Genomic DNA, 72,089 nt, shown 5'->3' with positions numbered 1-72,089 from the left:
TAGGGAACATCATCAAACACAAACAAGGGACAGGTGTTACAAAGAGACAAAACCAAACGAACATGAAACATAGAACGGTGGCAGCTAGTACTCCGGAGACGACGACCGCCGAAGCCTGCCCGAACAAGGAAGAGGAGCAGCCTCGGCCGAAACCGTGACAGTACCCCCCCCTTGACGCGCGGCTCCAGCCGTGCGCCGACCCGGGGCTCGGGGACGACCCGGACGACGCGGAGCAGGGCGCGCAGGATGACCCCGATGGAACTCGGTCAGCAGGGACTGGTCTAATATGTCCCTCCTTGGCACCCAGCACCGCTCCTCCGGGCCGTACCCCTCCCACTCCACGAGATATTGAAGACCCCCCATCCGGCGTCTCGAATCAAGGATGGACCTCACGGTGTACGCCGGAGCCCCATCGATGTCCAACGGGGGTGGAGGAGTCTCCTCAATCTCAAAGTCCTGGAGTGGACCAGCTACCACCGGCCTGAGGAGAGACACATGGAACGAGGGGTTAATATTCTTGTAATCAATAGGTAGTTCTAACCTGTAACTCACCTCGTTCAATCTCCTCAGGACTTTAAAGGGCCCCACAAACCGCCGACCCAGCTTCCGGCAGGGCAGGCGGAGGGGCAGGTTTCTGGTTGAGAGCCAGACTCGATCTCCAGGTGCGTACACTGGCCCCTCACTGCGGTGTAGGTCGGCGCTCGTCTTCTGTCGACGTATGGCACGCTGCAGATGGACGTGTGCAGCGTCCCACGTCTCCTCCGAGCGCCGCACCCACTCATCCACAGCGGGGGCCTCGATCTGGCTCTCATGCCATGGTGCCAGAACCGGCTGGTACCCTAATACACACTGAAAAGGGGTTAGTTGGGTGGAGGAGTGGCGGAGAGAGTTCTGTGCCATCTCGGCCCAGGGCACATATCTCGCCCACTCCTCCGGCCGGCCCTGACAGTATGACCTCAGAAACCTACCCACATCCTGGTTAACACGTTCAACCTGCCCATTACTCTCCGGGTGGTAACCCGAGGTAAGGCTTACCGAAACCCCCAACCGTTCCATAAATGCTCTCCACACTCTGGAGGTGAACTGGGGGCCTCGGTCAGACACTATATCCTCGGGTACCCCGTAATGCCGGAAGACATGGGTAAACAGAGCCTCTGCGGTCTGTAGGGCAGTGGGTAGACCCGGCATGGGAAGGAGACGACAGGCCTTCGAGAACCGATCCACAACGACCAGGATGGTAGTATTCCCCTGTGAGGGGGGAAGGTCGGTAACAAAATCCACCGAGAGGTGGGACCAGGGTCGTTGTGGAATAGGCAGGGGTTGTAGCTTACCCCTGGGCAAATGTCTGGGCGCCTTACACTGGGCACACACCGAACAGGAGGAGACATAAATCCTCACATCCCTAGCTAACGTTGGCCACCAGTACTTCATGCTAAGGCAGTGCACTGTCCGGCCGATACCCGGATGGCCAGAGGAGGGGGACGTATGAGCCCAACAAATGAGGCGATCGCGTACCTCGAGCGGAACGTACGTCCGACCCACTGGACACTGTGGAGGACTTGGGTCGGTGCGTAACGCCCGCTCGATCTCGCCATCAACCTCCCACACCACCGGTGCAACCAGACAAGACTCTGGTAGTATGGGCGTGGGCTCAACGGACCTCTCCTCCGCGTCATACCGCCGAGACAGAGCATCTGCCTTCCCGTTCTGGGACCCAGGGATGTATGTGATCTTAAACACAAACCGGGCTATAAACATAGTCCAGCGGGCCTGGCGAGGATTCAGTCTCCTAGCTGCCCGGATGTACTCCAGGTTACGATGGTCAGTTAGAATGAGGAAAGGGTGTTGAGCCCCCTCGAGCCAATGCCGCCACACCTTTAGGGCCTGTACCACGGCTAACAGCTCCCTGTCTCCTACGTCATAATTCTGCTCCGCCGGACTGAGCTTCTTTGAATAAAACGCACAGGGACGGAGTTTAGGTGGAGTGCCAGAACGTTGGGAAAGAACGGCCCCTATCCCGGCCTCTGACGCGTCCACCTCTACCTGGAACGGTAAAGAGGGATCCGGATGCGCCAACACCGGCGCCGAGGTAAACAGGTCCTTCAGTCTCCCAAATGCCCTGTCCGCCTCAGCTGACCACCGCAAGCGCACCGGACCCCCCTTTAACAGAGACGTTATGGGAGCTGCCACCTGTCCAAAACCCCGGATAAACCTCCGGTAATAATTCGCAAAACCCAAGAACTGTTGCACCTCCTTCACAGTGGTTGGGGTCTGCCAATTACGCACAGCTGACACCCGGTCTACCTCCATCTTCACCCCTGACGCAGACAACTGGTAACCCAGAAAGGAGACCGACTTCTGAAAAAACTGACATTTCTCTGCCTTGACATATAGGTCATGCTCCAACAGCCTCCTCAATACTCGGCGCACCAGGGCTACATGCTCTGCTCGGGTAGGACTGTACACCAGAATGTCGTCGATGTACACGACTACTCCCTGTCCCTGCATGTCCCGGAAAATCTCATCGACGAAGGATTGGAAGACTGAGGGAGCATTCATTAACCCATATGGTATGACTAGATACTCGTAGTGTCCGGAAGTCGTGCTAAACGCTGTCTTCCATTCATCGCCCTCTCTAATGCGCACCAAGTTATATGCGCTCCTGAGATCCAATTTTGTAAAGAACTGCGCACCGTGCAGTGACTCCGTCATAGTCGCAATCAGAGAAAGTGGATAGCTGTACTTCACCGTAATCTGATTGAGACCGCGGTAATCAATACACGGGCGCAGACCTCCATCCTTTTTCTTCACAAAAAAGAAACTCGAGGAAGCGGGTGAAGTGGAGGCCCGTATGTATCCCTGTCTAAGAGACTCAGCGATGTACGTCTCCATTGCCTTCCTCTCCTCTTGAGACAAGGGATACACATGGCTCCGCGGGAGAGCTGCTCCTGACTGGAGATCTATCACACAATCCCCCCGTCTATGAGGCGGCAGCTGCGCCGCCCTAGTCTTACTAAACACCAGTTTCAAATCCTCATACTCGGGGGGAATATGCAGTGCTGTCATTAGATTCGGACTTTCCACCGAGGTCGCCCCTATGGAAACACCCAGACACCGCCCCTCACACTGGGCAGACCACCCTTTAAGAGCTTTCTCTCGCCACATAATAGTAGGGTCATGGGTCATCAACCAGGGAAGGCCCAGCACTACCGGATACGCAGGAGAGTCAATCAGATAGAGCTGAATCGTCTCCTCATGACCCTCCTGCGCCATCATCTGAAGGGGTGCTGTGACCTCCCTAATCAACCCAGACCCTAACGGACGGCTATCTAGGGCATGAACAGGGAAAGGCTTATCAACTGGAAGGAGGGGAATCCCTAACTCTATACAAAACTGGCGATCTACAAAATTCCCAGCTGCGCCTGAATCTACCAGCGCCTTATGCTGGGAACGAGGTGTAACCTGTGGAAAACAAACAGGCAAGGTTAGGTGCACGACAGAAAGCTCTGGGTAAGTAGGGCGCCTACTCACCTAGGGGGACCCCCCAATGCGTGACCTGCCTTCTCCTCCACCGGGGGACCCTCCCCAACACCTAGCCGCGGTGTGCCCTCCACGGCCACAGTTAGTGCAGGGAACGGCCCCCCTCGGGTTCCTACTCCTCCGTTCTCTAGCGCCAGCACCCCCGAGCTCCATAGGGCTCGGCTCGGAGGTGCTGGAGAGTGGAATGGGCGAACCCCACCCGGGACGTCCACGGGTGGCGAGCAGGGTGTCCAGCCGAATGGCCATGTCGACAAGTTGGTCAAAGGTCAACGAGGTGTCCCTGCACGCCAACTCTCGCTGGACGTCCTCCCGGAGGCTGCAACGGAAGTGGTCTATATGGGCCCGCTCATTCCACCCTGCATCGGCCGCTAGAGTCCGGAATTCCAAGGCAAAGTCCTGGGCGCTCCTCATCCCCTGTCGGAGGTAGAACAGACGCTCCCCCGCCGCCTTCCCCTCTGGTGGATGGTCAAACACAGCACGGAAGCGGCGGGAGAACTCCGCATAGTTAGTGGTAGCGGCGTCCATTCTCCTCCATTCAGCGTTGGCCCACTCCAACGCCTTGCCGGTGAGACAGGAGATGAGGGCTGAGACGCTCTCGTGTCCCGAGGGCGCCGGGTGTACGGTGGCGAGGTAGAGCTCCACTTGCAGCAGGATCCCTTGACACCCGGCAGTGGAGCCGTCGTACGCCCTCGGGAGCGAGAGCCGAATCCCACTGGGTTCCGGAGATGGGGCAGGAGGACTGACCGATGGGGATGGTTCGGTTCGTGGGGTCGTGGGTACCCCGCTGGTTTCCCATCGGTGGAGAGTGTTCATCACCCCCTCCAGGGCATGACAGACCTGGTTAATCCGATCCTCCTGCCCACGAAGACGTTCCTCCATCCCTGCTGTTGGCGCGGTCGCTCCTGCTGATTCCATGGAATGATGGGTGATTCTGTCAGAGTGGTGTGTGTGGATGAGTAAAAGGAATCAAGCGCAGGAACCAGGATGACTTCAACAGACTTTTAGTAAGGTCCAACACAATAAATGAGTCGCCAACCCAACCGGGCGGCGCGAACAATTACGCACGAACAAAGTGCGGAAAAACAAGAAAAGCGCACGCAGTGCGAACACTCGAAAACACAACGACGAGAGACTCAAACTCCTTAGAGGCAGGCTGACAATAAACAATCACGCATAACACCTGACCCAAACAAACGAAACTAAATAGGGAACATCATCAAACACAAACAAGGGACAGGTGTTACAAAGAGACAAAACCAAATTAACATGAAACATAGAACGGTGGCAGCTAGTACTCCGGAGACGACGACCGCCGAAGCCTGCCCGAACAAGGAAGAGGAGCAGCCTCGGCCGAAACCGTGACAGTTAGATGGTCTGGAATCTGCAATGTGTTTTTCACGTTAGAGTACAGATTCATTTTCTATTAAAAGCACTGTCAGTGTCAAACAAAGATATGCTTTGGTTGTATGATTTCTTTATGTATCTGGATTCATATCTAGCTTTATCTACACTTCCATTCATATGTATACAGTGGGGGAAAAAAGTATTTAGTCAGCCACCAATTGTGCAAGTTCTCCCACTTAAAAAGATGAGAGAGGCCTGTAATTTTCATCATACGTACACGTCAACTATGACAGACAAAATGAGAAAAAAATATCCAGAAAATCACATTGTAGGATTTTTAATGAATTTATTTGTAAATTATGGTGGAAAATAAGTATTTGGTCAATAACAAAAGTTTCTCAATACTTTGTTATATACCCTTTGTTGGCAATGACACAGGTCAAACGTTTTCTGTAAGTCTTCACAAGGTTTTCACACACTGTTGCTGGTATTTTGGCCCATTCCTCCATGCAGATCTCCTCTAGAGCAGTGATGTTTTGGGGCTGTCGCTGGGCAACACAGACTTTCAACTCCCTCCAAAGATTTTCTATGGGGTTGAGATCTGGAGACTGGCTAGGCCACTCCAGGACCTTGAAATGCTTCTTACGAAGCCACTCCTTCGTTGCCCGGGCGGTGTGTTTGGGATCATTGTCATGCTGAAAGACCCAGCCATTTTTCATCTTCAATTACCTTGCTGATGGAAGGAGGTTTTCACTCAAAATCTCACGATACATGGCCCCATTCATTCTTTCCTTTACACGGATCCGTCGTCCTGGTCCCTTTGCAGAAAAACAGCCCCAAAGCATGATGTTTCCACCCCCATGCTTCACAGTAGGTATGGTGTTCTTTGGATGCAACTCAGCATTCTTTGTCCTCCAAACACGACGAGTTGAGTTTTTACCAAAAAGTAATATTTTGGCTTCATCTGACCATATGACATTCTCCCAATCCTCTTCTGGATCATCTAAATGCACTCTAGCAAACTTCAGACGGGCCTGGACAAGTACTGGCTTAAGCAGGGGGACACGTCTTGTACTGCAGGATTTGAGTCCCTGGCGGCGTAGTGTGTTACTGATGGTAGGCTTTGTTACTTTGGTCCCAGCTCTCTGCAGGTCATACACTAGGTCCCCCCGTGTGGTTCTGGGATTTTTGCTCACCGTTCTTGTGATCATTTTGACCCCACGGGGTGAGATCTTGCGTGGAGCCCCAGATCGAGGGAGATTATCAGTGGTCTTGTATGTCTTCCATTTCCTAATAATTGCTCCCACAGTTGATTTCTTGAAACCAAGCTGCTTACCTATTGCAGATTCAGTCTTCCCAGCTTGGTGCAGGTCTACAATTTTGTTTCTGGTGTCCTTTGACAGCTCTTTGGTCTTGGCCATAGTGGAGTTTGGAGTGTGACTGTTTGAGGTTGTGGACAGGTGTCTTTTATACTGATAACAAGTTCAAACAGGTGCCATTAATACAGCTAACGAGTGGAGGACAGAGGAGCCTCTTAAAGAAGAAGTTACAGGTCTGTGAGAGCCAGAAATCTTGCTTGTTTGTAGGTGACCAAATACTTATTTTCCACCATAATTTGCAAATAAATTCATAAAAAATCCTACAATGTGATTTTCTGGATTTCTTTTCCTCATTTTGTCTGTCATAGTTGATGTGTACCTATGATGAAAATGACAGGCCTCTCTCATCTTTTTAAGTGGGAGAACTTGCACAATTGGTGGCTGACTAAATACTTTTTTCCCCACTGTATATTAACAAAGGAAAACAGTATTTTATGCTTATGAATACTGTCATAATAGGCCAGTGCATAATTAATATCTGATTTTCATAAGAACAATGTCAGAACAGCAGAGTCATACGTTATCCTCACTGACTTTCTGAGCAATATTGATTTAGGTTTGGATGATCTGGATTACTTGTGTTGATATTAAGTGAAATACAAGTTCGAACATTTTAATGGTTATGTCCATTTGTATAGAAAGACCCTCTTTTAATCTCTTCCATTTTATTACTTTTTTTATGCATTGAGATTTCCATTCCTAAAAAGAGGTCCTTTGGTCACAGGGCTCAAACCCTCTAATCCTCTAAACATGGATTTACTCAATCTAGTTTTGACAATACGCAATACCACTGGGCAATTAAATCAACTATCCCTCATTTAACATTTAGAAAAAGGCAAATACCGTTTCGGTTGCTCTTTTTAAGACGAAACAATCCCATCCATGTCACTTCAAAACATGAATCAATACATTCTCCACTGGGCAATATCAAAGGTGTTGTAGTACTTCATCTGTGACACCGGATTCATGATTTAATGCGCAGACAATGACAACCATGTTACAGGGGGTGTTTAAACAAACATTTCAAACAACCTCCGAGTTGATGGGATCTCATTTACCTTGACGCAACACCATCAATAGGAGAGCTGCTGAAGTAGGCATCTGTTCGTCTGTCCCACCACCCAGATGTTAAGATGGATCTGGAGCATTCAGTGTCAGCAGATGCTCCATTATACCAACTGCCACTCACCATGTCCTGCCCTGAATTATAACTAGTCCTGTCGTCTCTTCTCCTCAGCCCCAAACAGGCTTAGCCAGTAAATGGAGGATTTGAATAAATAACACCCGACATTCCCACCTATTGGCCTGCTTTGCCTTCTTTCCCCAATACTCCACTTACTGACATTAAAATATGATATTTCGCATTGAAAGCTACTTAAAATATTTTATGTTGGCTTTACATGCTTAAGCAGTTATTCCTAGAACCTGTACTGTATTCCCCAGTGCACATTGGTGTCAATGTCTATGAACAGACAAACATATCAAAGTACTGTAGATGACATGCAGTGGTACTGTCATTTTCCCCTTTACTTCACTGCTTCACTGCCTCAGAAATCAATCCCATTTGTTCTGTCACAGAATAGAACAGAAACAGTATAGAGCAGAAAGTTCCTGTTCATATGATGTATCATTTAAAACAGTTCAGATCCAGATTCACTAGCATTGACATCTACTTCCTCATTCATTTGATGTTAGTGCCATGTTTACTGTTAGCTACGCAGCAAACTTTGGTTGACAGTCCATTCACTTTGGTTATGATCAAAGACATTTTTTGTTGGAAATAAGTTATTATCGAAAAGATACAGCACAGCTCCTGAACTGTAGGTTTTGATGGACTGTGCAGAGATAAACAGAATTGGGTATGTTGTTTGTGGTTAGTGTATTAATGTTCAATTGGGGTGTGTGTGTGTGTGGGGTGTGTGTGTGTGTGTGTGGGGGGGGGGGGGGGGGGGGGGTTTGGGGGGGCAGGTTCCAACCTAAATTAATTAGTTCTGCCTGCTGAAACAGAATAATTAGTGTTTGACTGGAGGCCAAGGGAGGATGGAGGAATAACCCAAACGTCTCAGAGAGAGTGCTGTAGCCCCTGATGCCTGACTGAGGTGCAGCTGCTGTACCAGGCCAAAGACATCCAGCACTGCAACAGCCAGGGCCAGGGAAACACAGGCCAGCCCAGCAGCAGGCTTCCCCCAGTATCATAAAGATATTAGTGAGAGTGACACAGTGCTCCTGCCAATCCCAGTGCTGCAGCAGCAGAACCATGCTGCCCGGCCGCCCGCCTGCCTGCCTATGTCCAGAGCCTTAGTGCTGCAATGAGACAGGGGCAATGCAACCTCCTGCGCCAACTCCTCACAAGCCCGCTGCTGTGCTGGCTGGCCGCACCGGTCATCCCCCATCCAGCCTACGTCACCATAGAGGACATCAGGCTGCACTTTCTATAAATCAAATGTAAGAGCTCTAATGGGAATCAATGGCTGCCAATATCTAGCTTCAGGTGTTGAACGACCTGTGGTTGTTATGGCATCGCCCAAGTAGTACTGGATGGTTTCAATGTACAGTTATTTTCAACGTCTTTATATCAATATCAGTTTGTATTTTGGAAAGCTATACCAGCTTTTCTTTCTGCCATGTTGACAAACACAAAATGAAGGGGAAATATTATGTAATTGATTTATCAAAAAAATATACTTATTACAAAAGTGTCCCATTAAGTATTTAGTCAAATCATGTACCTCAGTATGTACAAGCCATGTGTGCATGCAAATTAACCATGCCTATCAACATTATCTTAATGAAGTTCCACCATTTAACAAATAGGTTGATAACATTTTTCTACATGAAAATGTTGTGAGGCCAGGTTATATATATAATGGGGCCTATAATATATATGGCTGATCAATACTATATTTAGAGGTGCAGTGGCACACTTCAACAAAAGGATTTACAATTACCCTCCAGACTGTGTTGAACTCCACCATTTATAGCCTTGCGGTGACAAACAATCTTATTATGAGATTTAACTTCACCCCAACTTGGCTTGTGGATCAACATGCTTCTTCTCCTTCTCATAGTTAATTCTCCAATCCGATTCCCAACTGAAATTATAACCCGCCGATGATGGTTGAAACGTGGTGTCAGCCCCGATATGATTGAGAAAATAGTCCTGTCGTAGCGTAATGGAAACTCCCGACTCCTGGTCTGTTCGGAATACATAAAGGCAAGGAGTGAAAGAGATTTCGATCAGGGCTCTCTGCCTTGAATTAATCACACTGTTTAATGGATCTTTGAGGCTTGTGCTTGACGCAGTGAGGAGCTGCATTTCTTGTATTCCCGAGACCAACAGAACCCTGGATTTTTCATCAGAAATCTGCTGCCTCCTTGAAAATGTCTTGGGGTTCATGGTGACATAGGGTTCCAGTTTTGGATCGGGAAAGGCTAGAGGGCTTCTGCTCCGCTGTTGTAAGCAGGTAAGCGATTAAATGTTTCTGGGTAGTGGAGGAATGCTGTCCTCTAATACGCTTCAATGCCGCAGTAAACACAATACGACTTAATTCTCAAACAAATTCAACGAACACGTTTCAGTTGTGTCTTTAAATATCGGCACAGTACATTGAAAGTCAACGATGTAAAAGTGATTGCATGTTATTAGCAAGAATAGTTTTCACACATGAGCCATATTCCAATGGCTGCGTGTGTTAGCAACACATTGTAGCATATCACTTATCCTTGAGTTAGCAGCGTAAAATGTAGATTTGAAGTTGCATATTCATGCATAAAACTAAAACTAATTTTGCACATGCCTTTATGGTAACATGCATAGTTTAAGTTGTTTGGAATGTGTTTATTTTATCAGTGACGATCAAATCTAGGCATCTAAACTGTAGGGCGTTCATGTAGATTGCTTTCTAATTTATTTCATATAGTTAGGTTTAATATAATCTTTCCCATATAGGGAAATACACAATCATGTTGACTAAATAGAAATTCAGCGTTGCCGTCCCCCAAACCTCTTGATCTTATCTCATGTTATGTTCCTTGAATGTAATATGCAATTGAAACGCAAAAGTAAAAGGGACGCAAACATAGAAGTAGCCACTATTGCCTGAAATGCATTTCAGCACCATGGACAGCGAACGGACCCTCCTTACCGCTAGAGTTCGCCTTGAACCATATAATATTTCTGTCATGGCTACGTTTCATGGGTTTTCTGAGAATTACATGACAACTGTGTTACTTTCCTACTTAATTACATTATGAAAAATGTGCTAAATGTACCACTAGTGCGCACATCCTTGCTGACGTCAAGGCGTAACCTTATCGGATAATTTCTCAGAGGTTTTAAATGTTCAAAATCTAAGTTTGCATGCAGGATGGTAGGCTACAGAATAAGCAACATACTGTATGACATCCAGAGTACAGCCCGATGTGCTAGGCGCGCCAAGTCCGTGAGGACACTAGGAACTGACCCAGTCAACAGGGCTAATCTGTACTGGTGAGTCTGCATGACATAGCCTACAGTACACATAAATACTTAGCCTACTGTAACATATTGCTGCACCATGTGCAGTTAGTACACCGCAGATATAATTAATCGGTGACTATGTAGGCTCTTGGTTGCATGCCTCTGAGCATGGTAATACATTTAGTCATTAATGTGAAAGAAGGGTTTGTGACGTATATAAAGACTCATGCAGGCTAAGTTAGGGTATGGATTTATCCCCGTAAAAGTGACATCATATGATTGAATTATCTCAGAGATTTTGAAGTGCAGTTGATTTTATTCAATGACAAATATTTGTTTATATCCTGTGATTCATATCCATTGTCACATATTCATATGGTTGAAGTAAGACCTATACAGACAACAATATGACTCTCTATCGATATAGGCAGAGCTAGCGCTTGGGACAGGGGGTGCAGCCTACATCTACTTGGTTGAATATAAGGGGTATTTGCTATTCATCTTGTATGCAAATATATATTGTATAGACTACGTGTTTGTACATTTTGTTTACAAGTCTTGTTGCAATATATGTCTATACATATTTTTTAAACAAATATCAAAATATTGTATATTGCATTATTTTTGTGTATCTACTGCACCACTTTGATGAATGTGTGACATTTATAATGAAATTATAAATTGATTCACGATATTGAGTAGGCCTTATTTGCATGAGTATTGAGAAAGTGGTGGTTCGCTTACAAAGGTTGCCATGACAAGAGCCTAATGCTCAGCTGATCCTCAGCCAAACATATTACCACAACAGCTTGAGCTGTTGCATATAGTGGTGCGTAAACCATCGGCTTACACAGTTGACAAGTAAAAGAAAAGGTATACTCATATATTACGCGCGCACCTGGCACTTGGCACAAGTGCTATATCAATATGTTGAACGAAACATGTATGCATACAGACAGCAGGCTACGAAAACAATAAAAAAAAATCTACGCTTTTTTCTTCCTCTTGTTTACCTTTCATTTTCATGACACCATTTACTTTCCACATCTTTGTTAATGGTGGTGGGATGAGCAACCTAACTTGATATTTGCAGCTAAACCGGGAGAGTTTTGACGTTTTTAAAACATCATCACACAGTTTCATAGCTGCTGTCGCTGGAGCTTTGCCTCACATTAGCATCCCGCATCTCCCTTTTCCTGTCCCCGTCTTTCTTATCTTGATTATGCAGCTTGAAGATAGAGTCAGCTATTTTGTATGCAAGTTGCTTTATCTTGGTTATTTGTGGAAGAGAGTGAGATCGTGCTGCGGATACTGAAAATAATTACAGCTTCTCATGACGGTAAGGAGTGGAGGAGACAAAGCTGTCCTGTTCGATATATTGCCATTGGAGAAAGACATACAGTACCTTCAGAAAGTATTCACACCCCTTGACTTTTTCCACATATTGTTCTGTTACAGCCTGAATTTAAAATAGATTACATTGATATTTTGTGTCACAGGCCTACACACAATACCCCAAAATGTCAAAGTGGAATTATGTTTTTAGAAATGTTTACAAAGTAACAAAAATGAAAAGCTGAAATGTCTTGAGTCAATAAGTATTTAATCCCTTTGTTATGACAAGGCTAAATACGTTCAGGAGTAAAAATGTGCTTAACAAGTCGCATAATACGTTGCATGGACTCACTCTGTGTGCAATAATAGTGTTTAACATGATTTTGTACCCCACACATACAATTATCTGTAAGGTCTCTGAATCTGTGTTTGTGAATTTAAAACACAAATTCAACCACAAAGACCAGGTAGGTTTTCCAATGCCTCGCAAAGAAGGGCACCTATTGATAGAAAAAAAGCAGACATTGAATATCCATTTGAGCATGGTGAAGTTATTGATTAGGCTTTGGATGGTGTATCAATACACCCAGTCACTACAAAGATACAGGCGTCCTTCCTAACTCAGTTTCCGGAGAGGAAGGAAACTGCACAGGGGCTTCACCATGAAGCCAATGGTGATTTTAAAACAGTTAAAGAGTTTAATGGTTGTGATATGAGAAAACTGAGGATGGATCAACAACATTGTAGTTACTCCACAAAACTAACCTAAACGACAGAGTTAAAAGAATGAAGCCTGTACAGAATAAAATATTCCAAAACATGCAAGTAAAACTACAAAAAATGTGGCAAAGCAATTAACTTTTTGCCCTGAATACAAAGTGTTATGTTTGGGGCAAATCTAACACAACAATTAACTGAGTACCACTCTTCATATTTTCAAGCATGGTGGTGGCTGCATCATGTTATGGGTATGCTAGTGATCACCAAGGACTAGGGAGTTTTTTAAGATTAAAAAAATTGAATAAAGCTATAAGCACAGGCAAAATCCTAGAGGAAAACCTGGTTCAGTCTGCTTTCCAACAGACACTGGGAGACAAATTCACCTTTCAGCAGGACAATAACCTAAAATACAAGGCCAAATCTACACTGGAGTTGCTTACCAACACGACATCGAATATTCCTGAGTGGCCTAGTTACAGTTTCAACTTAAATCGGCATGAAAATCTATGGCAAGACTTGAAAATGGCTGTCTAGCAATGATCAACAATCAACTTGACAGAGCTCAAATAATTAAAAAAATTATAATGGGCAAATATTGTACAATCCAGGTGTGCAATGCTCTTAGAAACTTACCCAAAAAGTCTCACAGCTGTAATTGCCGCCAAAGGTGCTTCTACAAAGTATTGACTCAGGGGTGTGAATACTTACAGTGGGGAAAAAAAGTATTTAGTCAGCCACCAATTGTGCAAGTTCTCCCACTTCAAAAGATGAGAGAGGCCTGTAATTTTCATCATAGGTACACGTCAACTATGAAAGACAAATTGAGAAAAAAAATCCAGAAAATCACATTGTAGGATTTTTTATGAATTTGTTTGCAAATTATGGTGGAAAATAAGTATTTGGCCACCTACAAACAAGCAAGATTTCTGTCTCTCACAGACCTGTAACTTCTTCTTTAAGAGGCTCCTCTGTCCTCCACTCGTTACCTGTATTAATGGCACCTGTTTGAACTTGTTATCAGTATAAAAGACACCTGTCCACAACCTCAAACAGTCACACTCCAAACTCCACTATGGCCAAGACCAAAGAGCTGTCAAAGGACACCAGAAACAAAATTGTAGACCTTCACCAGGCTGGGAAGACTGAATCTGCAATAGGTAAGCAGCTTGGTTTGAAGAAATCAACTGTGGGAGCAATTATTAGGAAATGGAAGACATACAAGACCACTGATAATCTCCCTCGATCTGGGGCTCCACGCAAGATCTCACCCCGTGGGGTCAAAATGATCACAAGAACGGTGAGCAAAAATCCCAGAACCACACAGGGGGACCTAGTGAATGACCTGCAGAGAGCTGGGACCAAAGTAACAAAGCTTACCATCAGTAACACACTACGCCGCCAGGGACTCAAATCCTGCAGTGCCAGACGTGTCCCCCTGCTTAAGCCAGTACATGTCCAGGCCCGTCTGAAGTTTGCTAGAGTGCATTTGGATGATCCAGAAGAGGATTGGGAGAATGTCATATGGTCAGATGAAACCAAAATATAACTTTTTGGTAAAAACTCAACTCGTCGTGTTTGGAGGACAAAGAATGCTGAGTTGCATCCAAAGAACACCATACCTACTGTGAAGCATGGGGGTGGAAACATCATGCTTTGGGGCTGTTTTTCTGCAAAAAGGGACCAGGACGACTGATCCGTGTAAAGGAAAGAATGAATGGGGCCATGTATCGTGAGATTTTGAGTGAAAACCTCCTTCCATCAGCAAGGGCATTGAAGATTAAACGTGGCTGGGACTTTCAGCATGACAATGATCCCAAACACACCACCCGGGCAATGAAGGAGTGGCTTCGTAAGAAGCATTTCAAGGTCCTGGAGTGGCCTAGCCAGTCTCCAGATCTCAACCCCATAGAAAATCTTTGGAGGGAGTTGAAAGTCCGTGTTGCCCAGTGACAGCCCCAAAACATCACTGCTCTAGAGGAGATCTGCATGGAGGAATGGGCCAAAATACCAGCAACAGTGTGTGAAAACCTTGTGAAGACTTACAGAAAACGTTTGACCTGTGTCATTGCCAACAAAGGGTATATAACAAAGTATTGAGAAACTTTTGTTATTGACCAAATACTTATTTTCCACCATAATTTGCAAATAAATTCATAAAAAATCCTACAATGTGATTTTCTGGATTTTTTTTTCTCATTTTGTCTGTCATAGTTGACGTGTACCTATGATGAAAATTACAGGCCTCTCTCATCTTTTGAAGTGGGAGAACTTGCACAATTGGTGGCTGACTAAATACTTTTTTTCCCACTGTATGTAAATGAGATATTTCTGTATTTCATTTTCAATAAATGTGCAAACATTTCTAAAAACATGTTTTTACTTTGTCATTATGGGGTATTGTGTGTAGATGGGTGAGAAAAACAAATATATTGAATCCATTTTGAATTCAGGCTGTAACACAACAAAATGTGGAATAAGTCAGGGGGTATGAATACTTTCTGAAGCCATTGTAATTAGTGATGCTTATGATGATGATGATGATAATGATGAAGATGATGATGATGAGTCTACTGGTGGTGGTGATAGGTTGTCACATTAGTCGATTTAGAACCAAAGTAAACTCATGCATAACTTTGTGAAGACATAGTACCTTTTATCCGGCATGGTAACTGGTGGTTTCCTGGACAAGGCAACAAAACATTATTCTGTTCATGAAAAAAAGTTATATCAAGTACTATACAATTAGGAATCTTACTGAAGATAAAGGAAAACATTACTTTCTCGTATAAGGCATACATGCTTTGTTTCAGAATTGATTGCAGTAGATGCTCTGCATGTTGTAGAGAAGTTAGCTAGGCATGACATACTGGAGTGCTCAAACCCAGATGCTCTGGGTATATGGTTAACAATGTGTAAAGTGTAATCAAAGAGACCAGTCATGCTTTGTAGACAGAGCTGAGAAACATATGGTACAACAGCATGCCAAGATCTGCAGTTACAATACCACAATACTATAGCGGCCCCAGCATCAGTACCACATCAGTACCCTCCCTAATAGGGCCTCTTAGTAGAATTTCTTAAGCTTCTGCAACACAGGAGGTTGGTGGCATCTTAATTGGGGAGGGCGGGCTCGTCGTAATGGCTGGAGTGGAATAAGTGGAATGGTTTCAAATACACCAAACACATGGTTTCCATGGTTTCCATGTGTTTGATGCCATTCCATTTGCTCCGTTCCAGGCATTATTATGAGCCGTCCTCCCCTCAGCAGCCTCCACTGTTCTGCAAGCTGTACGCAGACGCAAGATTCAGTGTTGCAATGACGTTTTTCATCACAAAAGGGGCAGCTCCTTGTAATACCTGAAAATTGAGACGCCTTATTTCACATGGAGATGTGGGAAGCTAAAAAGGCTAGCTAGCTTGCTATGTTTTTAGCCAGGTTAAAGCCAGCTAGCCAGGCTGCCAGCTACTACTAGCAAGGGAAGGCGACTCTTCCCTGCTTTCACAAAATGAAAAGACAAAAATAAAATACTTTGCTATCGCCCCCTTGTGAATGGGAGTGGGAACGGCAAGCATATCTTGTTACCAAAAGGTGTCTGCTACTCCAAATATAATAATAATATGCCATTTAGCAGACGCTTTTATCCAAAGCGACTTACAGTCATGCGTTTATACATTTTTTTGTGTATGGGTGGTCCCGGGGATCGAACCCACTACCTTGGCGTTACAAGCGCCGTGCTCTACCAGCTGAGCTACAGAGGACCACCAATCCCTCTCCACCCACGTGCACGCACGTATATCAACGGAGTGAAACTTGCAGTAAACTTTAGGTGTTGGATTGGCAGCTGCTAGGTCATGAAGTCCCATTCGGTCAAACCCTGACCGAATGAATCCTGACCGAATGAATTTGCTACATTGGTGTCAGAAGTGGATTGGTGCTGCTGTGAGAGCATCAGTACGGGCCTTCGCCTGAGGGACCATCACGCAGAGAAGCATAGGACCAGCAGTGATCACAGCCTCAATACAACACCAACGATCTTGTCAAGCGGTTAAGACCTGTTGGTGTTGTAGCTTATAGTACAGATGACTTTGAGTCCAGTTATGGCTACAATACAATGTCATGAATAGCTGTTTGCATTGAGTATTGACTAGTATGTGGACAAACCAAGAGGTTATGAGTGAGATCAGCATAGCCCAAGTCAGCCTCATCACCAAGAGGTGTCTTGGGAAGTTAAGGAATAACACTGGCTGGATTCTTTTTTTTTTACATCAAGTTTTTATTATTTCAATTCATAGGATTCATACAATACATTTATATATATATATATTATTTTTTTATCCCCCCCCTCACCGGCAATCTGATAGCATGTACAATAAATCATGAGATAAAAACCCAAAAATTGATATTACATAGAAAAATCTGCTGAAGAATACATCATATAGTCTCAGAAATAGTGACAAATTATTGATGCACATTCATGGATGTCTAGGCCCGTTGGTTAAGAGTTCAAAATATTTTTCCATACTGTCTCCCAATTGATTTGTCTGTCAGCAAGTGTAAAATAATTTCCCCATACAGTGGATAGAGTTAATGGTTTTTGTGCTGCTAGAATTAATTGACTATAGATATTAGAAACAACTCCTTTTGAGAGGTGTCTGTCCGTTAGAAGTTTGACCAATGGGTGTATCGCTAGTCCTGCTCCCCAGGGGACCCCATAGGCTCGCATGGATAGGTGGAGTTGAAGGTAAAGACAAAATGATGAACCTGGGACATTAAAACACTGCCGGATTTCCTGGAAACGGAGGAGTTCATTGAAATTGAATATGTCTTTGAAAGTATAAATACCCTTCTTAGACCAAGAATCTGATATAAATGGTTTCTTACACGCTTATAATTCGTTATTACACCATATTGGAGAGTATGAATGCCATTTAAGATTAGATCTCATATGCTTCTCTGTAGCTTTCCACACATTTACTGAGTATGCTATAATGGGTCCAAATAATAATGCACATTTTTTAGGAGTCAATCCAGAAAATAATAAATCTTGTAATCTAATTGGTGAAACTATTGTCTCGTCTATAGCACGCCAAGGAACAGAAGCCTCTGGGTTTAACCAGGTCTTCAGGAAATTCATTTGGAACGATAGGTGATACAATATTTGATTTGTAACTGCAGGTCCACCTGATGCTTTAGTTCTCTGTAGTGTTGCATATTTAATCTGTGGTCTCTTTCTCCCCCAAATTAACTTCTTTATGACAGAGTCAAGTTTAGACCAATAGTCTATAGGAGGAGCCAGTGGTAACATGGAAGTCATAAAATTGATCCGAGGGAGGACATTCATTTTAATAATTGAGATTCTAGCATGCAAAGAAGTGGCCATAGCTGACCATCTTTTTATGTCTTTTTGGATCTTTTGAAAGGTTTCTAAGTAGTTCTTCCTGCAAGTAGTGTGAATAGAGGGGGATATGGTAATGCCTAAGTAGGTGATTTGTTTCTTCACTGGGATCATGGGTGGTAGTTGCACGCTTCCCATAGCGGAGTTAATAGGTAGTAGAGCTGATTTAGACCAGTTGATCTTGTAACCAGACCATGAGCTGAATGCTGTGAAAATAGACATTATTGGCTGGATGGATTTCTGAGCGTTTGCGACATAGAATTGCTTGTTCAGTTTGTTTGATTTTGATATGTGAGGAAGCCGAATTTTGACGTATGCTTTGTGCCAGCGGTTCAAGAGAGAGAGCAAATAGCATAGGGGAGGTGGGACCACCTTGTTTACATCCTTGTTGTATGGTAAATGGATTAGAATGGGTAGTGCCTGTAGATATAATAGAAGAAGGATTCACATACATGGTGCGAATCATATGTAGAAATCTAACCCCAAAACCAAAATGTTCAAGAACAAGCCATAAATATTCCCACTCTAAGCGGTCAAAGGTTTTCTCTGCATCTAATGATAACATTGCACACGGGGTATCCAGAATAGAAGCCTCTGCAACCACATGAAACAGGCGGCGCATGTTATCGGCTGCCTGTCGACCCTTAATAAACCCTGTTTGGTCAGGATGTATGAGCTTGTTAATAACTTTCTCTAGGTGCATGGCTAGAACTTTGGCATACATCTTCATTTCTGTTCCGATTAAACTGATTGGCCGAAAATTAGCACCATTTGTGAGGTCTTTTCCTTTCTTAGGGATTAAGGATATAATAGCTGTATTGATATCTCTGTGGAATTGTCCTTTTTCAATAGCAATGTTGAGTGATTCAAGAATAGCTGGTCCTAGCTCATCCCAAAAGTTGAGAATGAGTTCAGGAGGTATTCAATCAATACCAGGTGCTTTATCGTTCTTCACATTTAAAAGAGCAGCTTTAAGTTCAGATAAAGTGACAGGTTCCTCTAATAAAACTGTTTCTTCTTGAGAGAGTTTGGGCAATGTAAGGTTCTCCAGGAACTGCCAAGAAGCAGAAGTATCAAAGCTATGTGAGGAACTGTATAAATCTGAATAATGTGCTCTAAAAGTTGTATTTATTTCTGTAGGATCAGATATCAGTCCCTTAGTAGGAGATCTGATCAGCTGTATTGATGATCTTGTTTCAGCATGTTTAAGCTGCAGCACCAGTAAGAGGCTAGGCCTACTCCCTTGAAAATAGTATTTTGGTAGCACTCTCCGGTCCTCTGTAGCTCAATTGGTAGAGCATGGCGCTTGTAACGCCAGGGTAGTGGGTTCGATCCCCGGGACCACCCATACGTAAAAATGTATGCACACATGACTGTAAGTCGCTTTGGATAAAAGCGTCTGCTAAATGGCATATTATTATTATTATAAATAATTCTGCGCTACATCGCAACAGGTCATTAAGTTCCAGTCTACTTGTTTTTAGCTCAATTGCTCTCTCTGTTGAATAGTTGTTTTTAAGAGAGTCTTCCAGCATTTTACAATGATTTTCCAATTCACTGATTTTCTGAAGTCTTAATTTCTGTAAATCAGAGGGAAAATGTGTAGTGTTTCCTCTTATGAAACATTTTACAGTTAACTATACCATAGTTGAGTCCTCCACTGAGTGGTAAATGTTTTATTTTATTTTTCATTTATTGGATCTAAACTGTAAGATGAAGTCAGAGTTGTGTAGTAAAGTATTATTAAAACTCCATCTCAGTGCACACTTTTTCATTGGGAAGGTTAGACATTTACAAAGAATGGGATTATGATCAGATTGAATGGCCGGTAATGTTTTTATAAATTCCATGTTGCCTGTAATATCAGTAGATGTTAAAACATAGACAATTCTGGAGAAAGCGAAAAGCATGTATAGTTGTGGGATTATGAAATCTCCAACAGTCATTAAGATTAAGATCTTTAAGAAATAGTTTAAGTGCATTGGAATCATTCACTTGTGATGAGCTATGAGAAGGTCCAGATCTATCTAGCTTAGAATCAATAATGGCATTCATGTCAATTCCAATAATAAGCGTATCATCCGATAAATTGAGCAGGCTTCTGGTTACAGAAGGGAGAACATCTTTGTCATATGAGTTAGGAGCATAAATAGATACAAATGCTATTTTCCTTCCATACAGAGTGGAACATATGTAAGTAAATCTTCCCTGTTTATCATTTCCACTTTTTTTCAATTGGAAGGGGTAGATTGCTTTATGTAGAATAAGCACCCCTTTAGATTTAGATGTAAAAAGGAAGAAGCTGCCAGTTTGTAGTATTTGTTTTGAAGTCTATAGACATCACTCTCTAAAAGATGTGTCTCTTGCAGTAGAGCAATGTCAAATTTATTCCTATGTAATACGTCAAGACATTTAATTAGCTTATTTGGCTCATTAGAACCCCTCAGATTACAGGAAATTATCACTAAATTAGCCATGATCCATCTGTGGTGATGTGAATACCAGTTTGATGGATAAAAGGGGAGAAGAGTAACTTATGATAGCTATAGAATGACTATTCAGTTGCCAACTAAATAATTGTAAACCAAATATTCCAGAAAAAAACAGTAAACATATACATTGTTATCAAAACAATTGAAACAAAGAATCCCTCCCCTCCCTGACAGGTCAGGACACACCAGTCCTCCCTCTCCACTCAATGTTAGACCTGTGACTGAATGCAGTGGTGTCTATCCCTAAAACCCTCCCAATACCCCTGAATAACTCACTCCATTTCCTAAATACAGTTGAAGTCGGAAGTTTACATAAGCTTAGGTTGGAGTCATTAAAACTTGTTTTTCAACCACTCCACAAATCTTGTTAACAAACTATAGTTTTGGCAAGTCGGTTAGGACATCTACTTTGTGCATGACACAAGTAATTTTTCCAACAATTGTTTACAGACAGATTATTTCACTTATAATTCACTGTATCACAATTCCAGTGGCTCAGAAGTTTACATAGACTAAGTTGACTGTGCCTTTAAACAGCTTGGAAAATTCCAGAAAATGAAGTCATGGCTTTAGAAGCTTCTGATAGGCTAATTGACATCATTTTAGTCAATTGGAGGTGTACCTGTGGATGTATTTCAAGGCCTACCTTCAAACTCAGTGCTTCTTTGCTTGACATCATGGGAAAATCAAAGGAAATCAGCCAAGACCTCAGAAAAAAATGTGTAGACCTCCACAAGTCTGGTTCATCCTTGGGAGCAATTTCCAAATGCCTGAAGGTACCACATTCCTCTGTACAAACAATAGTATGCAACTATAAACACAATGGGACCACGCAGCCGTCATACCGCTCAGGAAGGAGACGCGTTCTGTCTCCTAGAGATGAACGTACTTTGGTGCGAAAAGTGCAAATCAGTCACAGAACGACAGCAAAGGACCTTGTGAAGATGCGGGAATAGGTTCAAAAGTATTTATATCCACAGTAAAACAAATCCTATATCGACATAAGCTGAAAGGCCGCTCAGCAAGGAAGAAGCCACTGCTACAAAACCGCCATTAAAAAGCCAGACTACGGTTTGCAACTGCACATGGGGACAAAGATCGTACTTTTTTGAGAAATGTCCTCTGGTCTGATGAAACAAAAATAGAACTGTTTGGCCATAATGACCATTTTTATGTTTGGAGGAAAAAGGGGGGAACTTGCAAGCCGAAGAACACCATCCCAACCGTGAAGCACAGGGGTGGCAGCATCATGCTGTGGGGGTGCTTTACTGCAGGAGGGACTGGTGCACTTCACAAAATAGATGGCATCATGAGGAAGGAAAATTATGTGGATATATTGAAGCAACATCTCAAGACATCAGTCAGGAAGTTAAAGCTTAGTCGCAAATGGGTCTTCCAAATGGACAATAACCCCAAGCATACTTCCAAAGTTGTGGCAAAATGGCTTAAGGACAACAAAGTCAAGGTATTGGAGTGGCCATCACAAAGCCCTGACCTCAATCCTATAGAAAATGTGTGGGCAGAACTGAAAAAGCGTGTGCAAGTAAGGAGGCCTACCAACATGATTCAGTTACACCAGCTCTGTCAGGAGGAATGGGCCAAAATTCACCCAACTTATTGTGTGAAGCTTGTGGAAGGCTACCTGAAACGTTTGACCCAAGTTAAACAATTTAAAGGCAATGCTACCAAATACTAATTGAGTGTATGTAAACTTCTGACCCACTGGGAATGTGATGAAAGAAATAAAAGCTGAAATAAATCATTCTCTCTACTATTATTCAGACAGTTCACATTCTTAAAATAAAGTGGTGATCCTAATTTTTACTAGGATTAAATGTCAGGAATTGTGAAAAACTGAGTTTAAATGTATTTGGTTAAGGTGAATGTAAACTTCCGACTTCAACTGTATCTTCCATTAACTGACACAATGTTTGGCCGCCATTCCTTCCAGTTCTCTGCTGCCAATGACTGGAACAAATTGCAAAAATCTATAGCCTATGTATTGCCTTACCTCCATACCTTGCTACATTTGCCCACACTGTATATATATTTTCTGTTGTATTTTTTGACTTTATGTTTTGTTTTACCCCATATGTAACTCTGTGTTGTTGTTTTTATCGCACTGCCAGGTCGCAGTTGTAAATGAGAACTTGTTCTCAACTGGCTTACCTGGTTAAATAAAGGTGAAAAAAAAAAAAAAAAAAAAAAAAATGGAGATATGAGAAAGGCAAGAAAAGCTCAATTGACTGAATGATTAAGCCTTTACGTAGCACAAATATGGAGAACTAATTTGCAAAATAATTCAGTGGTGATAGTTGACTTCTCTAGCTACACAGTTGTTGTAATAGCAACATGAGACAAGTTAGCTAGCCAGCTACCACCAGACAGTTATCACAGGACCGTTGTAAATGTAACTTAGATGTAAAATACAATTTTAGTTTATAGAAGCTAGATAAACTTTCAACAACATGTAGGTTATACTGAACACTACTGAAGAGATAATCAGTTCGCTAGCTAACAGTTGTGATGATGACTTACTAAAACACCAGCTGGATTCTGTAAGAATCAGATTTGTTTTTACCATATTAATGCAGGGGGCATAATACGTTATGTGCAGTTTGCAAATCCCAACTGAAGAAACTGCGTAGTTCTATACTGTAATACACAAGTTCAACATTGAATTGAAACATGGAGGGTCTATCAATGCCTCTAATTTGAAGGACATGTTTGTCATATAGGCATTGTCTGAATTGTATCTCGGGACAATTGAAATGCAAAATAAAGTCTATTGACAGTCCCTGAGCATTCAGTGTCAAGAAACAATATGACTGAAGGTTGAGGACTTTCTGTATCTAATGGAGCCTGGAAGTTGCAGATAAGCTGGAAATACAAAGCTGATGTCCTAAAGCTGGATGGTTGCCCTTGGGTGCTGTTTTATTTCAATTCTGCAACGCAAAGATGGCACAATTGCTGAGATAATATCTTTTAGAAAGCATACAAAATGGCATTCGCAAACTTCACCTTGAATCAGCAGCTTGTGTGACTCATTAACTGTGTATGGCGTTTACTGAGCTGTGACCTGAACCCGTCTCAAGAAGAAATGTGTTGGCGTTTACTTAGGAGACTTCATTGAAGGTGGCAGAGATGGCCATTTAGATCCCTGATACATTTAGAAACAAATGGGGCCAGATGACGCAAAACATTTGTACTTGAGAAAAGTTTGCTTCCAGTGTCAGTTTCAAAGTGTTGTTGGGTTGACAATTAATTGCTGTCTCCAGTTCACAAAGGTCTAATTTCCTCAAGATCACTGTCGTTTAAAAGCAGTTGAGCCCCTGATCATGCTGTACAACCCTGCTGAAGAAGAGTGTCCGTGTGAAAATGAGACAGATAAATTATAATAGGAGTCTAATTGTTGAGAAGCTTTCCTTCGCAGGGGTTGGCTCGGGGGTAATTTCAATCAGTCACAACTCATATACAAGTGCACAAAGATGAAAATCCTTCTGGTGTGCCAGGCAGAAATGACTCGATGTAGATCTTCAGCCTCCTGCTGACTGCTTTATGACGGAAGAAAACCTTTAGTAAACAAGCATCACACAAGTGGCACGGCAGCGAGGCATATTGAACGTCCCTCTCCCCCTTCACGGTCTCCCTGTCCCTTACCATCTTCTCTGCAAAGTAATTACAGGGCAGGGCTACAAAATACCACGGGGGCTGTATACCTGCAGGCTGCAGCGCCGCACGGCTTGATGAATATCCTGTGCATGTGAACCCATTAAAACTGGCAATACATAACGGGTTTGTCAATGTGCTCACTTCAGAGGCTTTCTTATTGATCAGGCTTTTGTGAGTGTATGAGAAAAAGTATTTCCTTCCTTCACTGAATGACATACTCTTGGATGGCAGAATATGCATACGAGGCACACAGCAGAAATTGCAGTGCTTTCAGGGTGAAAAGGTTAACCGCATCATACAGAGGAAAGATAAAGCAATGTATGTACATGCCAAGAAACTGTCAGAAATAGTAACAATAATAGCTAATGTATTCTTTTAAAAACATTCAATCAGGCATAACAACACCACATTATCTTTTTGGTTTGTTTTAAAAACCTGTCAAAAAATGTTTTCTTCAATATGCATACATTTACGAATGACATGAACATTGCCGTTTTTAAACGGCACACTGTCTGTGAAGTCTCTGGCTGAAAACATTGTTTGTGCCAATGTGTTATGCATATCAGATGATAGGAAAAGCTAAAGAAGTTGAAGCCGAATATATTGATGTTGTTCATATTGTTCAGTTGTATAGCAAAATATGTATTCCACTAGGAATGATGCTTGAGTCTATCATTCATTTTTGGTTATGGAAAATATATTTCACAACGGTTTAGATGGTACAATGATTCTCTATACCAGGGTTGTTCAATTCCGGTCCTGGAGGGCCGAAACACTTCTGTTTTTTATTTCTACCTGGTAGTTAATTGCACTCACCTGGTGTCCCAGGTCTGAATTAGCCCCTGATTAGAAGGAGAGGATGAAAAACAGAGGTGTTTCGGCCCTCCAGGACCGGAATTGAAGAACCCTGCTCTATACTATACTTGCTTGTTTTGTCAATTTTAGCAACCAGGAAAAAAAAGGTGAACTATCAATAAGTCCTTTAAAACATTTACATTTAGAAATGCATTGAATTTGCTATGTCTTACTTCAGGAAAATATATCTGTATTGACTGAAGTCTAACATCTCCCCTTTAGATGAGATTGGAGTCATGATAGTTTGATAATTACAGTAAAGGCATGTATGGTATCATGGTGTGCGAATCAGAACTGTAAATATATTATTTAATATACTCTATTGTCTTTACAAAGCAGCAGTCTTTCAGCAAGAGCATGTAATACATCATTAAGATAAACCCTCGCCTACCTAGATGGATTTTCCATATGGAGTTCCATCACAGTGTAGGTGGGTGAATCACTTTGCAGTAATGGCTGAGGTTCCGGCAGAGACTTGAGTGTGCACTGCCCAACCCTGTGTACATGTTTTTACGTCATGGAGGTGCCAAACCCTCCTCACCATAATCAATACTTATCTCTCTCTCTTTGAATGTCAAGTGATCACATTGCGTCAGATCTGCCCCTGTGCATGCTAATGCTGTGGATAGATGCTTGTCTTTGGAAGAGAGAGATTCTATGATGGATCAGATTGACAGTGCTTTCAGTTTTTAAGTGAAGTATTAAGAGATGAAATGCAATGTGAAATGCATGCAATATTATATGTCTTTATGGTGTTTAGTATGGATCTATGTGTGTGGGCTTTTTATAATGCCCCTCCTATAAAGCAACTGGTCTGTGCTTTTTATGATGCAAAGCATTACTCCCATTGGTATGTACAGCCAAACAGCTGAGACAACAGGTATGTTTTAAAAAGTGAAGAAGTGAAGTCAATGGAACAGGTGTGATTTGATGGGGACAGCCACACTGCCATCTGGCATGAAATACTTCCTGCCCCTGGAATGGATTGTCTAATACCCTGCATATCTAATTAATGTGCTTGTCTGCTAAACAGACAAGACAAAGTTGACAAAATGTGAATGTTACACACTGTAGTTCTGTGAATTCAACCGTGGGAAATCAAGAGAGCGAAAGAGAAACTGAATTGAAAGGAACTTCCCTCGCATTGCCTTAGAGAAAAGTCCAAATTGGTGCTGCCGCCACCACAGCACAGCAGCAGACAAACGCAGTAATGTTTTCCCCCTTTTGAAATCATGTAGCTGTACTCCCACCCATATGTAAGGCTCATTTACACACGTTGAGTCTGGCTTGTTTATCAGTACAAATTATACTTCCGCCCCATCTGACAAATCACAACGGGTTATTCTTTCAACCTCCATTTTGCATCTGTGCACGGCCATCGCTGATGGGTAATCTGGCACTTGTGGCTCTGAAGAAAATACACTCCCTTTGATTTCTGACGATTTCTTATCAAGCCCGTCGTCAGGGAATGAAAGGTAATGCTTTACCCATAAGGGACCGTAGACGGAAGATTGACTTAGTTCATTGCCCTGCACATTTAAGTACCAAGGGAGAAATTCAAGGATAACTCCTGTATTAGGAACATTAAAAATCAGGAGATGTCAAAGATGTTGGTTCCAAAGGGACAGTGGTCACAAAACAGTGTTATTTTTCCTTTCTTCCATGAAGCTGTGCCGTATCAAAGTCTCTAACGTCTTAAGGGCGGCAGGTAGCTTAGTGGTAAAGAGCGTTGTGCCAGTAACCGAAAGGTCGCTGGTTCTAATCCCCGAGCCGACTAGGTGAAAAATCTGTCGATGTGCCCTTGAGCAAGGCACTTAACCCTAATTGCTCCTGTAAGTCGCTCTGGATAAGACCGTCTGCTAAATGACTAAAATGTTAAGATGAATTGTGTTATTGCTAATTTTAAAGAGTTGCAGTTGTTGATCCTAGATGGAACACATCCCTTTGTATCATAGTGTTTTATTATGAGTCAAGCATTTAACTGGATCAGTATGATGCGCTTTCCTAATGAAGAGTAATGCTACACAGGTGGCTGTTGGTGATGAACCATTTCATCCAATGGCAAATGCTTGATTCCTCCGATAGGCCACAGTGCGGCTGTCGAAGGCAAAGTGCTTTAATCTGGGAAAAATGGAATAAATCATTAACATCTGCTGTGCGAGGGTTAAGGCCAGCATCTGTTGAACTACTGGGAGCCCTCTGGTGTAGAAGGCCTAAGTGGTTTTCCCTCTCTCTAAAAATGGATCTCCAAACAAAACAAAACTATGATTCATGATTATTCATTTGGAGCACCATCAATAGTGTCTGTCCTGGTCCAATGAGGTGCTTGGATGGGCATGTGGCTAGATGAGCACCCCTCTGATGGATGAGGTGAGATAGGAGACATGGCAGTAAACAGTGGTGACAGCACCGCTAGAGCCATCCCATCATCAGTCATAGGTAGGGTTAGGGAAGCATGCCTTCTATGTTGAGCCTCTATGAGTGACCTTTGGCCTCAGACAGAGCATCAGTAACCACAGTGTCACACCAGACCAGAGAAGGGGGGTGACACTTGACATCAATGCCTACGTCGCATGGAGAAAGATGATTGATAGCTTACAAAGCCATGGACAGGGAACTACAGTCCCTATGTTTTCATGTGCAATATCCATGTTCTCCATTCAATGTCTGCAGCATTGAGCCCCATTTTTAGGGGAACCATTTAGGACCAAAAGTCCCTTTTTAAGGCAGTGAGATAATTAAGCTAAATGTATTTTAAAATTATATTGACTGAAGACTGAATCAGCTGCCAAGATACTGTAGCTTTAATGCATCTCTCAATTTTTAAGGGTCTCTAAGCACTTATGTCAAGATGCACCATAAATCAAAGTTTTGGCCCGCTGAGGCTTGATACTTATCTAAGCGCAAGTATCTATTCATAATTAAAGACTGTTAGAGATTTAAAAACATTAATGCAATGTCCGCAATAGAAGTTAAGATACCCCCCCCCCCCCACCTGAGTTTGGAATTTCACTTTACCCGGTAATTACATCTGCAACTCTGTACATGTGACTATTAAACTAATCTAATCTAAAACTCTTGATTTCCATCAGTATTACTGGTGGAATCTAACTGATTGTCAACAAGAGAGTGGAGAGATGACATTGTTACCATAGAAACTGCCTCTAAACATACTAGCATCTACTTACTAAAATGTGCCAGTATTCACACCGTTTGCTGGCCATGGTGTATGATAACAATTATGTTGGAGAGCATGCTTGACTTATTGATCCTGCCTGATCCTTGGACTTACTGTATGTATGGGAAACATGTCATTACATTATAATGTAGTGGCCTTTCAACTACTTTTGTGCTTGGTAGCACATATGAAATAAAACATGATTTGTATATTGATTTGTTTTTAGAACAGTAGTGCTGTCGTGATTTGCTAGTATTGTGTGTGTTGAAATCCTTGCAAAAAAAAAGAAAAACTTAACTTTGGAATAACGTAATCCTTTTTTGTCCCAATTTAGAAACAGTTTCTGTTGTCACTATTGTTTTGGCTGAGATCTTTAAGAGCATGTAGACCACAGCCTAGTCATTTCCAAAGAAGTGGCCTCCCAGATGATGATCGATTGAAGAGTAATGAAGGTGGACACAGCATTGGGCTTTCAGGGCAACAACTTCCCACAGCAACACCAAATGAATTAAATGAATTTAGCTCACTATATGTTGTGTGCCCTGAGCAATGAAGTCGATCCCTTACCGTACCACGTTTGGAGAGTGCCGTTGCATAGAACCATGCATCATGATTCAGATCAGACTCTAGATTCCTCTCAGCAGTTGCAGTGCCAAGTGAAAGTCTACACACCCCTTGCACAGTCTTCACATTTTGCTGCCTTAAAATCTGATGTCAAAAGGAATTACATTAGATTTATTTCTTACCAATGTACACAAACTACTCCACAAGTGAAAATAAAAATTATAGAAAATTGTTCAAATTAATAAAAATAATGTATTGATTACTTATATTAATACTTGATGAAAATACATGTTGCAGCCATTAAAGCTGTGAATCATTTTGAATGAGATTCTAACAACTTTGCACAACTCTTAGGGCGACATATTAACATTGTTTTTGTCAAAATTGCTCAAACTCAGTAAATTCTGCTGGGAATCATTGATGGACAGCAATATTCAAACCTTGTATCTGATTTTCAAGCAGATTCAAGTCAGGACTGGGACTGGACCATTCAGGAACACTCAACACCTCTTGGAAAGCCATTCTGGTGTCTTTGGCATTTACAATCTGTGTAATTGTCCCGCTGAAAAACACAACTCTATCCGAGGGTTAGGTTTTCAGAAGACTACGGCGAGTTTTCCTCTAACCTTTTACCTGGGCTTTGCTCCTTTCATATTTATTTTGATCCTGACAAATTTCCCAGTCCCTGCCGGTGACAAGCATACATATAACATGGCGCTGCCACCACAATACTTGAAAAATACAGAGTATCAACCACATTGCATTCACTCCACATCACTGGCCTGTATGACAAAGTCAAAATAATGAATCCACTCCAAATCATCTGTTCTGTTTGCAACAAGGCCATTAAGTAATACTGCAAGACAACACTGCAAACAAATACATTTTTTTGGCCTAAATTAAAAACTACAGGTTTGGGACAAATCCAATACAACACAACACAGAGGGAAGGTATTGTGGTGGCAGCATCAAGTCAGTGGCAGGAACTGGGGAGTTTTTCAGGATTGAAAGAAATATGATAGGAGCAAAGCCAAGGTAAGAAGTTAGAGGAAAACCTACATTAGTCTTCTGAAAACCTAACCCTGGGATATAAAAAAAATATTCAGCGGGACAATTACACCATGTTATGCCAAAGACACACCAGAATGGCTTTCCAAGAGGTGTTGAATGTTCCTGAGTGGTCCAATCTCAGTCCTGACTTAAATTAGATTGAAAATCAGATACAAGGTTTGAATATTGCTGTCCATCAATGATTCCCAACAGAATTTACTGAGTTTGAGCAATTCAACAATGTATATATGTTGCCCGAAGAGTTGGTAGAATCTCATTCAAAATGATTCACAGCTTTAATGGCTGCCAATGCTGCTTCCACCAAGGGGGTGTGAAGACGTATGCAATCAAGACATCTTCATATTTGTATTTGTATTATTAATTTTGTAATAAAATAAAAACAAATAGTTCATTTTGAAATTGTGGAGTAGGTTGTGTAGATCTGTAGGGGGGAAAAATGTGAAGACTGTACAAGCGGTGTGAAGACTTTCACTAGGCACTGTAACGGGTGCATGTTCTGTAGCCGGGAGCCAAACACATTTCAATATTTACATAATGCAACTACCATGAGCGAAGCCATGCAGTGTCACTAAACCAGAGGAAGGAACAACATCATCTCTTACTTTCCCTCCCTCATATGTGATGTAGGAATAGACAAACATCTTGGCAGCATGCTAGGTTCTTTGCAAATATCCCTTTCTTAATGATTATTATTCAGGCCGACAGCTGGCAAGAATAGTGGTGCTTCCCCAGCTGCGGCGCATCAGTCTGACGGTCCACCTGTTGTCTCCTGACTCACACGCCCTGCACTGCTCGTTAAACAATGCTGCCTTTCAGGCCGCATCAGCTCAGCCTGGTGATCACCCACTGTGAGACCAGAGCACTGAGAGAGAGGGAGAGGAGAGGGAGAGAGGAGAGAGAAAGGGATCTGGGGTGGCAGATTACTGAGCCTGTGAGGTGTTATCCCTGAGATAAATGTGGAGATCTGTGTAAATCCTGCATGTCAATTATGCCATCATACCTTTTTAGCAAGACCACCTGGGTCTTTGTGCCGAGCCAGTGTGAGATGGGGAAGAGAAAGATAGAAGGATATGTCCAGATCAAGCGGACATGGAGATAGATTTCTAAACTATTTTGCCTTGCAAAAATATTAGAATCACTCGCAAACTCTCAGCTAATAACTTTTTAAACTTCAAATGATATTCTTAATGTGCACCAGTCTGGTTTTAGACCTGGAAATAGCACCGTTTCAGTGGCTACGCTTGTCCTAAGTTATTTGTTAAATTGCTTAGATCATAGGAATCACTGAGCTGCCATATTTATAGACCTATCTAAGGCCTTTGATACTGTCGACCATCCCCTACTCATTCGAAGGTTGTCTGAAATGGGCCTTGACCAGGCGTCTTGCAAGTGGTTTGGGAACTATCTGTCAAACAGGACACAATGTGTGCTTTCTGATGGTGTCAAGTCAAGTTACCTCGATATTAATAAAGATGTCCTGCAGGGGTCGATTTTGGGACCTGTCCTCTGCTGTATATAAATAATATATCTGCAAAAACCTGTAATATTCATCTGTATGCAGATGACACTTATGTACGCTATTGCCCCAACTGCAGACCAGGCTATGTTAGAGCTGCAATCTGATTTTGTTGCCTCGCAGAAAGGCCTTGATGATTTAAAATTGGTACTTAATGCAGGAAAAACTGAATGTATGATGTTTTCTAATTCTCATAGAAATATTTCAGATGGTTTACACATTTATGCCTATAAATATCTGGGCTTTTTGACGTTTAAAAACATGCGGATGAGCTAATTAAGAAGCTGAGATTTATAGAAATAGAGCATGCCTCTCCCTACACAGCAGGAAACAGGTTGTACAGGCAACCTTCCTGCCAGCTCTTGATTATGGTGTCACCATTTATCAGAATGCAGCAGCAACTACTCTAAAACCCTTGGATGCTGTGTACCATAGCGCGCCTTGCTTTATCACAGGTGACAGGTTTAATACTCATCATTGCATCCTTTATCAAAAGGTCAGCTGGACCTCTCTAAATTCCTGTAGATCACTTCATTTCTCCCATTTTGTTTACAAAGCTCTGCTGCACAAGCTTCCAAAATATCTTACTTCTCTGTTTAAGTATAAAAATACGAGGCACAGGGTTGGTTAACTCTTGAGGTCCCTCATTCTCTACCAACCTAGGTACTGTAAATCAGCCTTTAGTTTTAACGCCCCCCATGTTTGGAATAATTTACAATCCTCATTACATCTTGAATCCCTGGTGCCAATTCTTTTTTCTTTATTTAACTAGGCAAGTCAGTTAAGAACAAATTCTTATTTACAATGACGGCCTACAACGGCCAAACCCGGACGACCCTGGGCAAATTGTGCGCCGCCCTATGGGACTCCCAATCACGGCCGGTTGTGGAGCCTGGAATTGAACCAGGGGGTCTGTAGTCTGTAGTGACGCCTCAAGCACTGAGATGCAGTGCCTTAGACCGCTGGGCCCTCGGGAGCCCAATAGCATAGTTAAGAATGAGGAATGAATTCACTGAGGTTTGCAAGTGTTTTGGTTGATTTTATTTGTGTTGTTGAAATGTAGTGTATCTGTTGTATTTTGTAGTTTCTTATTTTGTTCCTGTTTTATTGAATTATCATGTTGATTTGTGAATTGTTTGTTCTCAGGGCACCATTGAGAATGAGAATGCAAGTTAAAAGTTACATTTATGAAACAAAATCCATTTGGAATCCACATCTGTGATAGAATCAGCCTTCCTAAATTAAACTGCACCCCCTCCAGTTTTCTGTTTTCTTATTAGTATTATTGCAGTGACTGGACTGAACCTTTACTCTTTGTACAGACAGGCAATAACCCAATGGCCATGTTGTAGGTTAACAACTGCACACCATAATCATATTCCTGGATCATAATGAACCATGTCTGATTGCATTATCTAATTTGATTCACTTAAATATTACCAGATTAAAAGATGTTTGATCTTTGAATTAATCATCAACTAGTATTATTTATTTATCCACCACCAGTATCAATTACGTAATGTGAGGTATGTATTCCATTACATCTTTCCAGTAATAAGAGTGTAAACACAGCAGTAAATAAGGGTATCTAAAGTGGTCTGTAATGCATAAATTAAGTTGGCACATTAATCACACCATAGAAAAAGGCTGAAAATCCAATTAATTCTCTTTGATATTCCTATAAGATCTGGAGCTGATTATCAACTATAATCCCTTCTGACCGCCATGGAATGCCACATTACCCACACCCCAAACACAGGAACCGGTTTCATCCGGGAGGGGCAGAAGAAAGTGCACCACGGCCGATGCTCGGCTTTGCCCCCTGTTATTTAGGAGATTTAAGCTCAACAACGGTATCCTTATATACTGTCTAATCAGATTTTTCACGGCTAATTGCTTATCCTGGGTGCTACGTGCCCATGCCGGTTTACTTTTAATTAGGCCGGTTTGGTCTTTCACTTCTCATTACCCTGGATGTTTATGTGCTCCAGCATATTCAGCTGTGCTGAGACAGGGCTGGGTCTACCAGGGAGAGATAGCAATGCCTCAGTATTTATAGTATACTGCTGGTCTCAGTCTGCTAAGAGCATATCTGAAGCCCGAAGGCATGCCGAATAGTGAAACGCATGACCAATGCAGGAGCAGCTATGGTGGTTAAATATGCAACAGGCTCTGCTCTCCGACTCGTTTCCACGGGATCCAGAACCTATAGGCCTTCACCTGCAGTCTCTCTACTGCGAGGAAACATACTGTAGACACACATCGCTTCGAGCATACCTGCCTTTCCACTTCGATTACTCCTCATGTCAACTCCGTTGGCCATGAACCTGTCCGACAGAAATGAGCAAAGGCGTGTCACGTGACACATTAATGTTTTATTGAATCACTCTTAAAGACGGATGGTGCTTTTCCTCACACACGGTGTGAGGTGTGCAGAAGAACGTGGCACTGCTTCTCTTGAAACATGAGTGTGTCAGTCTTTTTACTACGACAAAAGAAAAGTGGGACTTAAAAGCTTTGCATGCGTGTTTGTGCGTCATGGTCTCTCCTGGTAGAAGTGGCAAAGTCAGTGGGTTTAGGTGTGTGTGGACCTATACTCTTAGAAAAAAGGGTTCTAAAAGGGTTCTTCAGCTCTCCCCATAGGATAACCCTTTTTGGTTCCAGGTAGAACTAATTTGGGTTTCCATGTAGAACCCTCTGTGAGAAGGGTTCTACATGGAACTCAAAAGGGTTCTACCTGGAACCAAAAAGGGTTGTTCAAAGGGTTCTCCTATGGGGACAGCCGAAGAACCCTTTTAGGTTCTAGATAGCACCTTTTTTTCTAAGAGTGTAGGTGAGATGTCCAGGCTGTGAGCCCTGGGGCTGTAATGGAACTACTGTCATGGGGCTGCTGTCTGTTTCTTTGTTATTTCTCTACCAGGCAGACCGTTTGCATTCATACCATGCACATCATCATTGTTTTTGTTTGCCTGGTTACAGGTGACACTATCCTAGATTTGTACATGCAAATGGTTTGTGTCATTTCATGTCCACCTGTGTTTATTTCATGATGTTTTGCCAAGTAAGAGCTTGAAAATATTCCTTTGAAAGATATGAATGAATCCAATCTCTTTAGATACACAGCCAGAGGGGGTGAAATGTGTCACTCTCGCTGCACATTCACAAACAGAGATATTCATGTCCTTTAAATTGCATGGGGTAGTCCATAGAGATCCAATCTAATTCCAAATTCTGTGGGGTAGTCTTTCTATCTCATATGAGAATGAAAACATATATTTTTTTGTTGCGGAGACAAAGATGTGCTGCATGATGCACCAACATACATATCTTATTTTCACGATCAGCAGACCTTTTTCTTGCGTGCCAAAATGCTTACTTTTCCAAATCTCCTGGGTTTTATGTACTTCCTGAGTTGTTCCATTTACTATCTGACAGTGTCAGAATCTCAGTCATGATTCTTTTTATGGATTTCTTTTAGAATACCTGTGTGTTTAGAACAAAGACAATCTATGAGGCGGTTTTTCTTAGGTGTTAAACAATGTATGTCCTTGAGTATTTTGTGGTTTGACTTCCAAATATAGAGCCCTAGTCTGTCTATAGTTCTACCTGTGATGTGAATGTTAAAATCCTAACACTCTTGGCTTCATCCAGCTTCTCAAACACATTAACAAAACAATGTTTTTTTGATGCAGTCATTTTTGGTGAATTGGCAGCACAGGTATATTGCACTGTACTGAAAAGCAATAGCCAAGTATGAGAGAAAGAGGCTCATGTGCAATGACATAAATCAAATAAAATCACATTTTATTGGCCACATGCGCCAAATACAACAGGTGTAGACTTTACAGTGAAATGCTTACTTACAGCCCTTAACCAACAATGCAATAATTTTTTTATAAAAAAAGTAAAATAAAATAACAACAAAAAAGTGTTGAGAAAAAAAGAGCAGAAGTAAAATAAAATAACAGTAGGCTAGACAGTGGGGAGAACAAGTATTTGATACACTGCCGATTTGGCAGGTTTTCCTACTTACAAAGCATGTAGAGGTCTGTCATTTTTATCATAGGTACACTTCAACTGTGAGAGACGGAATCTAAAACAAAAATCCAGAAAATCACATTGTATGATTTTTAAGTAAATAATTTGCATTTTATTGCATGACATAAGTATTTGATACATCAGAAAAGAAGAACTTAATATTTGGTACAGAAACCTTTGTTTGCAATTACAGAGATCATACGTTTCCTGTAGGTCTTGACCAGGTTTGCACACACTGCAGCAGGGATTTTGGCCCACTCCTCCAGACAGACCTTCTCCAGATCCATCAGGTTTCGGGGCTGTCGCTAGGCAATACGGACTTTCAGCTCCCTCCAAAGATTTTCTATTGGGTTCAGGTCTGGAGACTGGCTAGGCCACTCCAGGACCTTGAGATGCTTCTTACGGAGCCACTCCTTAGTTGCCCTGGCTGTGTGTTTCGGGTCGTTGTCATGCTGGAAGACCCAGCCACGACCCATCTTCAATGCTCTTACTGAGGGAAGGAGGTTGTTGGCCAAGATCTCGCGATACATGGCCCCATCCATCCTCCCCTCAATACGGTGCAGTCGTCCTGTCCCCTTTGCAGAAAAGCATCCCCAAAGAATGATGTTTCCACCTCCATGCTTCACGGTTGGGATGGTGTTCTTGGAGTTGTACTCATCCTTCTTCTTCCTCCAAACACGGCGAGTGGAGTTTAGACCAAAAAGCTCTATTTTTGTCTCATCAGACCACATGACCTTCTCCCATTCCTACTCTGGATCATCCAGATGGTCATTGGCAAACTTCAGACAGGCCTGGACATGCACTGGCTTGAGCATGCAGGATTTTAATCCATGACGGCGTAGTGTGTTACTAATGGTTTTCTTGGAGAATGTGGTCCCAGCTCTCTTCAGGTCATTGACCAGGTCCTGCCGTGTAGTTCTGGGCTGATCCCTCACCTTCCTCATGATCATTGATGCCCCACGAGGTGAGATCTTGCATGGAGCCCCAGACCGAGGGTGATTGACCGTCATCTTGAACTTCTTCAATTTTCTAATAATTGCGCCAACAGTTGTTGCCTCCTCACCAAGCTGCTTGCCTATTGTCCTGTAGCCCATCCCAGCCTTGTGCAGGTCTACAATTTTATCCCTGATGTCCTTACACAGCTCTCTGGTCTTGGCCATTGTGGAGAGGTTGGAGTCTGTTTGATTGAGTGTGTGGACAGGTGTCTTTTATACAGGTAACGAGTTCAAACAGGTGTAGTTAATACAGGTAATGAGTGGAGAACAGGAGGGCTTCTTGAAGAAAAACTAACAAGGTCTGTGAGTGCCGGAATTCTTACTGGTTGGTAGGTGATCAAATACTTATGTCATGCAAGAAAATGCAAATTAATTACTTAAAAATCATACAATGTGATTTTCTGGATTTTTGTTTTAGATTCTGCCTCTCACAGTTGAAGTGTACCTATGATAAAAATAACAGACCTCTACTCTCTACCTCTGCTTTGTAAGTAGGAAAACCTGCAAAATCGGCAGTGTATCAAATACTTGTTCTCCTCACTGTATATACAGGGGAGTACCGATGCAGAGTCAATGTGCGGGGGCACCAGCTAGTTGAGGTAGTTGACTACCTCTCTCACAACCCTGGAGAAGTGCCAGTGACAGCCGTGAGACACCAGCTAGGCTGGGCCTCTTTTCTCTCTATAATGCCCTCAGGATATACTCTGGTAGCAACCTCCCCTAGTAACCCATCCTCCATTTTCCTCCATTTGTTTTGGCCCCTATTTAGAGATGTGCTCACTCCAAACGGTTAAGCTGTTAGTGTACAATTCTGGCCTTGACTCATTCTGTACACTGTGTTAATTGCATTGGTTTAATACAGCTGGCGTTGTGTATGATTCTACACCGTGAACATAACAATTATCCCGTCCTAAGGAGCAACTAAGGAGTTCTAGGGCCTATTGTCAGTAGACAGTGTGATAGACGCTACAGTGACATTCACAACATTACTTTGGAACATTTGGAAGGCAGCTGAAAACCCTGCAGAGCTTTGGCAGAGTCAATTGTTATATACCCCTCAAACTTAACTCTGGACCTCGAAGCCAGTTTCACTGTGTTTTTTTCATTGTTTCCCTCTAATCAGGGACTGATTTAGACCTGGGACACCAGGTATGTGTAATTAATTATCAGGTAGCACTGAAAACCAGCAAGCTCCGGACCTCATAGGGTAAGAGTTGAATACCCCTGTTATAGACAAACGACTTCCTGTGAAGTCGTTTGTCTATGTTCAGAGTTTAGTGGTGGAGATTTTATTCTCCCATATTGTTAGTACCCTTAACGTCCACTCATGTGGTTATTATATATTACATAATGCTGCCCATTGTGGTCTATAATAGAGGAGCAAAGTGCTCCTGAATGAATTGCCGTGGCTGAACCAGAATGAGTGTGAGGGGGGCTCTACATCTATGAATGCTCTGCTGCGGCTAGCTGCAAGCTGTAAGCTCTCCCATGCACTCGTCTGAATTACCTGTCGGCATCGATTAGAGGGAGTCTGCATGGACGGTATCTTGGATTTTCTTGCCTTAATTAAGATAATCTCCTGCCTCGCTGTTTGTGATGCCCCTTGTTGACCCTTCTTGAGAATGTAATGTGAGGTCTGTTAGCTCTGCTGTTGGTCCCCCAGCACTAATATCCTGCAGCCACACATAGCGAATCTCTCCACCGCACACTCTCATCTGTTCATGTCTCCACTCTGCCCCCAATCCTCATCTCCTCTCACCTTATCTTTCACTTCTTATTTTCAGTTATTCTTATCTCCCCTCCCCTCTTTTACCTCACTTGTCACTTTTCATTCATCCTCACCTTTACTCTCCACACCTCTCATGCTCTCTCTCTCTCTCTTTTGTAGAATGGTAGATACAATATGTTGGCAGGGAATTCTAAAGTGTGACTCATTACCATGCAGAGGCAGAACATCTAGCTCATTTAGCACATGACGTTGGTTTGAAAATGGTCAATTAGCATTAAAGTGCATAATCCAAATGTAAGTGTTTAGCCTGTAGCAAAATATCACAGTTCATGGTACAGGAAACAGTCATTTTAGCTCTATATAAAACTGTAGTCTTGTATCTAACATGAAATGAGTGTCAAGTTAAAATGGTGTGCAAAGGTTGATTAGATGTTACATCATTATTCCTATCCTGCAGTCTTCTCCTTTCAAATCAGCAGAGTCCAGTGGCCTCTTGCTTTGCCACAACTTCCTGTCTGTCTGTCTGTCTGTCTGGGTGGGTGGGAGTGACTCAGCCCCTTAACATTCTGCAGATGGACTCTTAGAGCCTTTATCACCTTTATCACCTGGATTCAAACACAGCACCGTCAAATGATAGTGTCCTCGTCAAGCCATTTTGTTATTGTGTTTATCATTCCTAATCCCCCAGGTAATCCCATCGACTGACTCTATTATGCCTACAAAGCCAATACCTTCCAGGGGGAGGGAACATTGCTGGACAGCTAACTCCCTCTCACTCAATCTCTCTCTCTCTTTCTCCATTTAACTGTCTGGCTCAGATATGAGTTCATTAGCACTGGATGGTGATGGTCAACAAGTTTTCATTGTCTTTCCCTGGGTGACAAACTGTCCCCAAATGAATAACTCTGCAGATTCATGAGGTCTGAGAATAACACTCCCTTAATTGGATTCATTTGCAGATGATCATCGTCCTCATTAACACCATTTGTGCACAATGATGTAGACTCATCCTTTTATTGCCTCTCCTCCCTCCGGAAATATACAATTATCTTTTGTAAATTGATTTCTACCACATGCAGAGTTGTAACAACTCACACATGCCCACATAAAACTGCTCCGGACAGAACACACACACACACACACACATGGACGCCACACGCACACTAAGTTTGTCTCCCCTTTGCATGCACATACATCTAGGTCAGAAGGAGGTTCAAAACATATTTCTCTTTTCATGTTTGTCTGACTCTAATCCACTCTAATCCATTATTTGTCATGCTTAGAGTGCGCTGTAAGTATTAAAGTTTAGGTGGAAAAGCAGATCATGGTGGGACTGGAGAACAGGACTTGGGGCCCTGCTAGCTGACATTATCAGATCACAGGCTACATTGCCTTGAGCAGATCCCTCCCTGAGGTTGACACCATTTCCCCCAGTACTGTCCATTGATCTTAGATTTCCCAAGATCACTCTGAGGGCTGGTGCCTCAACCAACTGTCCAGGGACTTAGGGAGTAGTACACAGAAGTAATGTTACACAGGACACCTTTCCCTCAAACGGCCCCTGCCCTGCGTCAAACCTTCACTTTGCCTCCTTGAAGTAGTCAAGAGGCTGCATCGGCTAATACCTCTCCATTTCCTACAGAGCATCGTAAATTAGGTTCTCAGCATGTCGTGTTGGCACAGAGTTGGATTAAGTGCAAGACTGTTCAAACCAAGTGGGCAGTATGCATAGCACACTCACTGGGATTGCTTTCAATGGTATTTCTTTCCTCTCCATTATTTTACTGGAAATTGTCAGGTAATCCAATATATATATATATATATATATACAGTGGGGAAAAAAGTATTTAGTCAACCACCAATTGTGCAAGTTCTCCCACTTAAAAAGATGAGAGAGGCCTGTAATTTTCATCATAGGTACACTTCAAATATGACAGACAAATTGAGGGAAAAAAATCCAGAAAATCACATTGTAGGATTTTTTATGAATTTATTTGCTAATTATGGTGGAAAATAAGTATTTGGTCACCTACAAACAAGCAAGATTTCTGGCTCTCACAGACCTGTAACTTCTTCTTTAAGAGGCTCCTCTGTCCTCCACTCGTTACCTGTATTAATGGCACCTGTTTGAACTTGTTATCAGTATAAAAGACACCTGTCCACAACCTCAAACAGTCACACTCCAAACTCCACTATGGCCAAGACCAAAGAGCTGTCAAAGGACACCAGAAACAAAATTGTAGACCTGCACCAGGCTGGGAAGACTGAATCTGCAATAGGTAAGCAGCTTGGTTTGAAGAAATCAACTGTGGGAGCAATTATTATGAAATGGAAGACATACAAGACCACTGCTAATCTCCCTCGATCTGGGGCTCCACGCAAGATTAAACCCCTACAACTCATCCAGAATGCCGCAGCCCGTCTGGTGTTCAACCTTCCCAAGTTCTCTCACGTCACCCCCCTCCTCTGCACACTCCACTGGCTTCCAGTTGAAGCTCGCATCCGTTACAAGACCATGGTGCTTGCCTATGGAGCAGTGAGGGGAACGGCACCTCTGTACCTTCGGGCTCTGATCAGTCCCTACACCCAAACGAGGGCATTGCGTTCATCCACCTCTGGCCTGCTGGCTCCCCTTCCTCTGCGGAAGCATAGTTCCCGCTCAGGCCAGTCAAAACTGTTCGCTGCTCTGGCACCCCAATGGTGGAACAAGCTCCCTCACGACGCCAGGACAGCGGAGTCACTCACCACCTTCCGGAGACATTTGAAACCCCACCTCTTTAAGGAATACCTGGGATAGGATAAAGTAATCCTTCTACCCCCCCCCCCCCCCCCCAAATTGTAAAGTGGTTATCCCACTGGCTATAGGGTGAATGCACCAATTTGTGAGTCGCTCTGGATTAGAGCGTCTGCTAAAAGACGTAAATGTGCCCTTGAGCAAGGCACTTAACCCTAATTGCTCCTGTAAGTCGCTCTGGATAAGAGCGTCTGCTAAATGACTAAAATGTAAATGTAAATGTAAATCTCACCCCGTGGGGTCAAAATGATCACAAGAACGGTGAGCAAAAATCACAGAACCACCTAGTGAATGACCTGCAGAGAGCTGGGACCAAAGTAACAAAGCCTACCATCAGTAACACACTACGCCGCCAGGGACTCAAATCCTGCAGTGCCAGACGAGTCCCCCTGCTTAAGCCAGTACATGTCCAGGCCCGTTTGCTAGAGTGCATTTGGATGATCCAGAAGAGGATTGGGAGAATGTCATATGGTCAGATGAAACCAAAATAGAACTTTTTGGTAAAAACTCAACTCGTCGTGTTTGGAGGACAAAGAATGCTGAGTTGCATCCAAAGAACACCATACCTACTGTGAAGCATGGGGGTGGAAACATCATGCTTTGGGGCTGTTTTTCTGCAAAGGGACCAGGACGACTGATCCGTGTAAAGGAAAGAATGAATGGGGCCATGTATCGTGATATTTTGAGTGAAAACCTCCTTCCATCAGCAAGGGCATTGAAGATGAAACGTGGCTGGGTCTTTCAGCATGACAATGATCCCAAACACACCGCCCGGGCAACGAAGGAGTGGCTTCGTAAGAAGCATTTCAAGGTCCTGGAGTGGCCTAGCCAGTCTCCAGATCTCAACCCCATAGAAAATCTTTGGAGGGAGTTGAAAGTCCGTGTTGCCCAGCGACAGCCCCAAAACATCACTGTTCTAGAGGAGATCTGCATGGAGGAATGGGCCAAAATACCAGCAACAGTGTGTGAAAACCTTGTGAAGACTTACAGAAAACGTTTCACCTGTGTCATTGCCAACAAAGGGTATATAACAAAGTATTGAGAAACTTTTGTTATTGACCAAATACTTATTTTCCACCATAATTTGCAAATAAATTCATTAAAGATCCTACAATGTGATTTTCTGGATTTGTTTTTCTCATTTTGTCTGTCATAGTTGACGTGTACCTATGATGAAAATGACAGGCCTCTCTCATCTTTTTAAGTGGGAGAACTTGCACAATTGGTGGCTGACTAAATACTTTTTTCCCCCACTATACTACCGTTCAAAAGTTTGGGGTCACTTAGAAAAGCATTTTTTTTGTCCATTAAAATTACATCAAATTTATCAGAAATACAGTGTAGACATTGTTAATGTTGTAAATGGCTATTGTAGCTGGAAACGGCTGATTTTTAATGGAATATCTACATAGGCGTACAGAGGCCCATTATCAGCAACCATCAGTCCTGTGTTCCAATGGCACTTTGTGCTTGCTAATCCAAGTTTATCATTTTAAAAGGCTAATTGATCATTAGAAAACCCTTTTGCAATTATGTTAGCACAGCTGAAAACTGTTGTGCTGATTAAAGAAGCAATAAAACTGGCCTTCTTGAGACTAGTTGAGTATCTGGAGCATCAGCAATTGTGGGTTCGAATACAGTCTCAAAATGGCCAGAAACAAATAACTTTCTTCTGAAACTCGTCAGTCTATTCTTGTTCTGAGAAATTAAGGCTATTCCATGCGAGAAATTGCCAAAAAACTGAAGATCTCGTACAACGCTGTGTACTACTCACTTCACAGAACAGCTCAAACTGGCTCTAACCAGAATAGAAAGAGGAGTGGGAGGCCCCGGTGCACAACTGAGCAAGAGGACAAATACATTAGAGTGTCTAGTTTGAGAAACAGACGCCTCACAGGTCCTCAACCGGCAGTTCATTAAATAGTACCCGCAAAACACCAGTCTCAACGTCAACAGTGAAGAGGCGACTCCGTGATGCTGATCTTCTAGGCAGAGTTGCAAAGAAAAAGCCATATCTCAGACTGGTCAATAAAATAAATGATTAAGATGGGCATAAGAACACAGACACTGGACAGAGGAAGATTGGGAAAAAGTGTTATGGACTGACTAATCGAAGTTTGGATCACAAAGAATAACATTTGTGAGACACAGACCAAATACAAAGATGCTGGAGGAGTGCCTGATGCCATCTGTCAAGTATGGTGGAGGCATTGGGATGGTCTGGGGGTGCTTTGGTTGTGGTAAAGTGGGAGATTTGTACAGGGTAAAAGGGATCTTGAAGAAGGAAGGCTATCACTCCATTTTGCAATGTCATGCCATACCCTGTGGACGGCGCTTGATTGGAGCCAATTTCCTCCTACAACAGGACAATGACCCAAAGCACAGCTCCAAACTACGCAATAACTATTTAGGGAAGAAGCAGTCAGCTGGTATTCTGTCTATAATGGAGTGGCCAGCACAGTCACCGGATCTCAACCCTATTGAGCTGTTGTGGGAGCAGCTTGACTATATGGTACATAAGAAGTGCCCATCAAGCCAATCCAACTTGTGGGAGGTGCTTCAGGAAGCATGGGGTGAAATCTCTTCAGATTACCTCAACAAATTGACAACTAGAATGCAAAAGGTCTGCAAGGCTGTAATTGCTGCAAATGGAGGATTCTTTGACGAAAGCAAAGTTTGAAGGACACAATTATTATTTCAATTAAAAATCATTATTTCTAAACTTGTCAATGACTAACCTTGTCCTATTCATTTTGCTATATTTCCTATTCAAACTCATTTCATGTATGTTTTCATGGAAAACAAGGACATTTCTAAGTGACCCCAAACTTTTGTATGTGGATTGGTCTACTAAATAATATTGTATTTTGTATTTGAATGTTCATTATAAACAAATTAGCAGGTGTCACATTGTATACTGATAGAAGACAGGCGCAGGAATGCGTAATAGGGTTTTTTATTACTCTACCCAACATAAGGTACGTCATGGAAAACGACTGGGACGAAGCCCAAAACAAACACATATATATATGTATATATGTGTATATGTATATATATATATATATATATATATATATATATATATATATATATATATAACACAGGGATGTAACCCAAACAAAAGAGCGAGGTGTAAACCTCTAAATAATACACAGGACAAGACTCGTAATAACAAGTGCACAATTACTCGGTATGTAATCTGTAATACAATGTACTCACGAGACCAATGGACATGGGACAATAATCGTCAAGGACAATGGGGAACAGAGGGCACATATATACACATACTAATCAGGGGGAATGGGAACCAGGTGTGCGTAATGAGACAAGACAGTCCGGGGTTGGTGGTAATGAACCAGGTCAGTGACGCTTAGAAGGCCGGTGACGTAGACCTCCGGAGCTGGTGAACGGAATGAGCAGCAGTACCGGGGGGATCCGTGACAGCAGGGTTCCTTGAACTCTTTTAGTCGTTATCTTGGGGTCTCCATACATTTTACATTTACATAATTTAACAGACGCTCTTATCCAGAGCGACTTACAAATTGGGGAATTCAACTTATGATAGCCAGTGGGGCAACCACCTTTTTTTTTTATGGGGGGTGGGGGAAGAAGGATTACTTTATACTATTCCAGGTATTCCTTAAAGAGGTAGGGTTTCAAGTGTCTCCGGAAGGTGGTCAGAGACTCCGCTGTGCTGGCGTCGTGGGGGAGCTTGTTTCACCATTGGGGTGCCAGAGCAGCGAATACAACATCAGGGCGCAAACACAACATGCCTTTCCCACAGCCCTCAGAGATTCTTCATAGTATATTATAATGAAAATTGTAATTTGCTCTGCTCAAATGCATGTGAAAAATGTTCATATACTGTAGCTTCGCTACAACATTTTATCTCACCTTTACTGGATCACTTCCTTTTAACACCAATTTTCAACCATACTGCTGAAGAATTCAAGATATTAAATCCTGTTACGTTATGTGAATTCAGTCAGCCAGATTAAGACATTTAAACATAGTACTGTCACTAGCAACACCTCAACAGTGAGATACAAAACGACTAGCTATTCTTGTTCTGGAGTCTGACTCATTTGTGAGAGACTCATGGTTATCAGTCAAACAATATTACATTTTCATCTGGGGATAATGTGTTAAGCAGATCCCTCTTCCCTGAGGCCTAGAGAAAACGTATTCCCAGACTGAAAGGTACATTTGTCACACTGAGAATTTGATCGGATTTGTAAGTTCCAGAGGTGAAACTCTGACCTGCATACAGAGATAACAAGATACTTGTGCTGGTTTGGGGCCACTTTCGATCCACACTGTATTGTGCACAGAGGAAGAGCTAAGGCAGAGTAAGAAAGAGAGGGCATGGGAGAGAGAGAGAAAAAAACAGACTCTACTGATTGGTAGATGTCTAACTCTCTGACAGACTCTTACAGTACCTTCCCAAAAGAAGGCCCAGTCAATCATAACTCAAGGCAGAGGGGAGAGGGGAGAGGGGAAAGAGGAGGACGTCTATCTCTGGGCTCTCTTTCTCCACAGTGTTCCTTAAACATATTAGAGTGATGGACGTGTGTCAGCCAGCGTGGATCAGGGAGGTGACGTACGGGGATAATTTGCTGTCTTACATCTCAGCTGCTTAATGGAACCCAGTGGCAGGAGAGCTGAAGGAGAGGCAAGGAGGGTGTGGAGATACAGTTCACCAGGACAAGCTGTGCTACTCACCTCTTCCTAAAGCTTACCTGTCAAACACTTCTCACCTGTATGTACAGGCAAGGGTTCAGTTAAAATGCCATGTACAAGGTCTATTTACAGTAAAAGCATTTCCACACGACTAGATATGTGTAAAAACATTTAAATAAAATACAAAGTACTGGTGAATTTACATGACTATAGCATTCAATACCATTTTGCCTGTGATTAAATTGTATCATAGAATAATAAAAAAATAAAAATAATAATAATAATAAGTAATGCCATCTTGAGTCGTAAGGATTTATTTCTCTCTAGACAGAAAAGAAAGATCTGCTTTGTAGTTGTTTGTGAACAGAAAAGGCTGTCCTCTTCCCTCAACAATTTGTTCAGACATGCCTTTCCCACATTGCATCTCACGTTGTGTCCCTTTTCCCTAATGTAAATTGTCTGTTAACAGGATAGGCTGCGTCATAACACAGATCAATGGCACATCAAAGGATAATTTTAAAGTATGGTGACTGGATTATGTTTACAGAGAGATTATAGAAGCGCAGGGGAAGCTCATTCTCTGTCTATTGTTAATTAGCTGTGCTGTGAGATAGCTGAAATAAGAACAATCTGGTACAAGTCATCAGGCCTTTATTGTTCCAGCTTGGAAAAGGTCAAACATTCCATTCCCTGAAGTTTACTCTCGGGGGCTCGGAGCTAAAGCAAACAACCAATAAAGATATCTTCAAGGGGATATTTAGTTCACGTTATTATCTGGGTTGGGTACATTTCAGGCTTATTTACTGACTGCAGGCATGGGAGAAATAATTAAATGAAAGACACCAAATGGGCACTCATTAGAGAAGCAAGCCATTTGTGGGCCTGTGGATCGTGCATTCTGCTGGCTCCTACAGGACGGAGCATGCTCATGGAATCATTGTTCTAATGAGGTTGGCACTACGTTTCCCCGTGCCAGCACAGTGACAAATCACTGTCAAGCTTCCACTAAATGAGGCATTTTAAAGACAAACAGTAAAATGCCCACCATATCCATTACATTACAGATAGACGTGTGTGTCAAGGAATGGTGCACTCTTGTTTTCTCTCCGGCAGAAAGGGAAGTAGACATCTCTTCTCTAACTGAACTTTTCGAATCCATTAAAGGTTACCCCCCTCCGGGCAAAAAACTGTTGGTTGAGTCAAGATAGTTCCCTTGTTCCCTTGTTATTTGAGCTTTATCAAAGTAATCACGTTGCATCAACATATTGAGAGCTTGGGACTGTAAGGTTCTAAAACAACGATTCTTAGATAATTGGCTTTAACATTTCCGAACCCTCATTGGTTTGAAAGGTGTCAGCAATTTTGATTTAGTATTCTTTTGAACTTAACATGAATTTGGGGTACAGTATTTACAGTACTATATAGGTAGAGAACAATGAACAGAACAAGGCTATGTCAATAACGCATTTTTGACAAAAATCCAGATAGAACCTTATAGTCCCAAGCTCTCGATATTACAGTGCCTTGCAAAAGTATTCATCCCCCTTGGTGTTTTTGCTATTTTGTTGCATTACAACATGTAATTTCAATGGATTTTTATTTGGATTTCATGTAATGGACATACACAAAAAAGTCCAAATTGTTGAAGTGAAATGAAAAAAATTACTTTTTTCAAAAAATTCTAAAAAATAAATAACGGAAAAGTGGCGCGTGCATTTGTACTTACCCCCTTTGCTATGAAGCCCATAAATAAGATCTGGTGCAACCAATTACCTTCAGAAGTCACATAATTAGTTAAATAAAGTCCACCTGTGTGCAATCTAAGTGTCACATGATCTCAGTATATATACACCTGTTCTGAAAGGCCTCAGAGTCTGCAACACCACTAAGCAAAGGGCACCACCAAGCAAGCGGCACCATGAAGACCAAGGAGCTCTCCAAACAGGTCAGGGACAAAGTTGTGGAGAAGTACAGATCAGGGTTGGGTTACAAAAAAAGATCAGAAACTTTGAACATTCCACGGAGCACCATTAAATCCATTATATAAAAAAATTGAAAGATTATGGTACCACAACAAACCTGCCAAGAGAGGGCTCACGGACCAGGCAAGGAAGGCATTAATCAGAGAGGCAACAAAGAGACCAAAGATAACCCTGAAGGAGCTGCAAAGCTCCACAGCGGAGATTGGAATATCTGTCCATAGGACCACTTTAAGCCATACACTCCACAGAGCTGGGCTTTATGGAAGAGTGGTCAGAAAAAAGCCATTGCTTAAAGAAAAAAATAAGCAAACATGTTTGGTGTGACAAATGATACAAACCCCCCAAAAATCCATTTTAATTCCAGGTTGTAAGGCAACAAAATAGGAAAAATGCCAAGGGGGGTGAATACTTTCGCAAGCCACTGTATGTAGATAGTTAATTGAATTTGCAAAAATTCATCTACATACAATACACAGTTTCCTCTGACTGTGTAAGATCTGTCTCATGTGTATGAATGCCTCCTAACAGCAGTATCGTGTAGGAGGAGCTACATGTACAGTGCTGCTAGTGTAACATTAGTGTTGTTTGGCCCCATGGGCAGTAGCATGGTTCATAAGCCTGATCTATAGTCACATTAGCAGAGCCACATCTCCACTGACACGTGAAGGGCGGACCCGGGATTTGAACTGAAAACCCTCCGGCTGCTGGCTCGCCTCTCTAACCGCTAGGCTACTTGCTGCCATAATGGTCCATAATGAACATGGTGCCACCATGGTCCTCTACAGTAGGCCTGTATTTCACATTTCATTTGCAGAAAGGAAATTCATTCTGTGTAGCAACATACCAATGTCCCATCAGTCTCCTGATGGTTGTCTAGGTAAGGGTGTTTGAGGCAAATCTCTCACCTCCCATCCACTGTAAGCATAGTGGTTCTCTATGTGCCTGGTTCCCAGCCAGGCACAGTGCAGTACGGTTGGGGAGAAAGCGTGAGCAGTGCTACAGTATGTGCTACACATGACTTTCAAAGGTGCCATGAATAATGCAATTGTTTCAAAGGAAAACATTTGGATTACCCAAGAGCAAAGACAAATACCTTTTAAGTTCCATTTCATATTACTTACTTCGGTAAATTATTCATTTTGTGACGTAGGCTTGCGTGATAACCATGTGAACTGTGGATCTAAGTCTACTTTATACTCAGGCACTTTTTACATTTCAATGAATCCACCTCTCGGATCAGAAGGTATGGTTCCTTTATGGCATAGCAAGGCATGGTCAAGACTTCCCTAGATAAGGTGGGAGTGTCCTTCAAAGCTAGAACCTTAATACCTCAGATAATACTGAGGGAAATTACATTATGTCGAGTGTGTGGGATTGCCTTAGGCAAAACATTGGTTCTTGGTTCTTTAATATAGCCCAACCCATTAGCACTGGAAGAATAGAAAAGAGAAAGCTATATATATCGCTCAGAGAGCAGCTGTCATGCAGTAGGTATGATTTCAAATCAATACAGAGGCAGTAACACTACTGTACTGTACACCAGAGGCAGTAACACTACTGTACTGTACACCAGAGGCAGTAATGCTACTGTACTGTACACCAGAGGCAGTAATGCTACTGTACTGTACACCAGAGGCAGTAATGCTACTGTACTGTACACCAGAAGCAGTAACACTACTGTACTGTACACCAGAGGTAGTAACACTACTGTACTGTACACCAGAGGCAGTAATGCTACTGTACTGTACACCAGAGGCAGTAATGCTACTGTACTGTACACCAGAGGCAGTAATGCTACTGTACTGTACACCAGAGGCAGTAATGCTACTGTACTGTACACCAGAAGCAGTAACACTACTGTACTGTACACCAGAGGTAGTAATGCTACTGTACTGTACACCAGAGGCAGTAACACTACTGTACTGTACACCAGAAGCAGTAACACTACTGTACTGTACACCAGAGGTAGTAACACTACTGTACTGTACACCAGAGGCAGTAACACTACTGTACTGTACACCAGAGGCAGTAATGCTACTGTACTGTACACCAGAGGCAGTAATGCTACTGTACTGTACACCAGAGGCAGTAACACTACTGTACTGTACACCAGAGGCAGTAACACTACTGTACTGTACACCAGAGGCAGTAATGCTACTGTACTGTACACCAGAGGCAGTAATGCTACTGTACTGTACACCAGAGGCAGTAATGCTACTGTACTGTACACCAGAGGCAGCTACAGTAATGGTAGTGGTGCATAAGAAACGACAAAGCATTTGGCCATGAGGATTTAGCTTCACCTCTTGTGAATTATAGTCGTTTACTTGTCTATGGTAATAAGTCGAAACCTTTCCGTTACTGCGAGCTAACAAACAGCAGTCCGCTTAAAATGAAGGATGCTGGTGATGCTGGTACAGAGTAAAGCTTGTGGCCATCTTTTTGCCAATTACTCCAATCTGTAGCTACTCCTTGTCTGCGCTCCAGGTGCTATACATGTTGCACCGTTGAAAGGCGAGCTCATCAATCTATTTTGGGGTGCATTGACTGGCGTTTCTTTGCTTTGAGATTGTAAACGGCTCTGTCCCCTTGTACTGCTGTTTGATTGACATGGCAGGAGACCCAGTCTGGGCTAAGACTCAGCAGGCTCTCAGAGTGTCTCTCTAATGAAGGCCTCATGCTTCAGGCACACGAACACAACACAGCCCTGGAGCAGGCAGGGGGCAGAGAGGTGTGGCGGCGACAAGCAAACAACGAATTGTGTGAATTTGCCGAGTCACTTGTGGATAGTCTTGCAGCAGTGTTAACAAATGTATTAAAAATCAACACTGGATCGTTGGGCTCAAGCATTGCCTCAGGTTTTCCTCCTAGAAAGAGAACACTTTCAGTGAGTCAATATTATTATTTGAAACTCCAAATAATTTAATACATAATGTTTTCCTTTGTAAGCACTTCTGTGCAAGTTCAATCATACTTCAGAATCATTCTAGATACATGACATTGATGATTTTTTTCGTGTCCCGTTTGTTTTGTGTCCTCTCAAATAGCTGAGAATGTCCAATTCACTTTAATTCTGAATAATTATCATTCAATTACATTTAAGAAAATGAATTCCTCTATCTTAATAGTTGAATGTCATCTACCCCTTGTATCAAAGCATTATTAAATAGGCTAGGGTTATTAAGGATGGTTAACATGTCAAGCAACCGTTTAAAGAGGTCCAAAAATCTTGATATCTCCTAGTTATTGTATCAAACCAAAACGTCTGTTTGGTGTGTGGTATAGAATGCTACGCCACAGCTGTGTTTGGAAGATGTTGTTGTTACACTGTGCTGCTCTGGATTCTAAGCTAGACGTCAACACTGTGCCTTTATCAGACCCAAAAGCACATTACCAGCTCTCTCAGGCCCTTTAATGAATCAACTGTGGCAACAGTCATTAATATGAAGACGTTGTGTAATGCTTAGAGTGCAAACACTCAGCTACTGAATCTTTCCACTATTGAGCACTCTTGAAGTAAACTGAAAAAAATCAGCTGCGGGACGATTTTATTACAATTTGTCCTTTTCCTGATTTATGTATCCATTTGTGTTTGATCACTTAGAGAATCCAAGAGGCTCCTCATTTTAGAGATCCTAGTGTGTGATTTTCTGCAAAAACGAATGCTCTCAAGGCAAACATTGTGTCAAGACTTGGTCCAGCAATATGTGCATGGCTATTGACATTGGGTGTCTATATTCAGAAGGGCCACCCAGCTCCAGGTTATTGTGTGGTGATTTATTGAGCTCATACTGCAGCCAGAACAAAGTGCCCTAACCTGACAAGTAGGATGTCGTGGTGGTGAGTGATTCCCAGAGGCTTCAGTGGGCCACATTGCAGCAGAAGCCCAGTGTGCTCTGAATGATAACATGCTCATAACGGAATCAGAAGCAGCAAATTGATTTTCCACTTTTAGTTTTATCAATGTTGAATATTTGAATGGGCATACATTAACAGTATGGGAGAGCTTGGCCGGATGGCTGGATGACTGTTCACTTTGACTCATTGCTTTGGAGCATTGGACAAGGATGTGTTAAAAGTACAGGGCACTTCTCTCTGTTCCGTAAAGCAGCTAGGAGGTGGTGTCTCGTAACATAAGCTTGTTAAACAAACTCCTGAAGCAGGAACAGAACACTTGGCCCGCTACCGTCCCTCCTGTAGAGAGTATGTGTGCAGTGGGCTTGTTCAACACAGCCCTAATGATTGGTGCAGCCTACAGTCAGCCACCCTCAACATTGCACTTCCTTTCCTTCAACTCGATACTTAAAAAGAGTTAGGTGAAATAGGGGACACCACCAGTTAACGCTCTTCAAGTAATTTGTAATCTGCAGTTGTTTTGTTTATGCATTTGGAGAGGACCCTGTTATTTCTTCCAGCATTATGCCTCAAGCTTGCTAAAAATGTGAAGGACATCAACATGCAGCACAGGGTGCAGGGACTTACACCTCAGATGTGCTCTGCTTCCATCAATTAGAGTGCAACTGGCCTTAATGGGGGGCTGACTATACAATATCCTCATGGCATATCAATGCTGTTTACCTTTTACAGGCCACATCCTTCCTTCAGATCTACATACATAAATTGAAATTCCTCACAAGGGAGGCATTTCTTATACTTGTTTAAATGAGAAGATATTTGTTTCCATGGTGCTGTAGCTCATTATTCTGTGGCATTGTGCAGTCTGACACATTACATCTGCAGGCCAATGTTACCAGGAGTTCATTTTGGATTAGCTATTTGTTCTCCAAGTCTAGAATAGTAGATTTTGAATATGTCCAACTTACTCTGATTAATATTCTTCTCAGACAGAGAGAGGACCTTTATGACTCAGCACTGTGATGCTCTACAGTGCTCCAGTGGTCCTGCTCAATGTCCCCAAAATTCCACTGAGTCCAAACCCACTAATGGCACTGATGACAATAGTTATCTCCATCTTTTTCTGGCAGGGAGAGTTGTTGAGAGATCAGGAGGCACTGCAGGCCTTCTCATTCTCATTTCAAGCTTGGGGCATATCAGGAGATGATGTTTTGGTGTTTTACTGATATTCTCTGGAAAAGATCTTATTCTTGAACGTAGATCTGTTGTGCCTCTAGAGTTTTGTTACCAAATTTGTTCCCACATGACTTCCTTATAACATTTAATCGAATATACATTTCAGTGAGACGTGTCGGTTATCGACGTTCTTGGTTGTGATCCAGGTAGCAGGCTTAGCTGTATCCCTCAAAGAAACTATACCCCATGAGGACTGTTAATTAGCCTCACTTTTGTTTTGTGTTTCCTGATTAGCCTGCTACAGTACTCCAGCCCTGTAGCAGGGATTACAAAGGAAAGTAATCTTCCACATGGAAAATAGATACATAAATATGATGTGTTACTTGATATGTTTCATTAATAACTGAATACCAAGAGCTGGTTAAAAATAGATGTTCTTCAGGCTGTTATATTGTGATGAAAGATGCATCAGGCACCAGTGAGCAGGCTACTCGTTTCATGGTGTTGTGTTCTAGTTTCAATGGATTATCTAATAATTATTTTAACGCGACTTGAAAAGGACTTCACAAAAGGGGGGCAGTTGTTTGTGTCAGCATGTTGACTTGTGGTGTTTCAGAGGTTAATGGATGAAGTCATGGGTTAAGAGATTTAATGGAAACTATTTTAAAGCTCATCTCATCACTGATCAAGCTATCTCTTCCGTTAATTATGGTGGGTCACACTTAATTTGCAGTCTGGATTTTCCATCTATAGATGCTCTACAGATGGTCATACTATCAACAAACTATCTGTTGATAAGCAACTGCTTGCTAAGGTTACGGTTACGGTTAGGGTTAGGTTTCGAATCAGGGTTAGGATACGGATTAAGTTTAGGGTTAGGGTTAGGGTTAAGTTTAGGGTAGGTTAAGGGTTAAGGTTATGGTTAGAACTAGGGTCAGGGTTAGTAGATAGTTAGCTGAAATGTTACTGATCTATCCAAATAAAGTGTTACCGTATAGTGTGCCATTCATGTTTGAAAAATACCCATTCCATCAATCACTTTGGTGTCTTCATGTAGCTTCGTCTTTGTTGTATTGAAAGCACACAATGTTGGAAGAATCTTTTCTATTCCTGAAAATAATCTCGATCCATTAGTGTCTTAAGGGCTCCCATACTTTCCTTTTTGTGCCTCAGAAGCAATCCTAGATCACCATTATACACTGGATTTCCATGCAACTCTCCGTAGCTTTTGAGGCCCGGAGAAAAGCTGCTCAAAGCAATAATAGCCCCAGAGTAAAAAAAACACATGCAGAGAGCCTGTTATATTGTCATGCTAATATTTCCACCCTACATATCCAGTATAATAACAAATTATTGCCTGTGTCACTTAAGAGATCCTGCTTTGATTAAGTATAAAAGTCAATATGGCCCTTTAGAAATCTCTATGAGGATGCTCTTGGTGAATGATCCTTGAGAGCAAAAACAGGCAAGGGAGTACATTAATCTCTTTGTCACATCTGTGTGTATGAGGCCATTCTCAGGAGCACATTACTATTCAGACACATACTTCCCAAAGAGGCAAAGATCAGCTACTAAATGAATAATTCCCCCCGGCAAAGTACACAGAAAAACCCCCTCAGTGCATGTCATTTAATAGCTTCCCCTAGCATTCCTCAGTGCGCCATTCACTCCTTTTTACTTTAGAGTAGAACAGCCATGTTCACAACCACCATGAAAGAGCACTATACTCCATGAAAGTGGATGTAACAAAAGATGTTGAAACCATGTCTTAAATTCAGCCTTACACAGATCTGCATAGTGCTCTTTTGCAGGGCAAGAGTTAAGTACACAGCTTTTAGGTGCTATAACTATCATGACCCAGATGAAGACCGTTCGAAATAGCTAAACTTTATTTACAAAAATGGGGCAGGCAAACGACAGGTCAAGGGCAGGCAGAGGTCAGTAATCCAGAGCAAAGTCCGAAAGGTACAGAAACGGCAGGCAGGCTCAGGTTGGGGCAGGCAGAATGGTCAAAACAGGGAAAAACTAGAAAACAGGGGCTAGAGCAAAACAGGAGTATGGGAAAACCGCTGGTAGGCTTGACGAGACAAGACGAACTGGCAACAGACAAACAGAGAACACAGGTATAAATACACTGGGGATAATGGGGAAGATGGGCGACACCTGGAGGGGGGTGGAGACAAGCACAAAGACAAGTGAAACAGATCAGGGCGTGACAATAACATTGAGCGCGACATTTGTTACGTTGACAGGTTGAAGCATTAACTTTACATAATGGAATAGTGAGCAGACATCATATTTGGACATGAAGAGCTTCTAAAATGACAGTGGGTGGGGGATGGGGGGGAGTGAATTCCTTACAGTCATGACAATGTCATCTTGATGTATTCATGACATGATTACATTTTTAGATGGCTTATGAATGTCATATGAACGTTAGCATTTCAACTGACTGGTCGCAAAAGGTGAAAGCCAACAAGTAATGATGGAATGTTATTTTATCACAGCATACTTGAAGAGTTTCACTTTTTTTGTAATTCTAGCATTCGTCAGAGCATCAACATTAGCAAACATGTAGGCGTTACAAAATATGGTTATAGACAGTATAGTCCTCATTGTATCACATTACACAAATGCTCCACTACACCTCCAGAGTCCAATTAGGGCGTACTGTACATGATGCCAATATCCGCTGATGTTATCAATTCTCTCTAGAGTAGTTAGTCAACCTCACCATTACAGCTGGTCATGAGCATTAAGCTTGAAAATGAGTTAGAGTCAAGCTGAAGTTCCATCTCTAATTTCTCACAAAAATACCAAATAAAAAACATGAACAGTGTTCTCCTTCCTTGTGTCCTGAGGTCCTTCCTTTAGCTAAGGTAGTGCGTTATTATTTTTTAGCTTATTAGCATTTTGGTGGTCGGTTAAATGAGATCGCCTGAAGATTCCAGCTCCCCATGGACTAAAGAAAATATCTCACACGTGTTGTGTTGGTTTCAATTTAACTTAACTTTTCTCACACTTCTTTCAGCATAACAACTCATCTTAACATTTCAAGTACACAAGCTTGTACAATAATGCCATATACCATCAATATTGAACCAGTAAACTTGTACTAAAAGTATCTGGAAAGCCAATTTGTTTGAAATGTGTTTGGAAGGGCCAGAGAATATTTACATTGCCTGATGGTAGATAATAACACTATATAATCTATTTTTGGCATGTTAATTTCAAGGATTTCGGTGTGTGTTGTTTTCCTAGTGGCTTGCTGTTTGCGGGTCCATCAGAAAAGTCGTACTCTCTCAGTCTCCCTAGGGGGAACTAACAGTGTGGCTCCTCGCTTCCATGCCTCCAGGTCTAATGGAGAGACTGACTCACTCAGATGTGAAATCAAGTTTACAGAAACAGGGTCTGTTTTCGTACTGGATCTTGAGCATAGCCCAACAAAGTGAGAGTTCAACGAATACGAAACAAATAGTTGCCTTGGAAAATGATCCATGTGGTCTTCCTGGAATCAGTATTTTCCACCCAAACTTAACTTAATCGCCTGACTCCATTGTTTTTAGATTAGGTTGATTGCATTGCATTTAGAGAGGTTGGTTGCATTGTACCGCCACATATATATCTCTATAGTCACTTTTCAATCCAACTAATGATTCATTGTGTGGTCAAAATATTTCAATTTTACAGACCAGTATAATTATGATTTAAATGGTTTGACTATCCAGATCTGTTTACAGTTGATTGATATCCAGATACAATGGATCCCTGACTACCTCCGGAGGTAGTCAGGAAGATCTGATCACAATCAGATCACAATGCATCTTTAAATCATCTACAGGTATAAACAGGGCTTCTGTTTCTGTCACACCCTGGTTCTGGGACTCATGATGTTGAGCCAGGGTGTGTGCTTTCTATGTGTTTATTTAAATGTTGGTAGTTCTGTTGGGTCTATTTCTAGGTTGTTGTATGTTTGTATTGAGTGACTCCCAATCGGAGGTAACGAGTGTCAGCTGTCGGCTCGTTATCTCTGATTGGGAGCCATATTTATACTGTGTGTTTTCACCTTGGGGTTGTGGGTTTTTGTTCCGTGTTCGGTTAGTGTACCGTTTTGGACTTCACGAGTCGTGTTTGGATTACTTTAATATAATAAAGTAATGTTTGTTTCATACGCTGCGCCTTGGTCTACTCACTCCTACGACGATCGTGACAGTTTCCATCATGTGGAGGGTGTTCATTTTCATAGGGTGTCCCCGTGGTGATTGTCTAAGCATAATCCCAGTGTGTGCATCTCAGCCCATCACCAAGAAGCATTATGGTGACACTCATGAACACACGACTGCATACTTCTCCTCTTAAAATGACCTCCAAGAGAGCCAGCCACTAGAGGCAAAGCCCTCAGCCCTCTCTAATGGCGGTCTTGCTTTTAAGACATCTCAAATCAAATCAAAGTTTATTGGTCGCGTACACAATTTAGCAGGTGTTATAGCAGGTGCAGTGAAATGCTAATGTTACTAGGTCCTAAAAATGCAGTAAACCTTACATCATCCTTTCACTGTATGTTACTGTGCTGTGTAGTGCTGCATCTGTCTCCAGCTCTGCCTTTTGGGAATATTCCCTTGGAATTACACTCTTGTACAAAAAGCCACCGCACTTAGCAATTCACTTTCTTCTTCTTCAAAGCTTTTGTGAGCCTATGGCATTTTTTCATACCTGGAAGATTTGTTTTTGTCTTTTTGTATTAGTATTTTCTGCAAATCACACATATCACACATTATTGTGATTGCTTTAAGTAGGGTGAATATAGGATCTTTTCAGAGCAAAGGAATAACAAAAGATACACATACCGGTACTAACCCATATTTTTTTTCTGTTCAAAATGCTCTTTAAATGAATTGGCCAGGGAATGGTTCTTTCATTATTCATTGAATTCTTGGGGAACCAGTGCTCTTTTTGTTTTCAGATGAATTCATCCAACCAATCCATTCTGAAAACTCTCATCCCGTCTTCGTTGTTTCCTTTGAACATTCGTTAAAGTCTCAGCCTTAACCAATCACATTGAGGTCACTCAGAGACGGCTTACAATGCAATACTGAGTTAACAATGTAATTAGCATCACTCTTTTGTGCTGCACTGCTTTGAAGTATTTAACATAGTGGGGAATACACAACAAAGTTTGTAATTGGCAAATGTTGGATTTCCACTAACAGCCCCAGTTTAGAAATGTCTTTAAGGCAGTTGACATTGTATTCATTTTCTATTGTTCAGCCTTGTCATGTTCTTCTTTAGTACAAAATGATTTTTATTTTCTTGTCGACAGACCGAGGGAGTGGAATGGACAGATGGTTATCTCACAACTAACTGGCAACATCTTTCTACTACACATCTTCCACAGTGAATATAGTAATAATAAATAATAATAATAATATGCCATTTAGCAGACGCTTTTATCCAAAGCGACTTACAGTCATGCGTGCATACATTTTTGTGTATGGGTGGTCCCGGGGATCGAACCCACTACCTTGGCGTTACAAGTGCCGTGCTCTACCAGTTGAGCTACAGAGGACCAAGTACAATCGAGCCAATGTATTGGGAATCCATATTGTTGACATTCCATCCAAGACAACTAATTGGTGTGATGCGTGTAATCTGTAGGGTTTGAATCCCGGCCTTAACTTAATTCCAGTACTATGGATAACCAATGCCATGACATTACCGTTGCTTTCTGTGGTTCCCTTTATAATTTGTGTGATATTTGACATAGAACAGATTGTAATGCAATCTGTGTATCTTGGCAGACAGAATGTTATACGTGCAGTATCTTCATAGCAATAATTTATTAATGGTCTAGGAAATTCAACCCCATACCCATGGGGAACATCATTAACTTGAGACAGTAATACCTAAGGACTTCACTAATCGCTTGTAGCAATGTCCTGTAATATTGCTATAATTATCACGAATTGAAACATGGTGTCCAGGGTGTCCTCAATAATTAATACATTAGTATATTATTTCAGACACAAAGGGAATGTGTTTCCAGTGCAACATAGCTTATTTTATGGAACACTATCTTGGAGGAAAGTGCATGGCAGTGATTTAAAAATTGTGAGCAATTGCGTCAAACTGAAGTGGACCACAGCAGGGCTATTTTGGTCCACATACCCATGTGTGCCCCTCTGCACTTGTCAGCAGCTGAGCAGAGTCAGTCAGTCAGATCGGACTGAGTTGATGCCCAGCCTTTCAGTGCTCAGGGTCAGTGTGCCGGTGATGTGCCATAAACTCCTGCTCTCTCTCTCCAAGACCATATGGGGCCTGCACCTCCTCCTGGGCTCCTGCTCCCTCCTGCCCCCTGCCTAACCTCAGAAACACTTACATCACAAATAGGTCCGATTCCTGTCAAAACTACATATGTATGAGTAGAGAAGAGCATCAGCATCTGAGATAACATGAGGGGAGTGGATGATTCTGCTCTAATAGGAGATGTGATGTGATTCCTGTTTACTAGTCATTCTGTTTCCTTAATTTAGTTACTTCATTGATTTTTACAAATATGTGCAAGAAACAACATTTACTTTAATTTGAAATCCTCCTGGGGTTTTGCACTTCTCGTCCGTTTATATTTTAGTCTCGGTTTAAATTTTTTCCCTGGAAAATAATGTATTGAGTTACCAATGTGTTTAATAACAGTGAAGACCCATGTAGACGTGTTGTTTTTTATGTAAATATTTAAGAGACCCTTGTATTCCCTCAGGGGTCTGAGCCGAGGGAAGGTTTTTCAGTTCTGCAGTGCAGGCTAGCTGGGGCAGCTAGCTGGGGCAGCTGCAGGATTGATCCTGCCAAGGACACAGGGCTTCCCAGGCCTGTTCAATGCTATAAAATGGGTCTTTGAACAGCTAAATGGAGTCATTATGATGAGTAATTAAAAGAATAGCGCCCAAGACTCCCCAAACTCTTCTTTTGGTTCTTGGTTCCGCCGTCTTTTGGGGGTTTTCATAGGCCCGCCTGCATTATAGGGCAGCTGCCTCAGGGCACTCAAACTATCACCTCTTTCAACAGAATGCAAATTGCATCCTTACCAACTAATTGAATGGCGTTATCTATCGTCCTCGGATTTATTGAAATTCTAGCTGTGTTTCAGATGTCCATTAGCTACTGTTCAACATTGCATTTCTGTCTGTGTTTTTCTCCAGACACTGCATGTCACGCAAACAGTGGATCACAGGAGAGGGGAATAGAGAATCATTTCATTTGAACAAGAGTACTAATGTGAATACTGATAGCGCACTCATCTGAAGCTTGCGTTAATATGTATGTAAGTGTCTCTATATAGGAACGTTTCATTAGTGCAGTGTTGCGTAGAGACTTCATAAACAGGATCATACCAACATGAGTAAAGACAACAGCAGGGCTATATATCATTTTCTATTTAGCTAGCAAATTACATATACTGGGTACAAAGCATCCGTTTCCCATCATTGTCTTGCTTTCCTGTAATATGAACAGAGAGAACACCCATGTTCCCCCTTGGCAGTGAGTATGGAAACTAGTCATCGGGTTTATACGGGAAGCCATTTAGAGGGAGGAAAGCAAATTGAGTTTTGTTTAATTAGTACGAGCGGTTTGCTGATCACAGGAAGTTGCAAGGCCAGAAAATGGTATACAGGATTTCATTAGCTTGTTCCTGTTAATTGAGGTTTATAGAGTGAATCAAATCAATCCTTTGAAAAAATTGTTGTGCTATTTGACGTGCTCATGAATTGCTATTGCAGAGAGCCCCGGCAACGATAGGTCATTATAGGTAATGAGGGTTACCCACCTAAGATGCATTCGCCTAATCAATCTTTTATGACAGTGGTTCCCAACTCCGGTGCTGGTGTACCCCCAACAGTACACATTTTTGTTGAAGTCCCAGATAAACACACCTCATTCAACTTGTTAAGGGGTTGATGATTAGTTGACAAGTAGAATCAGGTGTGCTTGTCCTGGGCCACAACATAAATGTATACTGTTGGTGACACTGGAGGACCGGAGTTGGGAACCACTGCTTTATGAGCCCTACTAAAACCCATAACCCTGTTCTGAACCAAAACAGCAGTGTGCCGCATACGTGAGCTGGCTAGACACTAGATACTAAAATATGTATTTCTACCAGGATTTCTATCTTTGTTTGAACAGAAATGTTTTAAAACCACTCAAATGTTATTAAGAGATTCATTCACACATTGCACTCTGCCATATGTTTTCCTGTGCGTAGAGCAAACAGGAGCAGTTTGATTTACCCTTCGATTATCTGTGTGTTTCCCCAGAGGACCAGAAGAAGGATCCATGAGGACTGGACTGATGCTGCTGGAGGATCCCAGAGATGCTTTTACTTATCGGAGACATTAACCCAGATAGCAGAGGTAAGTCCAGTGACTGGCATGGATTCAACCTTAGCATGACTCCCTCCCGATGATACGCTGCCCTGTAATGTGTGTCCCTAAGAGGATCCCGGGGAATCTATCTCTAATATACCGGTCACAATACGCATGGATAACTACACGAGACAAGACATGCACTCACAGGACATGGCATTCCCAACAAAATAACATTAATTCAAAGGGACAGTTCTAAATTCAAAGCACCCCCCTCCCCAACGTTACAAATATTTTCACCTGACCCTCCTTTGTACATGTTTACGACCACAAATAACAATAACTGTAGCGACCCTGTGTTTATAAACGTGGATAAACGTCGACTTTGCCACTTCGGCATGTTTTTGTGGCACAGTCGATGCCACGCAGGGCTACGGGCCAGAAGGTTGAGGGTTCACCGACCACCACGGACAAGCTTTCTCTCCCTGCCTGTTTCACTACGCCTACACTACGATCAGAGCCAGCTGCAGACCATGATCAGCTAGGGGGAAATCAGATTTGCTACATTTTGAAAGCGTATTTATAATTATATAAAATATATGCAACACATTTTCCACAAACAGGTTTCTGTGCCAATGCACCACACAACCAATAAATAAAGCATACCGACTTTGGGCGCTTCAATATCATGGTTTGCATTTTCAACACTACAATAAATAGACTATGTCAATCTCGACAAACAAAAAATACATCCCTCCCTACCTTGTAGGCCTACAGAATATTGAAGGCTTGGCTTGACAGTCTCTTAATGTCATTAATCTTGTTGGTGTTTTGTAACAGATCTGTTTCCATTCATCAAATGGCCGCTACACAGTTTGGATTGATTGTTTTTGTTTTGATAAAAAAAATACATAAACACACAGTACAAAGCTTTTTAAAAGTGACCGGTATTGCACAATAAAGTCGGGGACTTATTTCGATTGTGGTCCCTACTTCTTTACATAAATGCATATACATTGAGGGTACAAAACATTAGGATCACCTGCTCTTTCCATGACATAAACTGACCAGGTGAATCCAGGTGAAAGCTATGATCCCTTATTGATGTCACTTGGTCACAGGTTAAAGAATGATTTTTAAACCTTGAGACAATTGAGACATTAATTGTGTTTGTGTGCCATTCAGAGGGTGAATGGGCAAGACAAAAGATTGAAGTGCCTTTGAACAGGGTATGGTAGTAGGTGCAAGGTGCATCAGTTTAGTGTGTCAAGAACTGCAACGCTGTTGGGTTTTTCACGCTCAACAGTTTCCAACAGTGTATCAAGAATGGTCCACCACCCAAAGGACATCCAGCCAACTTCACACAACTGTGGGAAGCATTGGAGTCAACATGGGCCAGCATCCCTATGGAACACTTTCGACACCTTGTAGAGTCCATGTCCCAATTAATTGAAGGTGTTCTGAGGTAAAAGGGGGGTGCAACTCAATATTAGGAAGATGTTCCTAATGTTTGTACACTCAGTGTACAATACAAAGATACAGACAAAGAAAGGTTCTACTGTTCACACATTAGCCAGCTTTTGACATTATTTAAAAAAGTGTTTATGGTTGGTATGGCTTTGCTGTGGTGGTTTGTTCCACTCAACAGCGGCGGTATACAGAAATGTGTTCTTACCAGGTAGACTGTTATATTTAAAACAGTGAATATTGGAGTCTCTGGCTCTGGTACTATGATGGTGGACATCTCTAACAAATGAAAAATAGTTGGATAGGTACCTGGGGGCTGAATCCGTGATAATTCTGTGGACCAGACCAAGTTGAATTAATACTACTCTTTTTTCTACAGACAGCCAGCCTAAATGCTTAAAATCTTTGACCTCCAGATGAGAATGTGTGGGTAGTTTAAGCACAATTCTTACAAGCTTGTTTTGTCTGGTATGTATCTTATTCTTTAGATGTTTGGGGCTGCTGGTGAACCATGATGTGCAGGCATAATCAAAGTGACACTGGATTAGCACACTTGCCAGAGTCTTTATGGTGTCTATAGCTAGGTTGCCATCCAATTGGCAAAATATTTTCATGCAAATATTAAAAAATGTGCATAAAAAAAATATTTTCCCATCCAACACAATCCGACACTCAATTTGTGCAAATATGTACAAAAAGTATTTCATCAGATTTCGTGCATTTTTGTGCAAAATACTTAATTTGTGAGAAAATACACAAGTTTTGTAGTAAAAAAAAAATTGTGGGGGCAAATTTATTAGCGCAATGGTGACCTACACTGCCTTTTTTTGTGTCCCACATTTATTTATAGAAAACAAACAAACGTGTTAACAACCCAATATTGTTACCCAATACAACCAGGTTGTCACCAAAATAATTATAAAATAATAGTAGCCTTATGTTGTTGTTTTTTATTATTAATGCCAATACTGTTTACTATGCTTAATACTTTGGGATACTGGTGCACTTGTAGTCAGAAACACCCTTTTTTCATGTAGGCAACAGCAGGCCTACATGATTTTCTTCAAAACACATTTCATATTTCGTGGAGCCCACATTACACAATTTTCTTCACAATGCATTTAATACAAGGCTCCACTTTTTCCTGTACATTACACCATTTCTTTCATAATGCATTTTATACAAGGCCATGTCAAATTTTATGAGGGTTGCCAGATTGGAGAAAAAAGACAGATTTGTATCTTATTTTTTTAGGTATTTGATTGGGGAATGGGGATATGATTTTATGATGGGAAATTATAATACACACCATAATACACACACACGCAGACAAACACTTACACACATATACACACATTCACTTTGTTTGTACTCATGTTATAGCCAACTCTTGACTTTTGTATGAATTACTTTTAATAAAATATTTGTATGTAGTTGTCATGTATTAATTATCTTTAACTGGTTAAATGTTTGTAGTTTGTTTCAGTAATGATTAACATGGTTAAATAGTCCTAAATCTCTGCTTGATTTAGCTTTTGGTATATTTTGCATTTTTATACACATTCTGTATTTCCACTGACTAAAGCAACAATTAATCAACACACTACTGTAAATAAATGGACACTACCTGTTATAAAATGGAAATTGCTCTCCGTAAATAAATGAAGCCATTCGGCTATGGGTTTCACAGCCCTATAATAATGCTACATGCGATATCAACTTTTAAATGGTTTATTTACAACCTAAGATGTTGGGAATATTGGCATAGGAGAGTCTGAAATGAATTAAATACCTTAACCCTAAGCTATGTTCAATGTCAGTAGCAATTTCCTAACTTGAGTTCAGTCTTCGCCAATGAGAACCAAGAGGGGCCTAGCTTCGTCCTTCATGACTGGGAAAGGCCTCGATTCTAGGCCGTAGAAAATCCTACATCCATCTCATTAGATCAGAAAAGGATGGATCAACAGTGATTCATATTACTGGTTTGCATCCTAAAAAAAGGATAGTTGTGTTTTGCTGTATAACACACTTACATTATTAGTCTACCCATATGATGTGGATCATTGTCAGGTTATTGGATATATAAGCTTCAGCAACAAAATAACAACATGGTTGTGATAACACTTTAAACAGGCAGTTTGTAAATGTGTATAATGTGTTTGATTTGGGTCCACACAGGTAAGTTAACTTATGTAAATTACTCAGTCACAGAGGTTTTTCTTCTGAATAACTGGTCAGGGCATAGCACTTTCCATTCAGCTTCAGGCAACTTTGACGTAAGTCTTGATGACAGCTGTAGTGACTACTTCTATCCGTCACGCCCATTGTTGCTTATCCATTGTTCACTAGATATACAATGTAATTACACCCAACACAATGTTGTAGAACAGAATGCTTTCCACCACTAGATCACATAACTAGGCATGAGCTGGACGTGATCCCAACCCTGCCACCAGTGTTGCAGAAAAAAGTCAACGCTGCAACAGGGACTCTAACCAGGGCTCATACGTGGCAAAGTGAGCTCTAACGGCCGTTGCCATGAAAGCCTAGTAGGCCTCTGGGCAGAGGCAGTAGGCCTACAATGCTGACATATGCCTTGTTACAATAGCCTAAGTATATAACATGATTGACACAACCGTAATAATCATCATGAAACGGCCTTGGAAGTGCTATAAGTGTAAGACAACATAATTCATTATTTTACATTAACCTGTTTAACTGCATTGATGTGGCTTAATTGATCATAGTCCAGACTCGTTATAGTTGCAAATACCACACATTTGCACCAGGGGAATTTAAACCAAACAGATATATTTTGCAGGTCTTCTGTTTCCCCACATTTATTGATAAATGAATTTCCCATCATGAAAATGTATCCCCATTACCCAATCAAATACCTTCACCGATACCACAAAAAAAACAGACAAATACAGCTTCTTACTCCAATCTGGCAACAATCATAAAATCAGATATAGTACCAGTATCACAAAGTATTAAGCGAAAACAAGCATAGAAAAGAGATTTGGCATTAATAAAAAATCAATAAAAAAAACGTAAGGCTACTATTATATTGTAAGTATTTCTGTGAAAACCTAGTTGATGAACAATATTGGGTTGTTAACACATTTTTTTAAATATATAAATAAATGTGGGCCCAAAATGCTTTGCTCCAATAACTTTCAAAAGATTGTTCCAAAGCTTGCCCCCAAAATTGTATTTTCCTATGAATTAAGCCACACAAAAACACACGAAATCTACTGAAATACACTACCAGTCGAAGGTTTGGACACACCTACTTATTCAAGGGGTTTTCTTTATTTTTACTATTTTTTACATTGTAGAATAATAGTGAAGACATTACGTAACACATATGGAATCATGTAGTAACCAAAAAATATATGTTTTATTTGAGATTCTTCAAATAGCCACCCTTTGCCTTAATGACAGCTTTGCACACTCTTGGCATTCTCTCAACCAGCTTCATGAGGTAGTCACCTGGAATGCATTTCAATTAACAGGTGTGCCTTCATAAAAGTTAATGTGTGGAATTTCTATCCTTCTTAATGCGTTTGAGCCAATCAGTTGTGTTGTGACAAGGTAGTGTTGGTATACAGAAGATAGCCCTATTTGGTAAAAGACCAAGTCCATATTATGGTAAGAACAGCTCAAATAAGCAAAGAGAAACGACAGACCATCATTACTTTAAGACATGAAGGTCAGTCAATACGGAACATTTCAAGAACTTTGAAAGTTTCTTCAAGTGCAGTCGCAAAAACCATTAAGGTTGAAGAATCTCAAATATAAAATATATTTTGATATGTTTAACACTTTTTTGGTTACTACATGATTCCATATGTGTTATTTAATAGGTTTGATGTCTTCACTATTGTTCTACAATGTAGAAAATAGTAAAAATAAAGAAAAACCCTTGAATGAGTAGGTGTGTCCAAACTTTTGACTAGTACTGTACTTTTTCTACATATTTACACGAATTGAGTGTGAGATTGTACTGTCCCATCAGAGTAGTGTTTCCATCTAATTTAATGTGTTGTGGATAAAATGATGTGCATAAATACGTAGTGCACATAAAAATAACTTTTGCGGTTAAATACTCATGTACCGAATAAAAAACACAAGTTAAATGGGTTTCCATTAAATTTTCAACTCTAGGCCTGCTGAGGGTTTTGTCACCAAAAATGTTGCGTAGGTATAGTGAATGTGCCCACTCTGGTATTAGCCAACAGCTACATGATCAGATCATTATGGACAAAAGTGTGATATTATTTTTATTTGTCAAACAGCAGCCATGCATCGATCATTGTGACACCAGAATAAGACCATTGATATTTATTGAAAGGAGCATCAAGCTCATCACTGTGCACTTTACCACCCTGTGAAGTTCATCATTATTTAATCGGTAGCCTAATAAATGGTATGCTTTTCCATGATGTTCTGACATTTTTCATCCGACATGTACTTTACTCGCATAAAAAGGTTGGATGGAAACCTGGTTAATGTCAAGCCATTTTGAGGATTCTGAAATGATATGTTGGATGAACATGTGCATGCCTACAGGAGACTTTTGAAGTAGCCTAATCAGATTTAAACATTATGACTGGCTGTGTTTCTGCCACATATAGAAAGTAATACATTTTAATAGTTAAATTACACGTATTTAGGCTATATTGAAGCATTAGGTTCTACTGTAGGTGTCCGCAAGGAATAGCGGCTCAGGTTGGAGAGGAGGCAGAGCATGTGTTAAGTGTTCCTGAATAACTGGGACTGCCAGGAGCATATGTAGCCACATTATTATAGGAGGACTTGGGAGAATGATGATCTGCAACAGACAGCGCATCTTAGTAAAATATAAAATAAAATAGAAGTAACAATACACACAGACTGGCTTGCTACTGTGCCTTTCTAGACCTTATACACTGTAGAGAGAAGACCCACAACTGATCCAAATTGAATGAAACATTCAAATCACAGGGCTTTTGTGCTGTTATTAAAATAAAATGTTCTAAGCCTCTCCGCTGCCTATCAACTATACCTATTTGTTATTGTGGATTCATATGGAAAATTGATGCAGCTTTGAATGCTTTTATGTGTGGTATGATTGCTAGTTAGCCTAATGCAGATCTAGACAGAATCCACCTACCACTATCACTATGAATGGTGGATAGAGGACAGGATAGACAGTTAGACTGGTAGACTTTATACAACGGGTGGGTCTAATCCTGAATGGTGATTGGTTAAAAATGTATTCCAGCTGGAGTCTATTCCACAAGTTACCACCGGCTAAATCAATGACATTAAAATTGCTATTTACTCTGTTCCATCTGACTGCTCAATCCACTGTCTCATCAGCCCAACCAGGCAATGTATAAACTTGATCTCCACTATAAAAAGGATCTAGACATTTTCTCACATTTCTTTTAGACTAACATTTAGTTTTCAACAGCGGAGATTTGTTTAAAACATGCTGTCTGTCTCTCCGACATTTGCAACATTGTTTCAATATTCAAATTCGATCTCCAGCTGTCCCATAGTAATGAACGTGTAGGGGTTGGGAGTTGGAATGAGACAGACAGGCAGGCAGCGTTTCTCAGCCAGTTGAAATCATGAATCAGCTGGCATCATTTATGGGTATATACAAAGAAATGTCAATTGAAAAAAGGTAAAATGAAATGAAGTGCAGCTAGTTTGCAGTCTTTCCAGCTTCAGTTTGAAGTGAAATTGTTAGCTGTTTTGTTGGCTAGCTCCTCTGAACAACAGTGTCCTGATGAGAGAACACATTTTCTATCCCAGGCGAAATAGTGCCTCATTAGCTCATTGTTATGGATGTATCCAAATAAATGTCACTAGAAACAGCTTAAACAAATGCAAATGCAGCTACTGTTGTTATTCGGTCTGCACTGTTTGACGTGACTGTAAGTTAGCCGTAGTTGGCTAGCTAGCAAGCAAGGGATAAGAACGTTGCCAGCTAGTATGGCAATGGAACATTTAGAACAAAAGATACAGAACAAAAACACTGAACGACTGGGTCGCGTCTCTGGCAACCTAACTGATAGAACGAACTACCAGCAGGCTTGGGTAGCAACCCTAGATTTGTGTCGGGACTATATCTTGAGGAAGGATTAAATAGTAAATTCCTAAAAATAATGTTTTTAATGAAAATATGTCATTCATTATTTGAATATGTTGGTAAACCGTTGTATAAAAGTGATAATGCCCTCGAAGCCGGTGTTTGGAGGATATATTGGCACGGCAAAAGAGTGAATGTAAACCAAGGAAGTAACACACTACCCTCCCCTGTGCCCAATAAATAAATAAAAACACTCCCTATGCTTGAGTACCAGCAATCTACAGACTGAATGGTAAAGTGATTCAAAAGGGGCAATCTTGAAATTATTTGGTGGAATTTCCCTAAAATACATATCACTACTATGAACATATTCACTTAGAACTTGTAGTCAGTACCTCAATTGTCATGTTTTTCACATTGTGGAGAATCTGAGGGCAGTGGAGAATAAACAGCACGGTGACAGGAATTTAACCAAGGTTTCCTGCTAGAAAGCCTCAAACTCTCCTTGTTAAACCCTAAAGGGATGGAATCTGTTGGTAGTACCACAGATAGCCATGTTGTCTGCTGCAAAGGTAAAGGCTCAAATCTCTGTCATTTTTTAATAAAATACAACACATTGTGGTATGCTGCTCTCTGTCAATCTTCGAAGAAGGCATCTAAGAACTTACACAATTGTGTATGGAATGAATTTTAGATACTATAAAGAGCAATCTTTCCTGAGTCCAAAAGGTCAAACTGTCAATAGTTGCAATATGCTCACCAATGGCAGGGTCACTTACAGTGGGGAAAACAAGTATTTAGTCAGCCACCAATTGTGCAAGTTCTCCCACTAAAAAAGATGAGAGAGGCCTGTAATTTTCATCATAGGTACACGTTAACTATGACAGAGAAAATGAGAAAAGAAAATCCAGAAAATCACATTGTAGGATTTTTTATGAATTTATTTGCAAATTATGGTGGAAAATAAGTATTTGGTCAATAACAAAAGTTTCTCAATACTTTGTTATATACCCTTTGTTGGCAATGACACAGGTCAAACGTTTTCTGTAAGTCTTCACAAGGTTTTCACACACTGTTGCTGGTATTTTGGCCCATTCCTCCATGCAGATCTCCTCTAGAGCAGTGATGTTTTGGGGCTGTCGCTGGGCAACACGGACTTTCAACTCCCTCCAAAGATTTTCTATGGGGTTGAGATCTGGAGACTGGCTAGGCCACTCCAGGACCTTGAAATGCTTCTTACGAAGCCACTCCTTCGTTGCCCGGACGGTGTGTTTGGGATCATTGTCATGCTGAAAGACCCAGCCACGTTTCATCTTCAATGCCCTTGCTGATGGAAGGAGGTTTTCACTCAAAATCTCACGATACATGGCCCCATTCATTCTTTCCTTTACACGGATCAGTCGTCCTGGTCCCTTTGCAGAAAAACAGCCCCAAAGCATGATGTTTACACCCCCATGCTTCACAGTAGGTATGGTGTTCTTTGGATGCAACTCAGCATTCTTTGTCCTCCAAACACGACGAGTTGAGTTTTTACCAAAAAGTTATATTTTGGTTTCATCTGACCATATGACATTCTCCCAATCCTCTTCTGGATCATCCAAATGCACTCTAGCAAACTTCAGACGGGCCTGGACATGTACTGGCTTAAGCAGGGGGACACGTCTTGCACTGCAGGATTTGAGTCCCTGGCGGCGTAGTGTGTTACTGATGGTAGGCTTTGTTACTTTGGTCCCAGCTCTCTGCAGGTCATTCACTAGGTCCCCCTGTGTGGTTCTGTGATTTTTGCTCACCGTTCTTGTGATCATTCTGACCCCACGGGGTGAGATCTTGCGTGGAGCCCCAGTTATCGAGGGAGATTATCAGTGGTCTTGTATGTCTTCCATTTCCTAATAATTGCTCCCACAGTTGATTTCTTCAAACCAAGCTGCTTACCTATTGCAGATTCAGTCTTCCCAGCCTGGTGCAGGTCTACAATTTTGTTTCTGGTGTCCTTTGACAGCTCTTTGGTCTTGGCCATAGTGGAGTTTGGAGTGTGACTGTTTGAGGTTGTGGACAGGTGTCTTTTATACTGATAACAAGTTCAAACAGGTGCCATTAATACAGGTAACGAGTGGAGGACAGAGGAGCCTCTTAAAGAAGAAGTTACAGGTCTGTGAGAGCCAGAAATCTTGCTTGTTTGTAGGTGACCAAATACTTATTTTCCACCATAATTTGCAAATAAATTCATTAAAAATCCTACAATGTGATTTTCTGGAAAAAAATTCTCAATTTGTCTGTCATAGTTGACGTGTACCTATGATGAAAATTACAGGCCTCTCTCATCTTTTTAAGTGGGAGAACTTGCACAATTGGTGGCTGACTAAATACTTTTTTCCCCCACTGTAAATGTAAAATTGAAAGATATGATATTCATTATGCACATTCGGAGCAGGATTAGAACTGTTAAATCTATTAGTCTTTCATGTTTTAATCATTTTTACCTGTTACAGTTTTTGATTATATAATTTCAAACTGGAGCTAATATTGACAATGTTTCCCTCTGATTTCAAACAATGTCAGTGTCCATGGCAACTAGATTTCAATGTGAGCCAGATCGCCTTTTGATGTGTCTTTGTCAATCACGAGCGAGAGTGGCACATTTGGAAGGACTTCAAAATGTTATCACTCTTGAACACATCAATGTGAACGCCTGGATAGCTAGATCAATTGACTGGCGTTGATTTAATCCTGTGTTATCTCTCCGGTATAGACAGTGGTGATGTACTGCCCTCAGGAGCGCTACTTTAGCAAAAAGCAACGTGTTGAATTCTCATCTGAGGATGATCCAAGGGGTCAACTTCAAGTCCATGCACTCATTCTATTTAGCTCCTCTATCTGATGTAGCCTTGGAACTGATGAGACCGTGAGTATGGTTTTTAATGACCACTTTGAACCCGTGGTTGACGCTTTGCTTTGACGGATGTTGAGGACATGTCTGGGAGTTAAACAGTTGAAAAGAGGTGAGGGCCCTCTGTGCCAAGCTGCTTTCTTTGACACGTGTCACAAGGGACAGAGCCTGTCCAGAAAGCATGCTGTAGTAAAACAATGGAACATCGCCTATTGTTCCCATGATACTGTAGAGGCGATTGAGATCAAGATCCACTGTGGCATTATGTGCAATATGACACAAAATCAATCAATCAATCAATCAATTTTATTTTATATAGCCCTTCTTACATCAGCTAATATCTCGAAGTGCTGTACAGAAACCCAGCCTAAAACCCCAAACAGCTAGTAATGCAGGTGTAGAAGCACGGTGGCTAGGAAAAACTCCCTAGAAAGGCGAAAACCTAGGAAGAAACCTAGAGAGGAACCAGGCTATGAGGGGTGGCCAGTCCTCTTCTGGCTGTGCCGGGTGGAGATTATAACAG

The sequence above is a fragment of the Coregonus lavaretus genome (genome assembly GCF_964263955.1).
Source record: "Coregonus lavaretus genome assembly, chromosome: 2".
NCBI classification, from domain to species: domain Eukaryota; kingdom Metazoa; phylum Chordata; class Actinopteri; order Salmoniformes; family Salmonidae; genus Coregonus; species Coregonus lavaretus.
The sequence above is the reverse complement of the archived record's forward strand: the minus strand, read 5'-3'. Positions refer to the sequence as shown.